The sequence below is a fragment of the Apostichopus japonicus genome, chromosome 4, assembly GCF_037975245.1.
Source record: "Apostichopus japonicus isolate 1M-3 chromosome 4, ASM3797524v1, whole genome shotgun sequence".
NCBI lineage: Eukaryota > Metazoa > Echinodermata > Holothuroidea > Aspidochirotida > Stichopodidae > Apostichopus > Apostichopus japonicus.
Window position 1 is genome coordinate 28,411,032 of NC_092564.1, and position 72,089 is coordinate 28,483,120.

Here is a 72,089-nt window from a genome sequence, read left to right on the forward strand (position 1 = left end):
TCGCCAAATTGATATGATGGTAAACTATACATGCGCGCAGGCTTCTGGCTGCATGTGTGTCAGAATAAAGAGTGTTATGGCATTAAATAAACTTAATAAATTAAATAATAAATGACACACACAAGAGCAGCGATGCTGCCACTGCAAAAAAAACGTTGATACACATCACCGAGCTCTCAATTTCGCGAATAACAAACTGTTATCTTTTGCATCGTGATAGTGCAGTGCGGCGAACAGATTATGGTGAGGTGCGGGAGAATACTGAATTGACGGTATGGGAATACTAATAATAATAATAATAACAATAATACTTCTAATAATAATAATACTTCTAATAATAATAATAATATTAAAAAATAATAATAATCAGCTATAATTTTTTGGTATATTTGTATATATATATATCATATATATATATATATATATATGTATGTATGTATGTATGTATGTATGTATGTATGTATGTATGTATGTATGTATGTATGTATGTATGTATGTATGTATGTATGTATGTATGTATGTATGTATGTATGTATGTATGTATGTATGTATGTATGTATGTATGTATGTATGTATGTATGTATGTATGTATGTATGTATGTATGTATGTATGTATGTATGTATGTATATAAATATATTTTGTATAAATTATTTTATATAGTTTATTTATATATATTTATTTTTATTTCCGCGATAACGTGATTTGTCGGTTCAGCTCGTGTGTTTTTTTGGCTGCATACTCATTCTAGCTGGCACCGCCGTTCAGTTTGCGGCTTTGATAAGCCAATGAGGCTTCTTCGCGAGTTCCTGCTTGCAGGAGGATCTAATATACATGTGTAAAAGTAAGTTGGCCTGACGTTTCGATCCTAGCAGGATCTTCTTCAGAGGCTAAGATGTACCCCGCCCCCACTACAGCTTGAACCCATCTCATCCACCGTCTCTGCTCTGATATCACCGTAAAGCAGCAGGTATTTTGTGTTAGTATCGACATCTTCCGAATCTCAAACAAGTGCGAGTTTAAAACATATTTCGAGTCTAGGTTGTGGACTACGTAATGATTTCGACATTACAACCATGATCCATCCGCCCGAACATCATCATCCATACCATACAAGCAATGACCATTTTAGGCCACAGAAATTATATTTATGAAATGGTTTGGTATTTTTAAGAGTCGCTCATGCCTTCTAAGGACAAAAACGTTACTAAAATTAGATACCTGACAATGAGAATGACTGTGATTTCAGAGTCAAAGCAATCAAATAAAACTATATTTTTCCACATTTCCTTAATGGAAAAACAAATCATCCGATCAAGCAGCTAGAAACCAAATTAAAATGTAAAATATGTTTTTCTTTTTCATATTGAACATGGACTGTGTTGTTACCTTGAGCTATCTACTTAACAAAGCGCTCACAAAAATTTCTAGCTTTGGTGCGTAGTGCCTCGGTCTGTATGTCTGATCTGAGCTGTCCAAGAAAATCTCCCAACCAGACTTCATGTATACTATACTAGCCTAGTGTGTACACGGCACGCAAGGGACCTAGATTTACAAGGGCACACAAGACTTCTGAGAGAGAATTTCGGGTCATCTCGCAGTACTTTGGAAGTGACACTTTTAGTATTGCACATCTTTCGTCATTTTCTTTCCAGGGTTATAAATATTTTAAACTTTGAAATGTAACGGAGTTTTCTAAGGTATTTGTTTTCGTCTGCTTTTCTTACAGCGAACTTTGACAGCGTTGCAGATTTCGGAGAAACCACACCAGGTCACTGACGTTATGATATAACGACTACTGTGTAGTGTGCACTAAACAATAACACTTCAGTGCTGGTTAGGCTAGCACAGAGCTGTGGTACTATACTACTAGTACTACTATTAGTACTAGGCCAGTTGCCTTAATCCAGAAACTGATACTAAGTAGCCTACACTATTGCTGTTATTCATATGTAACCAACGTATTATCGCTGAGAAGCTGCAAAACTGAAGGATTTTTGGTGTGCCCTCAAATCAATTCTGGGGAAGAAACAATGTCTATCATGAACCCATTTACTCCACCAATTGTGAAACGTTTGTTAGGATGGAGAAAAGATGACAGCGACGATGATCGATATTCTGAAAAAGCTGTTAAAAGTTTAGTAAGGAGACTAAAAAAGACTGGTGGTATTGAAGAGCTAGAAAGGGCTATCTCCACCCAAAATAGTCAGACAAATTGTATAACTATACCAAGGTGAGATTTATAGACTGTACAGTGAACACAAATGCTCAATGGTTAGGCCTAGGCAAGTCTATACCCTACCGCCATGATAGCCCAGACCCGGAGAATCATATTACTTATTAGCTACATCCTGGCTTGCCCAACATGTAAAGTAGGTTTTGCCATAGGCCTAAGTTGGACCATAGTTTTCATTAATGCTAACAAGTGACTGAGCCTAGGCCTAGGCTTTACATTAATACAACAACAGTAGGACATTCAAGACTTAGGCCTAGGCTAGAGGCCTACATGAAATTGGTATGTAGGACTAGTCTAGTGACCTAGGCCCTAGGCTAGCACCTATTATGGTACATTAGCATTTATGATACACTTTCTGAAATTGTATGATTTTATCATAGCAACGGTAAGTAGGTTAGTCCTAGGCCAAATTGCAAGTGTGTTAACAAGTCGCAATGTGTTTTTCAGATTTTAAGTCAAAAGATGATATAAATTGCAAAGCTAGGCCTATGAAAATTAAGCCTCTCTCAAAGGGTTGTGAATGGAATAACTTGTCAGAATGGGTTGTTAGTTCTGATTCTGTGCAGTCTTCTAAGAAAAACAATGATGCTTTTCTTACTAAGAGTGGTTTATTTTGGGGTTAAGTGTGCCTTTTATTATTTCTTGATTTAGTTTGGTTTATTTAGTTTTCTTTTATGTCTATATCGTTTTGTTTGTATTACTGTGCTGGGGTTTTCTATGGTTGGGCTTTTCATGGGGCATGTGCCCTTCTTGGCCCTTTAACCTGTCATGTTATGTCAAAAGCATGATCAGTCAAGACAACAACTAGATAGTAATTTGCATGTGTTTTAATAAAGAATGCTGAAATGCCCCAAAATCATTCACCCTAAAAGTTTCTTATTGTACTTATTATGCTGGCATCAAAACAAAGGATAGTATTTAACCCAATTTAAATTCTATTGAGTGAATTGTCAGATGTACTCCACTCATTTTAAGTGAACTGTGCCATAATTGGTAACGGTGAACAGTGTCTATTTTGCAAAGATACTGCTCTGGAAATTGCTCTGTTTCTTTTTGTCTAAATACAAAAAAATGCAGCTGTGATATATGTAGAGTTAGAGAAACTTATTCAACAATGAGTACATTGTTGCCAGTTCAAAGTCTTAAAAATGTGTCCCAGTTGGACTGGGTATGCTACACCCAATTTTTACATCCTTTTTTACAAATACATGTCGAATAATAGGGACACAGGTTTTATCGAACACAAGTGTTGAAGACACGATACAGTTTCTTTCATAATCTCAACATATACTGGTTGGAATTAGCTTCTTGTCCTTCAAATCAATTTTCAATCAGTAGAATAGCCAAGAACATGTATGCCTACAGTATAGCTTATGTGAGCCTAATTAGTAATGCCATATTTTAAACTGCACAATTAGAACTGCTTACACCTAACATTGTAGTATGTTTCAATAACAACAATTGTAAACTCATAGGTAAACCAAACCAATGTTTGCTTAAGGCTGCTATTGAGAGCTCTCTGATACTTCATATTCATTGTCTGATGTCCTCATTGGAGACTGCCCCCCAAAATTCTGATAACACTGATGTTTTCATGGTCACGGTTGCTTGAAAGAAAATGCTACAATTGCATCGGCACATACTGATTTCCCTGTGGCCTGAACTTGAGTGCACTGTGGTTTAAAATAAAACAAAATAAAATAAAATAAAACTGGTGCAAATCTAAGAAATGTTGTAGTTCTTCCTTCTTTTTTCCCCCGTAGGGAACTGTATATGAGCTAAAGGCAGACCTTGTGTTGGTTTCTTTATTGAAATATTGACCAGATACATACCATGCCCAAATTGCTGTTATTGTAAATAAATATAAGACTATAAATAAGAGTATAAATATTAGTTTTGACTCTATAGAATATTTCAATCAAGCATGTGGATAAATTTTACAGTATTACCAGGGTTTTATCTATTAGTTCTAACAACCAAACTTGTTAACCAAAATGTTAAAAAAAAAAATTGGTAACACCGAAAGTGAAATGGGATAAATCATCACATGTTGTGTTTACCATGGAACAGCTCTGAAAAGCAAAACAGTATAAGCACAAAGTTGTATTACATTAATGTCACAACAATTTTTCATATTTTGAGAACTTTGTTACATGTCAATTACAAACTTGATTAACAATTAGCATAGGCCAGGCAAACAGCGCACTTAGTCTTTCATAACAGAGACACAGACAGCTGTTCTAGATAGAAACACCACTGTACATGCATTTGCATGGGATGTTTATAGAAGTATATAATATAATCTTTTACATTTATTTGTTTTTCAAATTAAGAAATCAACCAAGGTTTCTGTTTGTTACATGACTAATGTTTTTCCTGTATAAATACCAAAATAAAATTGAAAGTTGACATACTCATGTATTTATGACAAATATAACATAGGATTAAATAGTGCGAATGACCTATTCAAATAATAGAAAACTAATTTAAATCAAATAAATCAACTTAAATTTATATTTTATAAATTATAAAAAATAATAATAAAAAAATAAATATTGCCCCCCCCCCAAAAAAATCGCCAACCAGAAGGTCCTACATGTTTTGCAAGGTTGTCTGTAATGGTCAATGGTGTTGAGAATCTTGTATCTTCTGTGTCTGAGTTACTTGTTGGGCAAATGTACTATAACTTGTTCAACCTCATACAGGTAATTTCTTGAAATTTCATGAAAGAATCACAAAGCCCTCTAACTATAGGCTCTCTGGAAGCTACTGGCATTTGTGTAAGTAATGAACCATTCTAGACCCATTTTGAAATCAATTATCATAGGTGAAGGAATTCATGTTGCACTTCATTTTGTATCTATTTTCAATATTAAACAGTACTGTACTGGATTAGTAAACTCCAATGCAAGGTTTCATTCCTGTGATGTTCAGCCAGGTTAACTGTTCCAAACCACACGATTCGCAGATCTGCTTGAAAAGACTCTAAAAATCCACATCAAAGTTGGATGGCTGTTCTTTTGAGGTAGTATAAGTATGTACTGTACATACATCACCTCGGAGTACAGCACATTAGACCAGTATGTATCCATTAGATCTTTGCAGCTGTCTCGTATAGCTCTCAGGGGAAACTATCTTTTTATAGTGAATCTTACTGTTACTTTTTCACTGCTTTATTTTGCTTTCACTTTCAGGTCTTGTCCCTGTGATAGTGGTTGTGTACTACTGTCATATTCCTTCTTTCTTCCTATCTTTTCCTTCCCCCTTTTTCTACATTTCCCAAAGTTGAAACTATGCAAGATATAAGTAAAACTACCATCTATGGTCTTAGTACAGTCTACAGTACATTGAAGCATGGACTGTACATTCTTTGCATCCATTCTATAGATTCAGACTGCTAGTGTTAGCAGCAATGTTCAATAATTTATGGAAAGGATATTTATAGAAAGGATGAGTGAAGACTTAAACCACAGAGTCACAACCTCATGTACAATACATACTTTCCTTGTGCCATTGAAGGAGACATTAATATTTTAGCTTTTTATCCCATTAATTTTGGACTGTGTGAGGTACCTCCAATATTTCTAGTGTGTACTTTAGTGTCTTGGCAAGAGTCTAGTAATGTGACTCGGCTGTTATAGAAAATCTAGAGGATTTCAAAAAAATTGAACTGTATCAGAATAAGCCCAGTTGGCACAAAAAGAAGATCCTCTTAAATCTGAGAGGTTTCAATGTTGTTTGTATGCATGTTCCCCCTAGTGGATATGTTTGGTGAACATGTGACATTTAATGTTACTGAAGTACTGTTACAGTATGTGTGTTGTCTGAGGTAAGCCTCACTGAAGTCAGTCTGAATATTACTGTCTGAGCAATGCATCTCTCCACCGTTTCATGGTTTCCTTTCTCAGACAGCGGTTAGCTTCATCATCATAATGAGACAACATCATTTGCCCATTGACTTATGATGGGGTCCAGAATTGGGTTTTTGCCTGAATGATATTCTCCAATCATGTATTTTACCGTAGAAGGAGCTGGTATTGATTTTACATTGAATTGCACTTTGGCAGCACTGGGGGTTTGGTTGGTTGTGGTGTTAGGAAGGATGCATAATAATTGCCATACATGTGTGTGAAGTAATAGTCAAGGCACAGAGTCTGCATTGAAGCTCTTGGTACATATATAAATAGTCTGATAGATGTCTTTGTCTATCTGCAGGGTTATTTTATGCTTATAGTTCTGCTCAATGAACGAAAGTGATATTTTGGTTAAATAAATTACTGGTTAAATAAAGACAATTTGATAGATAAAAGCTCTTAAACTGGTATCGATCCATGTAGACAGTCAAATGCAAATTTATGTTGTGATGATCACTTACAAAAGAATATGATAAAATAGACAGACATTTAAGTTTTAACCAATCCCCCCCCCTCCCCCACATTCCCTGACCACTTTAAAGGAGAAAGAAGGAAGGACACCCTTAGACTCATGAAATTTGGAAAATTAAAGTTGTTCCTTAGTACAGTAGCCATCTGCAACCATTGTACTTGTTCTGTGTTAACAATAAACACTACTTACACATAAGATGTTATAGGGCTTCTTCAATTTATAGCATTTTGCAGACAGTGCACCTTTGCTTCAGTACGTTGTACTACTGTATCTGTTGAGGTCCTGAAAAGTTTTTATTATATAGAAATTTACCACCCATACTCCCATAGAAGTCCCAAATTCATTTTAATTGTTGCATTTAATTTTTCAAGATGTAAATGTAAAATGTACCTAATTTGGGGGTTGGGGGGTTGGGAGGGGGGGGGGAGAGTGGGAAAATGTTTCAAGGTGACTAATTGCCTGTTACTGTAAGAATTCAGGTTTGGAATACTACGTATTCTGTGAATTATGGTCTTCACCTACATCATCACCTCATCACTATTTACTTGGCTCCTCTCTAACCCGTTTCCAACTCTACTGAACAAGTGCAATTTGTTAAACTACATGACTGGGACATAGAGTTGGAGACAGGTAAGTATCGTGTCTTACAAATCCAGACACCAGTAAGTTGTGGGGATTTAGGCTGAAACTGATAGGTTCAGCATTCGGTCCTTGCCCACAGTAGCCTCGGTTGATGGCAGCAATTGTCTTCGAAGGTGTGATCACCATCATGGTATCACACATTCATAGTATTTAATAGTTTCACAAATTCACCACTGTAACCATGTTTCACAGAAGATGTACAGATATTCCTTGGCACATTTCCAAGGGAGGATTTGTATACTGTCAAGTCTAATATCCACTGTCCAGAGTGTTGGGTTTGTAGGTAATGATGGTGTAATATCCAATGGAGCAACATTTTGAGCACTCAAAAGTGCGATACTGTATATGTGAGTGTTGGGTTTATAGGTGATGATGGTGTAATATCCAATGGAGCAACATTTTGAGCACTCAAAAGTGCGATACTGTATATGTGAGTGTTGGGTTTATAGGTGATGATGGTGTAATATCCAATGGAGCAACATTTTGAGCACTCAAAACTGCAATAAACTGTATGTGAGTGTTGGGTTGGTAGGTGATGATGGTGTAATACTTAATGAAGCAACATTTTGAGCACTCAAAACTGCAATAAACTGTATGTGAGTATTGGGTTGGTAGGTGATGATGGTGTAATACTTAATGAAGCAACATTTTGAGCACTCAAAACTGCATTATGTGAGTGTTGGGTTTATAGGTGATGATGGTCTAATGTACAATGAAGCAAATTTTTAGCCCTCAAACTGCAATATGTGAGTGTTGTGTTTGTAAATGATGATGGTGTAGTATCCAATGAAGCAACATTTTGAGCACTCAAAACTGCAATAAACTGTATGTGAGTGTTGGGTTTGTAGGTGATGATGGTGCAGCCGTCAAGTGCAATGTTCTGAATTAAGTAACATCACAGGCATTCTGATGATACTGTAGCATTACATGCAGTTCACACAATGCCACATTCGTCTTGTTTAATATCCTGTACAGGAAGTCGTTCATTAAATCTGTACGGTTGTTGGCCGTTGTCAGAGTCAATGAAACCCTGGATTGCTCTGATATTAATACTCACAATTTTTGAGTTAAATATGAGGTCTCTGTTAGAGGGAAGCAATCCACATATATACAGTATTTTAAAACGAACCTGTATTTGCACAACTGAAGGAAGGTGGAGAGTGTTGAGGAAATGGGTTGGGGAGGGAGCAGAGGAGGATTTTAATAGGTGTTCAGACTTCGTAAAGTATGAATTGTCCGCCCCTTCTAATTCTCCTTTATCCTCAGTTCCCTACCCTGGGTCCTCTGCACTGAATGTGTACAATAAGTACTAGTCTTCTGTACTATTTTGTCACTCCTACATGTTTGAAAGTATTTGTATGCTTCCTTTGGACAAGTTGATTTTGAGAGTACTGGCAATATTGCTCTGTTTTAAAACTATTTTTGGAATGAAGCCCAGATGCCCCAAACATAGTCTTTGCTTTGAATTTCATCAAATATTAATAATACCATATAGACATACAATAGAAATATTTGTTCTCTTCATTGCCAGAGGTACAGTGCACCCTTGATAGAAATGTATATCCCATACATTCACATGTTTACTCTTCCCAACCTCTCATGTATATTTGGATTTGAGGTCGGTCTTTACATTAGTATCATGTATTGCCAGCAATACTTGGGAGATGATGTGAAAATAAACATTGATACACTCTTTTGCAACGTTTGCAGATCTGTCGCAAATGTTGATGAAATTATAATGATTTTATTTTGAAAGAAAGGCAGAGAGTTGTGGTACAAGCCGTTTCTTGATGTTATTTGCTGTAGTCTGAAAAAAATTGGATTTCTCCATCTTTGAGCATTAATCTTGAGACACCTATTTTAATACATTACTACTGTAGGATGTAAAGTTGCAATTCTGTGAGAAAATGTCAAGTTCTTTGATAAACGGCATCTAATAGACCGGAGAATTTGAATACATTCACTGTTTGGACAACAAACTGAAGGCCTCATTATTCTCCTGTTTTTCTCTCCTTTTTTTTGTCTTTTGGTTACTCTTTCAGATCAGAATATATCACCGGCGGAGCCCAAATTATGCCGCATCCCTCCAATTCCAATTCGGAGTAAGTGAGATGCAAACATTTCATGGCTTCTCTCCCCTTATCCTGCCTCCTCTATCCATCCTCCTCCGCACTACTGTACCCTCTGTACTTGCTCGTTTCTTTTAGTTTCACAGCTTGTCTTATTTGGTGGCACATTGGTGGCATGTTGTAATCACTCTTCCTTCTGTTCTTGTCCTTCCGTACCGTCAGCATCTTCGGTTATTTTACCCGTTCTTTTATCCTCACCACACAGTACTTGCCTAACCATTTTCCTCCTCCTCCTCCTCCACCTCCTCAATTCTCCTCATGACCTCCTCCCATATTGTCTTGCACCCTCATTCTCCTTGTTACAACTTCTTCCCTCAATCCACCTCCTGACCATCTCCCCTTTTGGGTTTCACACTTCATTCTCTTTGTTCCAACTTCTTCCTTGTCCTCCTGCCAAAGTCACTCTCACCTTGGTTTTCCTTGAAGAGCAACCCATTTTACAACTTTGTACACAAGCATAAAATAATATGTAATATTAATAAGTGAATTAACAAGAGCTGCTTGCTGTATATATACATATAATTGTCCTTTGCAAAGGAGCATTATTCTGTTTTAATGCTTGCATATCTACTATTGTGGAAAGTTGCACCCCTTTCAGTTTTTGACATTTTTCCTTTTAGATGTTCTCAATACTGGGACATCTTGGGTGTGCTTCTAACTGTGGCATTTAAAAGTTGGTTAACTCTATATTAAAGGAAATATGTACATGAATGATTCATTTGTAAACATTTAAGTTATACCCAAAGTAACATTACTGTAAAGAGGTTTGCAGGAGAATAATGTACTTAGTACAGTATCTAATATGAGAAGCACACACTGCCAATTTGTTACGCAGTGTTGATAGCTTGACAATTAGTCTAACATTGTAGACATCAACAGAGTAACCTCTTTGCAAGTACAGTGGAAGATTATTAGTGTGTTACTGTGTTGGGATGTATGGTACATTACCTGCACACAGAATATAGATGTCCATCATGTGTTTAATATAATTACTGTACATCATTGTTGCCTCTTAAAAATGGACACATGTTTGGTTTACGTTGATGTGCAAACAGGAATAGTAAATCTTAATGTCGCAGCTACTGTACAGTATGTCCAAATGAGAAATGATTTCTTCCTTTCAAAATTAACAGACTTTTTAATATGAGAGCACTTTCAACTACTAGCCTTAACAGGACTAGTTTTCCTGCACTACATTTTAAACTTTGGATGTTACCTTTTCCATCCTTGATATCATGATCATGATAAAAAAAAAGTGTGACTCGCAGGAAGAGTGGCAGGTGATGGTCTCATTGAATTACACCCTGTAATCAAACAGAAATGCCTGATATATTTGGCAATAAGTTAGCTTATATAACTTTCTTGTTGGAAGCTGGTAAAAGTTACTGTAACTGTGCAGTGTTTTAGTTGATTACCATCAACATGAAGAGAAGATGGTTTTTGCAAGTTTTTTTCAAAATTATTTACAAATTGTGGGTATCCATAGTAAATTAAGTCCAAAGTCAGTAACCTTTATAACCACAGGCATTCATTGTTGGATGTGGCCTGCATGTAATATTGGTAGTGGAAGGGAACATGTGTCAGGTGATGGGAGAGTGTTTCAATCCTTAATGCGATGATAAAAGATAAAACAGAACAGTACAGTAGATGAAGTTAAAATAACATTTATGAAAACTCTTAAGACGCTTTTTCAGTCAAACTTTGATAATGATTCAGTATCTTTGACATGAGGAGGCGCAGGTTGTCAGATACAAACTAAAGTATGCCAGTTTTCATAAATCTATTTCAATGTGGTTGGGTCTTCAATACCATAGTTGTGGTACTGTATATATCAACTGGTCACTGCAATCAAGTCCTGTAGGGATCAAATGAGATTAACCAAATACTGTACTCAGATTGACACTTTCAGCGACGCTTTAATTTTTCAATAGTTTTCTAACAGTGGTCCAGTGTGAAAACTGTCCTTAATTGGGTTGGAAGATGGTTTCTCCATAAAGTCTCGGTATTAAGATTGAGGTCTGATGCATGACGTATGTACCTACAGTATATGAACACCCTAGAAGTACAAACTTAATACAAACTGAATACAAACTGAATACAAACTAGAATACAAACTGCCCATAAACATGCCAAAACAATGTCCAGGGTAAATTTTACAGATCATGTTCTTATCTTTCAGTGTAGTAGTACAGTCAGTAAATTGGCATTTTGGATTCATTCATAATTAAGGGATTTTAATGTTGCTTCCTTACTTTAATACCTGTCTCTTCAAAACTATCACACCTTTGCTCATTTACCATTCCTTGTACGTTCTGATATTCTTTAATTTTAACATTTGTTGATCTATTTTTTCCTCAATATTCTTGTATTTACTTCGCTCCTCGCTTACCTGTCTCCTCGCAACCTTTCTAAAAATTTTTTTTTATACACCTTAATTTGATGGAAGAAAAAGCTTCCTTCTGTTAATTTCTTGCTGATGTTATTTATTCAACGTTGATTATATATTTGTTTTTATTTGGTCATTAATTTAATGGGATGCAAATATGCTAAATATAACCCTCTAGCATATTAACAAAAACACATTATTCTTACTGTTTATGTTCTGCTGTATTCCTATACGTATACAAAATATGAAATACAGCACATTGTAAAACATAGATCTGTAGTCTATATATACAACAATCTAAGGACTCCTCAATTCATCTGACGTTGTACCGCCTCCTGAATGTACTGATATAGCCCTCAATTGGAAATACATTGCATTTTTACCTGATTTGGTTGAGACCTCAAACCGTTTTGTAAGGTAATCTTAGTGTCTTCATGAGGTAGGTCATAGTAATCACAGTTTGAAATGTCATTTTACAAGATATCTTATGATGTTGTTTCGTCATTGTTTTCTTAGAAGTTAACACGAAAGTCAAATACCACCTTGAATTATGGACTATGCAGGGGTCCAGCGAGAACATTCTTGCGAAGTTCATCATCTTTGCAAGAATGGGCGAAAGAAAGAATAAAAAAGATAAAGATAGAAACTTGAAGATCTGCATGGTATCAAGAATTCAATTTCAGAGTTTTAATTCATTGCTTTAGGGATTTGTTTTGTTATTGACTTGGTGGTTTGTTGAGCTTGTAGTAAAGTTGCTGTACAAGCAAACTCGGTCTTTCTAGAAACGTCCATCGCGACTGCTCAGATAGCGTTTCAGAAGATGAACCAGGTTTAATATAAAAATTGCTTATAACATTTTTTGATTTGATATGAAGGTTCATTTTCAGAATTCAAACCATGAAACTGGGAGATTGATAGGCTTGGAAGGTCTTTTTCCTTAAATGATGCAAAGACATATTTTTTGGTGGGTAAGGGAGGAGGAGGGGGTAATAAGGGGAGGGGGATTTCCATTTGGGAATCTGTTTCTACAGCAATTTTTTCATCTTGTGTTTTATAAAGCGCCCCTCTTTCTAGTAACTTTGATCATGCATGGTTGATAATTTAAGTCTTGGCAAAGTTACGATCAGCTTATTGCAGCAAGACTCTAGAGTACTAGAGTTACCATGTAACTTCACTTATTTGGATCATACTCAAACCCTCTACAACTGGTGGAATTATTTAACTGAAAGCAGTATTTTTTACTTGATTATTTATTTGTTGCCAAAGACAAAAGGTACCTTTGCCATGATGAAGGCATGAGTGTGTACAGTACAATATGTAACACACTTGCATGGAAACAAGGTAAATCACCTCGCATACTTTGGAGGAACTTGGTATGTAGATTCCCCAATTAAATGCTCTTGGCTGCTTTAGTTATTGGGTCAAGGCAAAGTTCATCTGAGATCACCAGTACACAAGCTCTTGTACTGCCATTGGCCAGTACAAAATCGACGCTCCTCCTCATTTATACCACAATGCATAAAACTTCATACCTTCAATTTCAAATGCTAGAACTTGTATGTTTGGTTTCTTTTGCTAGGACTGTTCCTGTCTCTTGCATGATCCATTGCATTTTTTAGGATTAATCGTACATGTCTTCATAATTTGATATTTTAAAATATTTTTGTATACTGTTTACTGTTCTTGTCGAGCATTCACTTGAGGTCGCTTGAGGTCAACAATAGGGAAATTTGAGCGCCTCCTATTAGGCAAGCTACAGTGCATTTTTGATCGAAAGTGATATTGCAATCACCAGTTTTTCCAAAATACGGAAATTTGTAAACAAGCTTGCTCGACAACCAGCATCAACCAAGCTTTGAGTTGGCTAGTAGGAGTCCCTCCATAAGTAGTTTACCTTCTAGAAGTACAATAGCCACGTCCAGTACAGCATTTTGTTGGTGAGAGGACTGTCTGTATCTGATCTTGCCTTATTTACTTTGTTCCTCGCTAGCCTGTCTCCCTACAACCTTAGCACTCTTGTTCGTGCCTAAAATGAACTGGTAACCTTTTAACACTGCGCGCCCTCCGGTCAATGCCCTTTCTTCCTTTTGGTCAGTTGCCAGTGACGGTCTGCAACCCAAAAGTTGGTAAAAACATTCCAATGGGTGGTGGGATTTTCCCCAAAGTTAAGCCTGGATTCTGAGGAGTGAGGCTGTGGTGGGTCGTCACCCACTCCTCATAGCAGATCATTGGTCGAGAGTCTGAACTTTGCAGATCACTGATGTATAGTATAACGTTAGTTAAATTTGTGGAATATAGAAAAATAAGTTTCTATAATAATATTTACGACAGGTTTGTGCCAATCACATCAGTGATCCCTGTTGTTGTTGTTGGCATCATCTGAATGGCTGGTGGAAGTATTTTGGGTCAGAAGACTCCATTCCTGTACAATATTAGACAGGATTGGTATATAGATATCCTGTACAATATTAGACAGGATTGGTATACAGATTTCCTGTACAATATTAGACAGGATTGGTATTCAGATATCCTGTACAATATTAGACAGGATTGGTATACAGATATCCTGTACAATATTAGACAGGATTGGTATTCAGATATCCTGTACAATATTAGACAGGATTGGTATTCAGATATCCTGTACAATATTAGACAGGATTGGTATTCAGATATCCTGTACAATATTAGACAGGATTGGTATTCAGATATCCTGTACAATATTAGACAGGATTGGTATACAGATATCCTGTACAATATTAGACAGGATTGGTATACAGATATCCTGTACCTTATTAGTCAGTATTGATATACAGGATATAGAAAATTGCCCTTGCCTGCCATTGTACACTATCATCACTACACAGTATGCAGTGCACAGAAATTGCCAAATGTTTCAGCTTATCGAACATTTTATGTTCTGCTTAGATCGAAGCTCTTGGAAATGTTTTTTTTGTGTGTGTGTGTGTGTGTTCATTGTTATGGGTGTGAAGCTGCTCAGTCATGTGAAACAAAACATGTACATGTAATGTATGCTGTCTTTAGAATCAGTAGCTAAGCTTGCAATCTACAGTATAGAAGAGCATTGACTACATATTTCATGTACAGCTTGGCTTTTTAAGGCAAAGCAATGTATGAAGCTCACAACTATAACTAGTGATACAGACTTATGAAATTTTAATGTCTATTTTTTTTGTAGTGTTTAGAGTTGTTTATTGTAATGTTCCTCTTTGAAGCTTGAAATTGTGGTTTAAAGTATCAATAGTCTGAGTGCAAAGTACATAGCTATGGTTTTGCATACATTGTTTATTTTCGGCGTAGGTGAGCCTGTGCATACAGTAGGCCATGGTGCTGTTATTTCACAATCTCCGCATATAAAAGTGTCAATGTACAATGTAGTTTACCTTTAAATCGTTTCATTGGTTGGTGGTCTTGTTTCATGTTTGATTTCGCTCCTCCATTGTATAATTCAGAACACTTGAATCGAGATCCCCCAACAACAGTTAATATTCTATGATGTGTGATTAAATAAATCTGCCCTGTTAGTTCACATCACTGATGGTGCACTTCTAAATAATATGTTTAAAACCTCCTTACCAGATTCAGTCATTCTAAAATTAGTTTTGTTTTGGTTAGAAATTTATAGTAACTTAGTTTGGAACAGAGTTTAAAAGAAAATGTTGCTTTTGCCCTTTTGATTTCTAAATCTAATATTGTAATGTCGTGACCAGTAATTTAATTGGTTGATACCCACAAGTGAGTATTAGGAATATGTAATGGTATAGGGAGTTGGAAATCTCAGTGGTTCTGACTTTATTCTTGGACAAAGATCACATGCTCTACATTAGTCAGGTAGTTAATAATAATAAATTATATTTATATATAGCGCTTAATACAGCGTATTAATGCAGTTCAAATGTAGGAAAGAGAAATTGGAAACCAAGGAAAACAAGAAACTAGGAATCAAACAGAAATGTTTTAAGTTGTCTCTTGAAAAAAGAGAGGGAGGGAGAGTCACAAATGTGAAATGGGAGTTCGTTCCAAAGAGAAGGCGCAGCGATAGAAAAGACATGATCGCCATAACGAGTGCGGGTACATGGACCAGGAGTTAATTGTTAATGCGCATGATAGGAAGAGCGAAGTGTAGTAGTAACTTCATGGCAAGGAATCACATTTGAAGTCTTCTGGCTTTCTGGTTGATTCCTTGCAGACAGCAAAAGCAATCTATTGATAGTGGTGGCATGTGTTTGGGTGGGTGTGTGGGTGTGGCTTGCCTCATGAATTCACTTCAAGCTTGTACAGTATGTACTTCTTCCTTAGTAGTATGTCAATGCGCCTTGGTGAGTTCTAAGTTGTTTTCATAATTGGTAGAGGTCATTGGTCATTTGATGTCACCAGTTGCCAAACTATGAAAATCTTGTTAGCAAGGGTACTCGAGAAGTACAGTACTGGGAAACTTGGGCAGCTGGTGCCCCTAAATGCTAACTTTCTATGTGTTTGGTTGAGGTCAAATGTCATCTGAAAACATAAACTAGTTGACTTATTAAGTCCAGCTTGCATACACTACATGCATGGAATGTAAATAGCCCTTTGCTGAGTTATAAGTTGCCTTGGTTAGTGGTGTGGGTCAAAGGTCATATGAGGTCACCGGTGGTCAAAGTATGTAAACTTTGAAACGACTCATTTAGTACAGTGAATCTTACAGTTGAGTGGTAGGTATCCCTTGGTGAGAAATTTGTATTTGTTGCCATCATTTGTTTGTGGGAACTAATGCTTTCATGTTCATAGGACTGAAACACCACACATCATGCTTTGTTTGAATAAGGACATGTTAAAGATGATCTGAGTGATTTCAAGTTACTTCCAACAAAAAAAAAAGGGGAGGAGGTGTTGGGTGGGAGGGGGGGAGGGGGAGAGGGATAGAGGGGTAGGCAGTGGAAAGGGTGATTAGATGATTGGAAGGAAAGTGGTTTTGGTAGTAATTCCTGAGAATATTTCAGAATGAAGTGTATTGGTTCTATCTTGATCAGTATTGTGTTATGGGTCATGTCTACAAATGTTATATACAAACACCTCGGCAGTAGACCCACCCCTCTGATGTTTTGGAAAATTTGGATCTAACTTCAATCTTCAACAAACTTTCCTCAGTTGTTCTATCAATCATATAGCTGAGGGAAATGTTTTAAGTCAAGAAACCACAAAGCCTCTGGGATTTCCAATCACCTGTTGACTTATCCTTTACATAGAATTCTGCTGAGTTAAGAGGTTTAGAAGGAAATGTAACTTAGAATGCTTTATTTTTTGGAAAGGGGGTAAAAAGATAAAAAGGACATTGTACCCCTTGTTGTCATAGTATTTTCACATGTTGATTAAGGTTTTAGACAAAAATAGTACCGTTTGCCAATTTTCCTTTTACTCAACTGGAGCAGTCAAAAACATACTCCTAATCATGTTAAGTGGTTCATTATCAAGAGGCAGCACTTCAAAATTCAAATTTTGGAGAATCCAAATCTATTGATTTGATTTGAGCTTAAATGAGGTAAGCAGGCAAAGTCGGGTCTGCATGAATGTGTTTTTGACATATGTGGTTGATTAAAGCAATAACATCAGACACTGGGGGCAGCTTAAGGGATTTAATCTGTGAATAGGGGGACGGGATAGGGGTAGGGGGATGGGGGATGGGGGATAGGGGTGGAAGAGGGAAAGTGGAACATATTGAGGGGGCAAACCACAAACTTACCCTAAACAATCTGAAGCACAATTATAATGTTTACAATATTCTTCAACAACAAGGAGACTGAATCTAATTCTAAATTAATAACATTACAATTTTATTGTATCATTAAATGATATAATTTGTTTACAATATTCTTTAACAACAAGGACCCTTTTCAAGAACACACATGGAAGTATGGTACTTTTGAAGTTATTGCTTATAAATTAATGACATTAAGATTTTATTGTATAATAAATTAAATGATGTTATTTGTTCCATTTGTAATTACTGTGGTAAATGTAACGTTTATTGGTTTGTATACAAGTACTTGAGCCTTCCATGTCTGTGTGCAAAAGTTAATTTCAAGACTGTTGTTTTTGTCAGTGTGAAAACATATGTTAATTAACAGAATGAATATTGGTAATTAAGATGCTATCATTTTCAAACTGTTCAAGTTGATCAAAACACATTTAGGAAATTGCTGTCTAAGGTACTATGTAGTGATTTCTATTATCACTCATTTGTAAATATCCTATGACAATTATACATAGAAAACTGCTGATGGTCACATTCAAGTGGTCCCCTTACGTGGCTGATGCCTTATGGTTACACTCCATTGGCTCAGGTGTGTTTTTTTTTCCACTGCACAAACCTTGTGAACCACTTTTCACAGAAAGTGGTTCTTGGCCCTCAAAACCATAATTTCACTACGCTGTCCCCAGCCTTTGAAAAAATTATATGTAAATCATATGTTATCGACTGGCTCTTGGCCACTTTTTACAGAGCATAGCTCTGCTACTTGTCCCTAAAACGGAATAATTTATCCTGGATTGCATCCTTAAATGCTGTACAAAATGGTCAAATTGCTATTCAATTGCAAAGATGTACAGTAGTTTTAATACACATTATAAATGTAAGCTAGAGAGATTTCAAGACTGCTGCATAAAATGTCAACACTAAATTATTCATTGCAAAATGTTGCTGAATGTTGCCAGCTTGTTCTCCAATGAAGCATTTTAGGACTTATGAGAACTCTGGATGTCTTTTCCAAGATTTGTATTTTTTACAATTCATGATGCTTTGCTTGATTGCTGAAGTATGTTTTGTTTCAGTTTTATGTTGCATTCTGATGCTATTACACAAACACTGGATAGAGGAGCTTATTGCAAAGTCTATGACATTTAACAGTCTCACTGAGTGTGCACATATGATAGCTTTTCATTGTAATACGCAAGAACTGCTTTAGATGCCATTTGACAGACTACAATTTATAAGAAGCCAATCCTAATACTCTATTATTATGAATAAAGCAGTACTAGGGGTACATATGACCTTCCTGTAGTAGCTTCTGTGATATTATATGTGCTAAACACCTCATACACACCCCTACTGTGGTAGTAGTAGTAGTATTACTACTACCACATGGAAGATACTGCCTACCAACTATTAACAGTACTTAGCTCTGTGTGTTGTCATTGGCCACCTTTTTATCAGCAGTCACTGAAGTAATTGTGTAGTTGAACTGACATCTTCACATGAAGATCATGCATGCATGTATGCATGTGGGCAAGCTGATGGTTAAGGACTACATACTGCTACTACTTGAAGAGAGGAACCACCCCATGGAATTGCTGTTTCCTGTTTGCCACAGGAAGGTTGCATTCTCTGTCACTTCCTAAGTCCAATAGTTCACTCAAAATGAAGTTGGGATTAATAAAGAAATCCCATTAGTGTGCTCTGACAGTCTTTGGCTGTTATTGGTGAAAGTTTAGGCTTTGCATCGGGATTACTCCCAGGAAGGGCTACTGTTTTCAAATCTTCTTGCTATTTATAGGACAATTTTGAAAACACAGTATGAAACCCTAGTGTACAAGTATGTTGTTACCTACTTCATATACATATATATGTAATAAGTTTACCATATATACTGTATTAGAGATAAGTTATTAACCGTCATCTATATACAGTACTTACAGAAGTCCATTGATGGATGGAAGATAGAGATTTTAAATCTTACCTTATGTGATCAAATTAAATGTTTTATAGCCGCATTTTGCTTTGGGTTGTCAAGTGTTACCAAGCTGAATAATTGGACTACCAGAACATTAGCTGTTACACAGATTTAATGTAATGATTTATTATTTTATCGACAAAACCTTGTAGCTTATGCATGCCTCTTTAAATTTGTTTGGCCTAATTTTGCTTGATTAATGTGACAGATTACATTTCCCTTCCTTATCGTATCCTTTATGTTGGGTGTCTTGCAAAATCTTCAAACAATATTCAACGCAAAATATTACACTTTAATCTTACGACTCAAACACGCATACTACATATTTAAGGGAACATAATGTTTGATCTGATGTTTTTCGTTATTTTTCAATGTATCACTGGTGTGGTTCATAGATGATATATGTCATTTAATGACTGCAAATGACAGTGATAGTGGTTAAAACTAACAGAAGCGGCTAAACAACGGTAAATTTTGAAAGCATTTTTGAAAAAAAAAAAAACAGTTATTGTAAGAGCTAGACTAAGACTAGATGTGAGTTTAGTAATGAATAAGCAACACTAAACAGCGACGGTGTCACAGGTGTAAATCATACAATACTGCTCAAGTTTTAGATTCCAAATTTGAGTTTAAAAAAAACAAATTATAGCCTAGTTAGAGAGAGCTTGTGAAAATGATGGCAGGTATGTGATACCAAGTGTAGTATTATGTGTGACTATCCTAGGTCTTGCACACTTATTACTGTTGTCACTAGTCTGCTAGTTGCTTCGAGGATCAGATATATTCTTTGAGAAAGATGAGCTTCGTTGGTACTGAATATGCATTACAGTACGTTCTCTCATTGGCTTGTTTAAATTCAGAGGCACGGCGTAACAATACAAGAATGAACTCTGTCTTCAGCGAATACATTTTTGGATACTTTCGATCATTTAATTCTTGGTTAATGAAACGTTTTTGACAAAATTAGCTTGGTGAAACATCATTTTTCATGGTTCATCAGATAAGCAGCTTGAGCGAAGTTCCATATCTTGAAAACGAACAGTTTTAGGTATTTTCTGTTTCGAAACGCACAGAATCACATTTAAGTAAACGCAGTTGAAAGAAACTGTTGAGTGCCTTGCTATTAATTTTAGTCTTGACAAAAGCTGTTTACATGTAAAGGGTCTGTTCATGTACAGAGTTTATTGCCAGAATTTACTTCATGAATGCTATTTATGAATTTTCTTTGTTTCATTAATAACAATCTTTTAACGTCAGGATTGGTTACTTTTTCATGCTACACAGTTTTGATTTTACTGTTAGAGCTATGAACTCCTATAAGGGGTACAGTCATATTTTTGTTGTTATATTGCCTATCATATGTAAATTTAATACCAGACTTTACCAACTCTAGAGTACAGTTTGTGGTTGAAAAAATAAAGGCAAGATGTGCAGGTACATCAGGTGTTCTGTGGGTGAAGTTACTATTGTGCATTGTATCATGTATAGTACATTCACCTTATTTATACATATTGTCTGAAAATATCTGTGGTAAAGGTAGTTACCAAATGAGTAAGGATAGTTGATGTAGCTGTACAGTACATAGTAACTTGTAAAGTGTATAGTAATCTTAAAGTGATATAGTAACACCAAATCATGTAACATTACAGTATTGGTAAGGATAGTTACTGTAGCTGTACAGTATACTAGTAAAGTGTATCATAGCCTGCAAGTGATATACTGTAGTGACTGCCGTGATGTAGTTAATGTACAGTGATATAGTATAAACTAACACCAAATCAAGTAACATGTACTTGTATAGTGTGAATAAGGATAGTTGCTATAACTGTACAGTATATATTTAGTAACTAGTAAAGTGTACAGTAAAGTGATATAGTAACTGTACAGTGATGTAGTATAAACTAACACTAATCATATAACATATATGTAGTATGGGTAAGGATAGTTACTGTACTGTACAGTTTATATAGTAACTAGTTATAAAGTGTATAGTAACCTTCAAGTGATATAGTAACTGTACAGTGATGTAGTATAAACTAACACTAATCATATAACATATATGTAGTATGGGTAAGGATAGTTACTGTACTGTACAGTTTATATAGTAACTAGTTATAAAGTGTATAGTAACCTTCAAGTGATATAGTAACTGTACAGTGATGTAGTATAAACTAACACTAATCATATAACATATATGTAGTATGGGTAAGGATAGTTACTGTACTGTACAGTTTATATAGTAACTAGTTATAAAGTGTATAGTAACCTTCAAGTGATATAGTATAAACTAACACTAATCATATAACATATATGTAGTATGGGTAAGGATAGTTACTGTACTGTACAGTTTATATAGTAACTAGTTATAAAGTGTATAGTAACCTTCAAGTGATATAGTAACTGTACAGTGATACAGTATAAACTAACACTAATCATGTAACATGTATGAAGTATGGGTAAGGATAGTTACTGTACTGTACAGTTTATATAGTAACTAGTTATAAAGTGTATAGTATCCTTCAAGTAATATAGTAACTGTACAGTGATATAGTATAAACTAACACTAATCATGTAACATGTATGAAGTATGGGTAAGGATAGTTACTGTACTGTACAGTTTATATAGTAACTAGTTATAAAGTGTATAGTAACCTTCAAGTGATATAGTAACTGTACAGTGATACAGTATAAACTAACACTAATCATGTAACATGTATGAAGTATGGGTAAGGATAGTTACTGTACTATACAGTTTATATAGTAACTAGTTAAGTGTATAGTAACCTTCAAGTGATATAGTAACTGTACAGGTATAGATAACTACTGGCCTTACAGTAAACACCTACTTTCACTTGTGACAGGTTCCCTGCAATCACAGGATTCCACAGGAAACTATAGTGCTGTTGCAAAGAATGAACAAGCTGCTGGTTTGTTTATAAACAAGTCAGCTGGACACAGGTTCTGTTTTGTAAACAAGCTCTGGGTATAACGCTGTACACCCAGTACACCATGGTGTACTGGGTGGTTATGATGGGTGGTTATGATGGCAGAGATACACCTTTGCTTACAAACATGCCTTTGGCCATTGGCTTGTTTATAAACTAAATTTTCATTTGCTCATTCTGTACTTAAAGGGCTAAATTCCTGTGGCTAAGTACCTCATCATAATAATAATAATGTGTTTGTAGGAACCTGTCAAAACCAAAAAAGATGATTTAGACTGTCGTGATAGGCATAGCTTTGTGGGTTCTCTATAATGGAATAAAACATATGATGGCTTTAACTTGTCTTTGATGGGGATGTTCAGCCATGCCCTAAATCAACAGAGGGCCACATTTATATCGTTCTCATCTAGTTTCATTTTAGGCTTCTGCATTGTTGTGAAAACCACTCCTAACTGATAAAGAACTGCTCAGGGAAACAAATTTATATAGAACCAATATACATCTATACTCTAAGCAGGCATCAACAAGTACTGGCCATCTGGAAAGCTGGACTGAAAATCTACTAGTTCGCAAAAATGCAAAATTCACTCACCACTATTATCTCTATGTTTAAGTCTCCATACTTATACTATAGTACAAAAATACAAGATTAAAATATCCTCTATAAATTTTAATATAATTAGTTGTAATAACTTTATCTTTAGAGCATAAAATAATACTGGTAACTTGGAACAGTGTAAAATCAAAACAAATTTGATGTCTAGGTTAGTACTGATTACATTTGTAATTGGAACCTAGGAGTATAGAACTGAGTACAGTGAGTACAGAGCTTAAAGTTTCCAGCTGTGATGAAATTATGTTATCTTGTGCATGCATCTTTGTGAAGGCCCATCATCCAGCCATCCAATGATTCTTTTTTCATTCTTGATTCCAATGGTTAATAGCATCGTGTAAGGTAGACTAGGGTACACATGAGAAGGAGACCACTAGGTACCGTCAGTCATTAATACCCAAATGTATATGTTCTGGAGTTATTATTTCCTTGGCAAACCCTACTAGTTTTGCCTAATTTGATTGTACCTGGGACAATTTCAGTTTACTAAAGTAAGAGATCAGTTTCCCAGGTACTACATGTGATATATTTACTGAGGTCCTCCTCTCTAATACCTGCCTCGATGCTACTATCACGCATACCCATCTACACAGCCTTTAAACTAGGGTTGGGCGATATTTGCTTTTTAACGTCACGATAAATAGTGAAAAAATTATCGCGATATTTCGATAATTACGATATTTTTTCCTCTAACAGAATTAGCGTAAATGTCAAGCTTTGAGTGGACGGAGAAAGAGAGATATACGGAGGGGACATTCAAAGAGAATATCTGAGTTTGTTATGAACTGTTCCCTTGAAAATAAATAAATAAATAACCACGGAAAATTTTAGTATTTTTTGCGTGTCTGGCGATAAAAAATTCGAAGTTGAGGATTCAAAATACTGAAGACTTTTGAAATTTAAATTGTCACAAAACTGATGAAATTTTTAAAATGACAAGTTAGAGTAGCTATATTATGTGATAAAATGAAAAGAGATTTAATCTGTCTTACAATCTTTAAAAAGTTTAACTTACAAAACTTTCGATACTATGAAACAAACTACGTTCGGTAAAGACCCGTTTCTAGACTGCCTAACAATGAACAGCATGCACTATACATACATCAGTTTACAACTGCAGTGTTTACCCCTACTTAAATATCACGGTAGGCTACATATGCTGCGAATTTTCCCAGGTACCTTGCCAAACAACCCCCCCTGTCTAACACCTGTTTGTTTACATTTTTGGCACGTTTCCAAAAAACTTTTCATGGAGTAAACTATTTTGGCTCCACTCTAGAATTAATTAGGTCAGTCAATAAAGGATCGGTAAAGTTATGTGAAATATTATCTTAGATGTTCAAGAAAAGTAGGTAAATATCCCCGTAACATTAAGGTAAGTAAAACACACTTCAAGCCAACCGACTCCTCCGCATGAACAAAACATTCTATTCCCCATGATACACGAGGCACAGTCTATACCATACAGACATAGCACGATATCAAGGCCCCAATAGCTACAGTATGGCCATCTTTATGGAAGTAAACCTTTTAATCCCATGTTTTAGGCCACTTGGCATGATTAACTAAATGCTAAATATTGTTTCCATGTCCTTGTAGAAAACGTCAACTTCGCAAAATACAATTAGTTGTGTTTTTGTTGTTACGTGAGATCCGTAACCGACGAAGTGGTTAGGCTATTTACTATACACTTAACTATGGTAGGATATTATTTTTCCTTTTTTTGTGGAAATTCTAGAAAATACTTTCTTTTCCCCCCCGCTTAACACCAGATGTGGTCTTATGGTTTATTCATAAATGGTTGAACTAGAGCCTTGTTTACATGACATTAGTTGCATTTAACACGATATGCCAGTTTCGTGTGAATTTTTCGAAAGTATTTTGCTCGATCTTTCGTAAAATTTGAAAGGTGTACCAACTTACTGTTCGTACACAATTGGTAATTTCTCTACTGATTTTCAGAGTTTTTTCCTCTATACAGTCAATGTTGTAAAGGACGTTTTTTTTTTTACGTAAAGGACGTTTTTTTTTTTACGAAGTTCAAAAGTCAGTAAATGAAGTTGATAAACTTGATTTCTTTTCAACTTTCTTAACCATGGAATGCTAGAATAACATTTACACATAAAACGGAAAAAGGATAATCGCATTTTTTTTCCACATTTTATTTCAAATTTCTTTCACAAGAATTTATCGTCATATGTTCAATCCTCAAAAAATATCGTCTTGAAAAAAAATTATTGCGATAATAATAATTTTCGATATATCGCCCAACCCTACTTTAAACTGGTAACATTTATTAAAGGTATATCACCAGCATATATGTTGAATGTCAGTGCAAAGTACAGCTATAGAAATAAGCATCTGTTAAAGCAAAAGGATAAGCAGGAGAAAAGAAAGTGTTTTATATTGCAATACAGCTCTATAGAAGGAGACATGAAGAAGAACCAGCCTGGTTGGCTCAGTTGACAGGCCTCTTGAAGCCACTCCTAGAGAGAGAGGAGGAGAGGAGGTCTCTAAGAAAGAAAGGAAACGATAGGGATGCGGAGACACCAGCATCCACGTCAGTCACAGTAGTAGAACCAGATGTACGTAGTAGAGAATCTGGAAGATGAGGATGTCCTGGACTGCAGAGCATCAGTGACGACCTCAGGTCTGGAGGACAAGACCCAGGAGGACCTGTTAGGGTTTGATTATTATTTGATAGGGTTTCAGAAAGATACACTCCCAGAAGTGTGAAGGAGGAGGAGCCCCCTGCCGGGGGTACAACAGTGCCCACAGAGCTGGTGGCTAGAGCACCCGATATTTAAAAAAAAAAGTGTGGTTTGGGGAACCAGAAGAGCAGGTATCTAATCGGGCCCAAGTGTAGTGATACCAAGACGACAATGCCTGTGGATGCCTGCTGGACAGGTTTGAAACTCTTGCCTGGATAAGGTAAAGTGTTCAGTGATCCCTCAAGAAGCAAAGGAGAAGTTGCAGGCAGAACAGTGATCTTCGTCGTCTCAGGTGTTCAGGGATCTAGTACGTAGTAATCTGGAGGAAATCCTGGTGGACGTGGATGTGGCAGCCCATTTGGGGGTTTAATTTACATCGGTTCTCATGCTGGTAGCTGAAGTACTGATGATGTATCATCAGCAGTTACCAGGAGATAAGGCGCAAGTCTCGAGAAATGAGGTGGGGCAGGTCCTCTTGCTTTCAGGTTGGCAAGATTAACCTATGACCCGTTTACCAGAGTGTCAACAAGATCATTGGTGTCCAGAAGAGAGAATGTGGTCTCTTCGATCAGGTGGCCTTTGTTTGAGGCAAAATCGAGAATGATGGTGGTTCAGCTTTTGGGAGAAGACCTGTTCGCAGGTAGCTTTCAACAGAGACTGCAGGAGGTTAACAGTAGACAGTCAGAATTGAGATCAGTTGAAAGGAACAGACCTCAGCCTTATTGATGTAGAGAAACAAGGCCAGCCAGAAATATTGGCATTACTACAAAACACAAGCAGTTGTAGAGGTATCAGGAGAATAGGGACCACTCTTCCTGTCCTCAGTTTATCTCACCAAAAAGATGGACGGGGGTCATGGCGTCCCATTTTAAATTTGAAACCCCTGAACAATATCATGTCAAACCAAAAGATTAGGACTGATTATCTGGTTGCTATTAAAAGGGCATGTGGACAGTGAGCATCGACCTCAAAGACACTTACTGTACTTGCATTATTTCAGTACAGCAGAAGAAGATAAACCGTGCAGGACACTGCTGTAAGGAGTCTGCACTGTAGGACATATCCAACATTATGCCCAATAAAACAAATGATGAAAAGTTCAGACAGTAGAAAATTTAAATGTCCTTGAAAAGCTCTCAGATAAGTTTGTGACATGGTTTGAAGGTCGTTTTGGGAATGTTGACTTAACCAACAACAGACGTTATGTCTGTTACTGTGTAGACGTAAAGGTGTTAAACATTCATGGTTAAAACCTGTGAGCTCTGAAATGCAAATGTGTACATTAGGTTGACTGATTAATGATGTAACATTCATGTAACTTATAATGTTATTCCAAACAGATGTGATATATAAGTCAGTGATGAGTTAGATTCTATGCACTACAGTATATTCCATATACAGTAGTTAACATTTGGCACATGTTTAATACTCTCTATAATACACATCAGTGGGGGAGGGGGGGGGTGAGGGAGGGGATCTTTTGTAAGCATTAAGCAATTTTAAACTACTGTACCTAGCAGAGGGGGAAAACCCAAAGCAAAAGTGAAATACAAGGTTATAACAAATTGAAAACTCATCTGCTTGATTTAATCTGTGCTTTAATTGGTCAAAAACAAGTTCAAATGAGTGAGCATCAATAAGTTTTCGGTTTTCATGGTTATAGATGACAATGAACTTCGACAGCTTTACATCAGTTACATAAAACAGCTGCACCAGGTGACATATCACATGTTCTGTTGTCTCAGTTCTTCAAATAAGGAGGAGGTGGGGGGGGGGGGGGTTGGGGGAAGGGATAAACACTAGAACATGTAACAATTACAGACAATAACAGGGCATGCTGGTATGACCATAACAGAAATCGAGACCTTGTAACCTTGATGATGGTGCATATCAAAGAGGTCTTGTGCTAATTTTTCAGAGCAATATTATCCATATTATGTATTTATGTTGTCTTTGTGTGTCATTCAATCTAACATGGAGATCTAAAACTTGATGATAAAAACGGAGAACATTATTGAGCCTGTATCTTTACTGCCTGAATTTAAATGTTTAAGTCAGTGACGTTTATCTGTAAAGCATCATGTACTTGATAACGTTGGCATCGGTTGGAAACCTATAAAGAATTCTTGATCATGTTGTTACCATGGAGCATTTAATGGATAGTACATAATATGGAAATTTGTTGAGTTGAGGGGGAGAAATGAATAAAAATGTTTAATGTAGGATGCTATTCCCTAAATGACAGAGGGCATGTAATGTTTGTTTATCATCAATATCCCAACAAACTGGTGGTAAATCCCTGTGGTGGATTTTGATGCCTACTGTATGTACCATTACTTGAAATATATTTACCTGGCCTATTAACCCCGAATTTGATCAGAGTAGCTGCTGTTGATTCCTAGTCTTTATACCCACTGTGTTAGCATGTATACTAGCTATAGGTGATAGGTCTGTTAGCTGACTGATAATAATACCCACTGACAACTTTCTGGTTTCCTGGAAACTTCCTACCAGAAATTTTCACTAGCTGTAAAGGTACACCCACTCATTAGTCACAGTTGCAATCGCAATTTGCTATACATTAAGAACAGCATAGGGGTGTCGTCATAGGCTTGCATGTACTACAATGCACACATATATATGTATGAATAATGTGCATGTTGACACAGAGACTCTTGATAAGCTTGGGTGATTATTAAGTAAAGACAAACCTAGATAGCATATATCAAGAGATATTGTGCCTGAAAATCCAATCTTATGTATAAGTGAAACAAGTTTAAACTTGAATGAAGGGCACAGTATTCAGTTTCGTCTTGAGGTGGAACTGTTGAAACTTCCAACTGGTTTAACTCTAGTTACGTTTCTATGCAGATTGTGTTATTGTTAGAATTTGGAAACAATCTTGTGGTGCAGTTTATAGTAGTAAGTACAGTAATAAGCATTGTAAAGTGCTTTCATATGCAGAGAAAATACATGTGCCTATGTGCTTGAAATATCAATATTTATACCCATTTTATAACATTCTTCCTGGAAAGCCGATAAAGCCCATCAGAACAATTAACCAATGACACAGTGAGGTAATAAAGCTTCATATCCACATTGAGGATAAATATGGTTGTTACCTCCTGAGCGTAGCTGAAGTAAATTGTTGTCATAGCAGCCACAGATAATCGAGAGATGTCGGCCGAAAGTATTTCAGACCTAGTCAAACTACAGCATTGGATTGACTAGTTACATTGACCTGGTTGGAAAGATATTTCACTTTTACATTGAATTAAATGGGATCAGAAAGTTCCTAGCATTTTAAGCTCGGATTAAAAGACATTGAACTGTACCATCATTCTTAAATGTTGTTAAAGGAGAAACATACCCAACCATGATTGTCAGTGGTATGTGATAAATATAACTGTCAGTGACATCTTCTTAAAGCTAAGGAAAATCTTGGTTTCATTTGAAAGATACCACAGATTTCATGTTTCTTCAGATACAAGGCTGAAGACTTGATCAAGTCCAAACATGACATCATTGAGCCACATGTTCTTCATTTGTCTTTGTTAATTTTTTATTTATTTATAACAATGTTTATCTTATGCAATGGAGATATGAATGCTTTTCACATAACATTGGTTTCAGTGTCAACCCTGTTCCACATTCTACCTTGAAAATATGAAAGAAAAACAGAAAGTAAAAGATTTCAGATCCTAGTGGACCTTTGTTTTCACGACTTGTGAAAGACAGCATTGTTTTATATATAATGTGTGAGGTCTCTCTCTTGACTGTACTGATTGTGCAAATTTATTAAGCCTTCTGGCTGTCTAACTGTAATTCTTCTGCAAGACTGAACAGTGCTAGTAGCACTGCCTTTGTTTATCTGCATGTTTATTAGAAGAGACCGTTGTTTATATATTTTGTCACTTCCAAATTGCGTGTGAAGTACATTGGATTTTGTTGGTACATTGCTGAAGTCATTCCAAACCTAGAGCTATATATATACAGCAGGATGTTGGTGAATATACCTGAGTTTCATGTCAAACCTAAGAATATACAATGGGACATATCATGGGATTATCCCTGAATTCTATGTCAAACCTAAGTATATATACAATGGGACATATCATGGGATTATCTCTGAATTCCATGTCAAACCTAAGTATCTATAATCTAAGGATATATCATCGAAGTATGCCTGAATTCCATGACAAACCTTAGTATATATGGGACACATATTGGGATTCTCCCTGAATTCCATGTCAAACCTAAGTATATACAATCTAAGGATATATCATGGAAGTATGCCTGAATTCCATGTCAAACCTAAGTATATACATTCTAACAAATATATTGGGATTTGGGAATATCCATTATTGTGGGCTATTATCAACATGCACAATTCTCATATGAGAAGGAGTGTCAAACGAACCAAGAGATTTTGAAATTTTTAAGGAGGAGTAACTGGATGAAGATGTTGGAGGTTCTCTCCTGAAAACCGTCATTGATTCCTCCATGGTTACAATGGTTTCTTTGCATTGCATATTCAATTTTGCGAACCTCTTTCGATGCATAGAAAAGCAAGTCTTGCTGGTCACTAAATGTTACAAGCCTTGACTGGGTATAGGTGTGGCGTACTAACACAGCTACCATGGTCACTCTTGCTCATGAGACATTCTCTCATCCACCACAGTCACTTTGAATACACCCTTTTCTTTCTTTTTCTTTTCATCATTTTCGTTTGTATAACATGGATGTGGAAAATGAGTGGGAAATAAACAACTTGCTCTGACCATTTCCTCCCTTTTGCACAGTAGTTTATGCATGTTTGCACTTTGATGGGGTCAAGTATGTCTTTTTTTCCCCCCGTAAATTGTTTAGTTCATTCATTTGATTACCTTGGTAATAACATTGATGAAAAAAAAATTGATGAAATTCCTCTTCATGAATGTGCCCTTTTCTTTTCTTATGAACAGATCCCTTGATGGACGTCTTCAAGTTTCACATCGAAAGAGACTGCCCCACGTCATCTACTGCCAACTCTGGAGGTGGCCAGATCTGCAGAACCACCACGAACTCAAACATGTTGATAACTGCGAGTACGCATTCTCACTCCGGAAAGAGGATGTCTGCATTAATCCATACCACTACTTCAGAGTTCAAACACCAGGTAAAGTTTATCCCTGCTGCTGTCTGCACCATGGTATCTGTGAGTCAGAAATCTGCAGAACACAGACTCTGATCATGCAAAAACAAATGGAAGGAAGGAAGCTACTGTAAAGTTCTTTACTTTTTACCATTTTTGGGTAAAGATTGTAAGGTCTTACTACCGTAGTGAGTAACTGTAACACAGAAATAATGCTCAACTCCTAAAAGAGTTCCTCGTGTCAAGTCATTTTTGCATGCTTGGAGAACTAGAGTTATAACGATGAGATGAAGATGGAAAACAGTGGAGAAAAATGATCTTACTGTTTCTCTGCAAATGTTATTGGTTTTGCAATCTTCATGGTGTGTGTGTGTGTGCTGGGTGTTTGAAGGTGTGTAAATCCTTGTAAACATATCATCGCTTCAAGAAAGGGAACTAGGGATGTTCTCCCTCTTTGCATGAAGATGCCCCATATTTTGAAGATTTTTGCTTATTATTTGTGGTTACAGTTGAAAGTGTTTAAGAAATGAAACTTGCATAATTTATATATATGCTAATTGCCGATCAGATGGTCAGAACATCTGCATGGTTGAATCACTTGCAATCTTAGTGTGAATAATGACAGGTAGGTTGATTTAATAAATGGATGGGATACTGGTCACAAAGATACTTTAAAGTTGCTGGAAGTATTGACCATCTGAGAATACAAGGACAGATATATTTATTGATGCCTACACCTATATTTGTTTAATCACCAGTCTTGCCTCCTGTGATGGTGCCACGCCAAAGTGATATTCCTGCGGATTTAAGAGCGCTACCGCCTCCATCTTTGGATGACCTAGCAAGCACTGTGCCAGACAATGCAAACTACCCTACAAGCATGGATGCACAGAATATCCTTCCTCCAGGTAACTGAATGAAGATAACAGTGTAATGGTAATAATGGAGTAACATGTTTAACCTTCATTAACTTTGAGATGGATAAAAAGAGTGATACCCACATGGGCTGGATTTAGCTTGTTGGGCCGGATGGTTGCGAGAGGCCCCATGGGTGTTAACAGAGACAAAGATGACTGTTAGTGCACCTCTTGATATCACAGTAGAACAAATCAATCTAGCCATACTGAGTAATACATGGTTTCAGCAATAACTGAACAGCAACAAGAACTCAACCTGCAGGTTCACTAGTGAAAGAAAGAACAAATCAAGCTAGCCATACTGAGTAATACATGGTTTCAGCAATAACTGAACAGCTCAGTCCAATAGGGAAATTTTTAATAACTGCAAAAAAACAAAACAACAAGAAACATGAGTAGTGATGAGGAGGTTATGGGAGATTGGTTGTGAGAATGTTTTTGTCCATTAGAGATTGAGGGGCACCTTCAGGTTAATGTAGACTCCCAGGACTTTCTTCTTATCAGCCTCTTTTACCCAACACCCGCCCCCCCCCCCCCTGCCTCGCAATTAAAGCAGCTTGGTTTGATAAAAGAAATGTACATTCTATCACAACTTAAGCAAGTCTGCATTGACACAAATTTGTGCCCTGAACTTCCACTGATAAGTGTGTTGTCAATGGAAGACAATGATAGTGTGCTGTAGCAACACCTGTTGACTGGTGGCAATCCAGCTCTCCATTATGTGATAGTGTCCCTACCAGGTTCCTTTCCTGGATGTCAATTAGATACTCATTAGTTTCTGGTTTCTTATCAATGGCAAAATGATCTCCTTCATGCATTCATGAGGGTGATCATGTATGTGTGTGTTTGTATATGACACCTGCTTGTAAATCACGAGAACAATAATTGTATCTTGGTTGGATCCCTCACAATCCGTGTCCAAACCTCACACTTGGTATCTAGACTTCCCTTGGTGATTGTAAGTATAATTCCAAACTTCCAGCTGAGATGATTATCTTACTTAATACTTAGATTCACCGAAGTGAACTTATTTCTTATGGGGAGGTCAAAGATCATTTGAGGTCAACAGTTTTCAAATTTTGAAATCCATGTGTAAACTTCATATGTGGTACTGTATGAGGGTCTACCTTATATGTGAGTACAAGAACCTCTTTTTCTTTCTAGATGGCAAAGGTCAATTTGATGTCAACAGAAGTCACAATCTGAAAAACTTGTTCACAAACATTCCTAATTTAAAGCATAAATGAACTTGAAACTTGATGTGTAGGTCCACATCAATGTAGGAATCTTGCTGTTTAACCTTGAAGCAATGCCTCTAACTTCAGGCTATTTCCTAACTTCGGTGGATTTTGCTGTTTGCCAGTTGAACAAAGTAGGCCAGTATGGCATTTGCAATTCCGAGCGAGTGGACAGTAAGGGGAAAAAAACACACCATATGTCAGGTAATAGTTGTCATTCAAAATGTCGGCATGATTTTTGTACCCTGCCGCTGCTGGTCACCAACAAATATCATCGGGCTGCTGCTCTCTTAAAAGCCTGTACAATAACTGATCTGTGCTGTAACTCTGGAAAATGCCAGTGCAGCAGGAACTTGATTTAAGCCAGTAAAGTTTTGGAATACTTTCAAGTTGTGTTTCTAGCAAGTGGCTAAATTTGTGCGATCTAGGCCCGTAGAAGGCAATAATGGCGAACTTGAACATCTTCTGTGCAGTAAAACCATTATATTGGTGCAATTCTAGGCCTGCAGAAGGCAATAATGGTAAACTTGAACATCTTCTGTGCAGTGAAACCATTTTATTTCATCCAGGGCAAATATTTAGTCAGTTTCAGTTTCCTTTATACCAGTATAAATAACATAAATACAATTTATAAATAGGAGAGTGTGAAAAGTTATGAAACATAACAATAAAATCACAATAACAATAAAAAGAAAAACGAATAAAGGCAAAAAAAAAAACAATAAAAATTGGTAGTCTGGTTGTCTGATACAGCTCCGTTCAGATGACAAAAAAAAAATCAGCTTTGAAGGTCGTCCCAGGGATGATGGACTGAGTTGTTCAAATTAACTGCAGATTGCATTATAACTTAATACCCCCAAATATGTGAAAAGATAAATTGGTATTTCCCTCCATCACTTTGGAGATACTGAAACAAAACAAAATTAGTGGTAGGTCTTGTGATCCATGTGAAGGTGGGGGGGGGGGGTGGGGGGGTCTTACTGGCATTGTGTTAGTGTTATATGCACCAAACATACACATCTCTCCTACAGTGTACATATTGGTCATTCTTTGTTAATTTGCTACATTTTTTCAGTCAAACAAATTTGCTGACCAAAAAGTAAGACCTGGTTATCTGAGAAAACCAGAAAATAAAAATCATAAAAAGTCGCCCCATTATCAAATTGAATAAGGACAGGAATCACTAAAGCCATTGGCTTTCTGGTTCAATCCAAACAGCTGTCTGCAACAGCAACTTGTACCGCAAACAATGCTTTGTTCATAAAACATACCAGTCAGACGTAAATACAATACATGCATGGTACATGCATGCTACAAACCAATGTTTATTAAGTTGTTGGCAAAATCGTAGACAAAGATTAATTTTATTCAGCGGCGACCATTGTGCATTGTTGTTATCACAGACATTGATTATTCTTCTCGCGCTGAGAAAGCTGCTTATTTTTTCTCCTGACGCATGTTCAACACACATTGTTAACATCTGTAGACGTGATCTCGACAATCTTGAGCCATTCTTGAGGCCTGGGAACACCAGCTGGTGATGAAATATGGTATTACTTGTAACGTATATCTGGCAAGAAGCATGTTACCCACATGATATCACAGTCTGTAGATAAGAGCCTTTCTGTGAATTTATTATTCTTTTGTAATCGGGAACGAGGATTTTAATTGTTCTCTGATCATCCAAAACAGATATTGCTAAAGAGAAGGAGGCAGCAATGAGGTAAAAAATATCTCCAGTAAATCCGTCAACATTTTACATTTAAGGACACATTCTGTGTAGAAAATATTTACAGTGTTTTCATCCATGGGACTTGATAAAACGTTCTCAAATTCTTTTTAGCTACAAAAAAAGAACATTATCCTACTGTTACGTTTAGTGTGAAGTACAGCCTAGCTATTGAATTCTAATGCAAACAGTGCCTTACTTACAGATAGATATTATATGCACAGTCATCTCTCACATTAGCTTCTATCTAGATCACCTGTCATTAATTGGTTGTTTATTGCTTTGAAAACTGCTATCAAACTTCTTTACTCAAGGAAGTATGCTCTGTATTGTGCTGTAGAGTGTTGGGGGCACTCCTATGTGTTATGAAGACATGACAAAAGTGATACAACAGGAAAGAATAATTTGTCTTTAATAACTGACAAGAAATAGTGAAAATTCTCACTTATCTACACATAACATGGTATCAAATATTCACTAATAGTACAATGTTATGAAGACATGACAAAACTGATACATTTTGGTCTCGCCTGAAGACATGAAGTACATGACGACCTGATGGCTCTGTTCTGTATGTGACAAGACTTCATGTACATTGTAGAATGAAAGCTAAACACTGCTCCTTGTTTAGACACTATATACATATTTGTTTTGTTTATTATCACAATGAAATGAGCACATCTTGGATCCCTCCTGCCCCAGAGTAACAATATACAAGTAAAAATGAGGAAAATCGACATGGTCCGAGAAAAAAGAACCCTTGTGTGCAATACTTGACTTCTTTTGTTCGCTGTCTACATGAATCATCTATCAATACACGCAGATCAGATCTCCTGCAAGTAGCACCATAGTTACAGAACATGTGTGCACTGGATATGCATGTTTACCAGAGCAGATAACCTGATATTATTTTTTAATCCCCTTCCTGCTGATCCACAAAGTGCACAACCTCATACATATCCACCGCAGACTCTCGGCAGTAATGACCCTACACTAAAACCAAAGAATCTGCTGCCAGTGTTGTTAATGCAGAGGTGGCTTTTGTTCACTGCTTAAGACAATAACTGTTGAGCGATATCGTCCACACATCCTGCAAGCCATCAAACAAGTCTTACACAGGAAAACCACTGCTTCCTCACTACTCGCCTACTACCTGATTATATGTTCAAACATATAACACAGATTCCTATTACAGGCCCTTCAAGTTTGTTAGTTTTCCCACGCTACTATGTAAAAGTGATTATTGACCCAAAAGTGACTCTTTGTATGGTTTGTTTGGTCAGTGATAGATGTAATGTAAACCATGGTTTTGTTTTATTTATATCTCAAAGTTGGTGTATATTGTATAATAGGTTTTTGTGAAGATTTGTGTGGATTCCATTCCCCAACTTTTAGTCTCATTTGCACAGTTAGGAAAAGGTATTGTCCTAGCAAAGCAATAAGTGAGTTCATTGGTGGGGGGTGGGGGCGTGGAGGTTCCTCTCGCTATTTTAACCAATTTTGTAAAGCAATTTTATAAAGCGCAACTGGTTTGTAATTTGAAACAATTCACTTCCAAGTTTAAATCAAGATGAGACCCATGTGTGTTTTTTTGTTATTAAGTGCATATATAGAGATGGAGATGGTAAATATCGTCGTTCGTAAATCCCCAAACCGATATGTTTTGGGGATTATAAGGCATACAGTACTCCAAGAACTGGTTGCAATTTGAATGGTCTCTGTTTAACTACTGTGTGTGTCTGCGTATCTTGATTGTTGAATCGAATTGCAAAACAAATGGGATGCATTGAATAATGTAATAATCTGGAATGTAACAGGCGTTCATATTCCTTTACACTTTTTTATACAAGTGTGATATAGAAAGTGATCGATGTAAAAGTTACAGTGCCTGACTATTTCGATGCTAGCAGGATCTTCTTCTAACTGAAATGAAAACAAATGACTATAACAACACATTAATAGACACAGATGGATAGACAGTTAAACTGACACAGATGGACATGCAGCTAACAGTTTATTCTCTCTGTGTCTAGAAATTATCTTGTATAGCTACAGTCAAGCGCAGTCAAGTGTGAAAAGGAAGTTGAAAAGTTCGCAGAACATTCCAGTCTTTCTGAAACTAGTTGAAAGTGAAAATGTTGACCTCGCTATTTAAAAGTGTGTGGCGTTAATGTACAAAACACAAGGTGTCAAAACCATGTAACATACAGATGGGCCAATTGTGCCATGCAACCCACAAGCCAATTATATGAGGTCCATGAGTAGGCTTTCAAAACTGTACTAATGTGGCCAGGAGAATCTTTATCCACAGCAAGGGAGGACATGAAATACAGTACATATACATGTATGGTATGAGAAGTTTGCATATATTGTTGTAATAAGATATTTTGATATAATGGATCTAGACTAAGTGTAGAATTTTCTGATCTTTTAATTTCCCTTATCATATCATGTGTTAATTTTTGTCATGAGAGTTAGCACAACAGTCATGAGCAGCTTCATGAACTTAACACAACAGGAGGTCAAAAGGTCAAGTGAGAGATGTGCCAGCACTCGCACATAGTTATGCAGTAAACAGACTAGTACACTACTTTGCAACAAACAAGTATGTACGTTACTTTATCAAATATTAAATATATGCAAACAAATTGCGGCATTAATTTTGTAACATATTGATCATGCGACAACCCTCGATGAATTTCTGCTGTGGAGAGTCGATTAATTGAAAGAATTCGTTTGCAAAAGGGGACTGAAAGTTTCAGGATGAAAAGATGAACTGGCCCCTTTAGCTGCTGACGATGAATGGGTCTACCTGAACTACCAAGCACTGCAAAACAAAGGCAAACACCAGCAGTACAAAGACATCAAAGGAGTTCAGGTCCTAGGTCCAACAGGGTTAAGTGACTGGTGAAATAAAAAGGACTGTAGTGAGGAACTGGCCACCATGAATGTATTTCCACATTGCTGACTACCGTACCAACATCCACAACGTTGGGCTTTGGACATGTCTACTGACTGGCTACAAAGAGGGAAAGGCGTACAGCTACATAGAGTCTGGCTGGCTGAAGGAAGTTTCCTACCATGATAGCACTTACACCCCCTTGAAGGCCACTTGCATACCATCGCAACATCTAAGGAATGTTCCCGGTCAGGGTGGGTTTAACGTCAGTCGTTGTTTTTCGATTGTTTCGGAATCTACAAGTAAAAACAAAAATTCACCAAACGAGAATAAATACTTTTAACTCTTCACAACCCCACCGGCCATAGTGGTACAGAGTACACATTGTACTTGATGTAAACAAAATATACTCTCACTTGACCTGACCTCAATTGACCTTCCCACTTGCGCCGTTTGAGTTCATGAAAATGGTGCCTTCTTAACGTGTTTGCTTGCGGCACATATCAATTTTGCGCCCACCTCTGATTAACTAAATACCTCCCTGGATAACTTAGGTAGATCTATGTGGTTGTTAATTGTTTATCAAATCCAATACGGAGACAGTCTGTATACCCAGAGATTCATTGTCGGCTGTTATTGTTGCAAATTTGTAAATCTTTGAAGTTTAATGGTTAGTTTACAGCTATCCTGGTGTGATTTGGATGGATTTACATCTGAAAGACTGCTTACTGTATTAGTCCTTGTTATGATTGATTGTAGTACCATTTAGGTTGTGGGTGCCAAATTCAGTACACGGTGTAGATTAAACAGAAGATTGGAAGGGAATTTATTGTTCACATCTTGTGTAGCAGTTTTGACGGCTTTAGAGCTTTGACTTTTTGAAGCTATATCATTCCTGTGTGCTAAACTGCTATACACCATTGTATGTGCATCAAAGAAATGTGCTCATTTGTTTGCATTGCACTTTGCTATGTGATACTGGATAAATGATTCTGTGGAAATGCAGAAACAGAGAGGTTGAGTACATTCTGAAGGAAAAGTCACAGCTTGTTGATTAGTGTTGTGTGTAGTACCAGCAACTTTCTGTTTGATATGTGTAACTACAACCATTGTAAAAGACATATGTGACTATAGACATTGTACAAAATCCCTTCTCAGTCATAAAATATGCTAATGAAAATTGTTGAATTGTAATAATAATGAGCAAGGTTCTTTGTGTAAGCTACTGTGTGTCATCTAACAGAGTATGTACAGGAATATCCTGGTGGCTGAAATTCATTGTTTAACAAAATTGCTTGCAAACTTTTCTGCATCTTTAGGTCAAAATGATGTCATAATAACATTCCATATCGTGGAACATACAAAGGTTCTGTGCACTATTGTATATGATATAGTAAATATATATTTTCTTTATATTCATTTCTCTCAATAGAGACTCCACCTCCTGGTTATATGAGTGAGGATGGTGATACCAATGACAACAGTATGGAGGCATCACAAAATGGTAGTGAATATGGTACGTCTCATCATCTGGTTAAATGTCTCATAAATCATGACAAGAAGGGGGGGGGGGGTACATGGTATCGAATAAGAATCGGCTTGTTGTCTCCATTGACAAAGTATGGAGGCATCACAAAATGGTAGTGAATATGGTACGTCTCATCATCTGGTTAAATGTCTCATAAATCATGACAAGAAGGGGGGGGGGGGTACATGGTATCGAATAAGAAACGGCTTGTAGTCTCCAATGACAACAGTATGGAGGCATCACAAAATGGTAGTGAATATGGTACGTCTCATCATCTGGTTAAATGTCTCATAAATCATGACAAGAAGGGGGGGGGTACATGGTATCGAATAAGAATCGGCTTGTTGTCTCCATTGACAAAGTATGGAGGCATCACAAAATGGTAGTGAATATGGTACGTCTCATCATCTGGTTAAATGTCTCATAAATCATGACAAGAAGGGGGGGGGTACATGGTATCGAATAAGAAACGGCTTGTAGTCTCCAATGACAACAGTATGGAGGCATCACAAAATGGTAGTGAATATGGTACGTCTCATCATCTGGTTAAATGTCTCATAAATCATGACAAGAAGGGGGGGGGGGGGTACATGGTATCAAATAAGAAACGGCTTGTAGTCTCCAATGACAACAGTATGGAGGCATCACAAAATGGTAGTGTATATGGTACGTCTCATCATCTGGTTAAATGTCTCATAAATCATGACAGGAAAGGGGGGGGTACATGGTATCGAATAAGAATCGGCTTGTTGTCTCCATTGACAAAGTATGGAGGCATCACAAAATGGTAGTGAATATGGTACGTATCATCATCTGGTTAAATGTCTCATAAATCATGACAAGAAGGGGGGGGGATACACGGTATCGAATAAGAAACGGCTCGTAGTCTCCAATGACAACAGTATGGAGGCATCACAAAATGGTAGTGAATATGGTACGTCTCATCATCTGGTTAAATGTCTCATAAATCATGACAAGAAGGGGGGGGGTACATGGTATCGAATAAGAAACGGCTTGTAGTCTCCAATGACAACAGTATGGAGGCATCACAAAATGGTAGTGAATATGGTACGTCTCATCATCTGGTTAAATGTCTCATAAATCATGACAAGAAGGGGGGGGGGGGTACATGGTATCAAATAAGAAATGGCTTGTAGTCTCCAATGACAACAGTATGGAGGCATCACAAAATGGTAGTGTATATGGTACGTCTCATCATCTGGTTAAATGTCTCATAAATCATGACAGGAAAGGGGGGGGTACATGGTATCGAATAAGAATCGGCTTGTTGTCTCCATTGACAAAGTATGGAGGCATCACAAAATGGTAGTGAATATGGTACGTCTCATCATCTGGTTAAATGTCTCATAAATCATGACAGGAAAGGGTGGGTATCCACGGTATCCATTAAGAAATGGGACAAATGTCGCCCGATAGAATAAAGAATGTAGAATATTTAATATTGCGTTACTACTGTACAGTTCATTTTGGTTGGGCCTCTAGAGAGACAAAGTGGGCTTTGTTTACTCACTTTACTCACCGATTTCAAGCAAAGAAGTAAATCCTCTTCAAGCCCCCATTAATGTTGTTTGTTAAATTGGGTACTTATCATTAGTGCAGGAAAACAGTTAACATGTTAAGTGACATTGAGTCTTGAGTCCTCTCTTAAGGAGTTAAGGTTACTGGTTAACTTAAGGTTAGTCAGCTCTGGCACTGTTTTGCTGTAGTCCATTAGTTTATTGAGTGTCACAAACTTTTGTTGGTGTGTAGCATGTAACAGGAAGCTACCAAATCAATGTGTCTCAAGTAGTTATGATACAACCCTGTCAATTGTATCCCTCGTTCTCTTTCTGTTTTGGAAAGCAATTTTCTTATGTCATTTTAAGATAAGTCTTTGCAAGTCGTGCAGGTTTCACCATTTTCAGATTCCGTTGTTGGCAATCGAAATGAACATGCAGATGCACGATTGTAGCTGGAAGATTGAATAAATGAAAATTGTTTTGTATCCTTCATTGAAGTCTGCATGGCCAAAATGAAGTGATGTTAGGTATACCTAATGTATAAAATCACTTGAAATTTACATGAGTCATAAGTTATTAAAAAAGAAAATTCTTATTTTTGCTGCATAACTAATTATACTTTACAATACTATCCTACACTATGTTTTTATGAAAATTAGGACACCAAACATAAAGTTTTCAAATTTTCTGCTGTAGGCATCCTTGAAGTTGCTTAAAGTTTGTATCGAACACTTCAATATACGGTGGTACACTTCGCAACAGTAAAATGAAAGTCACAGGACCTGGAAAAATATAGTCTGGTACCTGATACAAATTCCAACGGCCAAGATGAAATTTAGTTGTGTACTTACCAACGTTTGAAAGGAAAAAAACAAAATCTTAAGAAACAAAAAGTAAACACAAGGTTAATTCTGTAAATAGAAGTAGTCTGACAAATCTGTAACCACATAGCTCTCTTACCGGGGCTCTCCGGCATTTCGACAGAGGGCGCTGTGATATCGGAACAAGTCAGCCCAAACCCGCTTTATACATCACTAGACGATAATAGACACCTGGATACCTTTATACCAAACTGACTAGTGACACTTGTTTTTATCTTTGCAGGTTCTGCAGCATCGCCAAGTCCAAGTGATTCGTTGGGTTAGTATTGCTACAGCTTTGGTTTACTTGTCAAAGGTCAAAGGTCGAAGGAATCTGTGACGGGTTTAGCCTCAAATTTGTCCGGTTGCGTCAACAGAAGAACTGGCACCCCTCCTCCTGACTGGGACTAGCTCTTGTGTCATTTTTACATTACAATTCTACACAGGGCAAGGAAGTCGGAAAACTCTGCTTCTGTTATCTCAATATATCTGCTACGTATTGAGATATTTTAATGCATGATCCCCCCCCCAAACCCCTCCCCTCTCTCACTTCTGCTACCAGATCCCTTAGGTAGTTCTTTTGAAATTTGTCACTGGTTACCACTTAGAGTTGTTGAAAAAAGTTACTTCATTATTATTTTTAGCCTGAACCCACTCCATAGACAAATTCTGATGCATTTTTTGCCTTTTATTGTGGTGTATGAAATCACACACCTCTCGTCTAAGGTTACATCTTCTAACTGTCAATCACAGTCTTTCATTTACCACCTTACATGTATGCTGACCATCAAAATGCTCTCAAGCATAGAAAGTGTGAAGTGGGTAGACAAAGAATATCTTGCCGGTCAAGTATACTAACAATTACGAAATGAAAAGCTGAAGGCTAAGGCACTGCTGCCATGCCTCACTGACTGTGCTAATTTCAGAGTGATACCACTATCCTGCTAGTAACCGACATACACCTCACAGGCTGTGCTAATGTTAGAGTGATACCACTAGCCTGCAAGTATCCGACATACACCTCACTGACTGTGCTAATGTTAGAGTGATACCACTAGCCTGCAAGTATCCGACATACACCTCACTGACTGTGCTAATGTTAGAGTGATACCACTAGCCTGCAAGAAAACGACATACACCTCACTGACTGTGCTAATGTTAGAGTGATACCACTAGCCTGCAAGAAAACGACATACACCTCACTGGCTGTGCTAATGTTAGAGTGATACCACTAGTCTGCAAGAAAACGACATACACCTCACTGACTGTGCTAATTTCAGAGTGATACCACTATCCTGCTAGTAACCGACATACACCTCACTGACTGTGCTAATGTTAGAACGATACCACTAGCCTGCAAGTAACCGACATACACCTCACTGACTGTGCTAATTTCAGAGTGATACCACTATCCTGCTAGTAACCGACATACACCTCACTGGCTGTGCTAATGTTAGAGTGATACCACTAGCCTGCAAGTATCCGACATACACCTCACTGACTGTGCTAATGTTAGAGCGATACCACTAGCCTGCAAGTATCCGACATACACCTCACTGACTGTGCTAATGTTAGAGCGATACCACTAGCCTGCAAGTAACCGACATACACCTCACTGACTGTGCTAATGTTAGAGCGATACCACTAGCCTGCAAGTAACTGACATACACCTCACTGACTGCTAATTCTAGAGTGATACCGCTAGCCTGCAAGTAACCGGCAGATTCCTTATTTGGCGGTGTCACCTTGATATGATCATGGAAGTACAATGGGCTATACAGCTTGGATTACACTCTTGAAAAGATAGTTGTTGTTTGAAAGAGGCATATCACCCAATATACACTTATGAAATCAAAGCAAGGTTCACTGTTCTCTTGCCAGTGGGCAGGAAGTGCTTTTAAACTGAAGTTCTGTTTGTTGGGATTGACTTTTAAGTATAGTAATGCTTTATCTTTCTAATTGTCTGTGATTCTTTAGTATTTGTATTCACTTTATACTAATTGCTTGTAAAACCTGGTTAACAAATAGGCCTTGAATAACTCCCACCTGCAATACCTGTCTTTAACAGACACACGAAGCATCAAGGTACAAGCTCATCAATAGGACTGGGATTCTGCAGTTTTGCTCTTCCAGTATCATAGCTTATCATTGTATTGCATTTATTGCAGTAAACATTCGCAGATTATCAGCTTTAATCTTAATTTCAAAATTGACAGATTTCAAGTGCCTTAATCCCTCTGCTTTCATTGTGTTGCTGAATATTTAATGATGTGTTACGATGTGTGATTATCACTTGCAGTATGTTTTAGATGGGAGTGTCGTTTATTGAATTCCTTTCTGGTATATTTTTTCTTCCTTACAGATATGCAACCTATCTCCTACTGTGAGCCTCCCTTCTGGTGCTCCATCACGTACTATGAAATGAACCGCAGGATAGGTGAGGTATTTCATGCATCGCAGTCATCACTTACTATCGATGGTTTCACAGACCCATCCAGCTCGGAGAGGTTCTGCCTCGGTCTACTTTCAAATGTCAACAGAGATCCTATCATTGAACAGACCAGACGACATATCGGTAAGCAGAATACAAGCAGCCAAGCAAGTATACTTTCCTGCTTCCGCTTCTGGACTTTATTTTGTTTATTTTTTACAAATAAACAGATATTATAATTTACTCGGCTCGTAATTTTCCTCCCGAGCACTTCCTGAATTACTCTTATCGACTGGCTTGAGAAAGTTGCAGGTTTGCCGTTATGCTATCAGCCGTGGTGACAGCAGGCTGGGAAGAGAAGCCCACGACATATCTATAAATCTGTCATGTCTTGATCAAATTTGGAGATTGTTTTTTTTTTTTTTTAATAAACATATCATGAGGTAAATACCCATCTTTTCAAGTTTGTGAACGTTCAACTCCCCCCCCCCTCATAGTATGTCATTTATACAAAGATGTCTCCATTCCCTAGTGAATAGTCACTGAAGTTTGTATCAACGTTACGTTCATCCTCAGTAAAAGTATATAGTGTGTGAGTGCCATTGGATATGGGTGAGTTTATCTCAGGGTAATAGCATAGTATCCTACTGAGTTTCAGGATGTTAGTATACAATGTTACACATCAGCCTTGTATAGCTGAATAATAATCATCCCAGTCTAGAGTTACCATCCACGTGATCATTTCTAGCAAACAAATTTCCTGTAAGACAAACCGCAGGTTAACCTCTTCGGAGAATACTAAAGTCATTCACAATATATTCTCTTGTTTAAAGTCGACATGCGGGTTCCAGGAAGCTTCATGCATTTTATTGTCACGCTGCATGTTCCATCAAAATAAATAAATTTGTACAATATTAGATATAGATATTAAATATAAGTAAAAGTAATCCAAGTTGTAAACATATCTCCATTAAAAGTGTCAAGTTTATTAGACATTGAAGATTTCATTACAAAGGCTTATCTATGTCAGAAGGTTCTTATTCACCGTTTGCATGAGTAAATTAAAGGGATAATACGGCAGGCAACAAACTTACCTTGAAATATAAAAATATTCCTCACTGTTAGTTGTAAACCCCATCTCAGTATCTTGTCCCTAACTCTCAAAGTTATGGTTGATGGTTGAATGGAACTTATTTTGACTAGTTAAAACCTGGATTCTTCCCTAGGGTATATAATAGTTAGTGGTCTGTGATGTCACAATGGCAAAATGTTCTCCAAAAGCTTTCATTTTGCTTTCAATACCTTCCTGTTGATTTATCCTCATAAGCTTGATACAGTGGGAATGTTTATTTTACATCACTCCTCTAAATACACGTTTCCTAAACATAGCTGTCAAGTTCTCAGAATAATTTAGAATCTCATCAAAATGCAACTGTGTCTGTAGAAATATTCTTGTCATTCAGAAAATAAAACCTTTACAATGATCAAGTTATCTGGTATGATGTTCTGGTAATTGACTTCAGGACACATATTCCTCCATTGCTCTATCTAGCAAGTGATTCCATTTACAATTTAAACTCATAAGGTAAGGAATCACTAAGCCTGGTGGCTTTCTGGTTCAATATAAAGATGGACATGAAGCAAACAGGGTTCACATCATATATACATATTATAATTCCCCCCCTTCACATCTTATATACATATGATAATTTTTTCCCCCATTAAGTTATAAATAAATATCCTATGGTACTAGACAGTCCAGTTTGTAGTTTTTCTAAGAAAGATGAAATTTAAGAAGAGCTTGGTATAACTTTCCCATCCATAAGCAGACCTGAATATTTCTGCTATTTTTGTTCTGCATTTCAGGTAAAGGTGTTCGCCTATATTACATCGGTGGTGAGGTTTTCGCTGAGTGCTTGAGTGACAGCAGTATATTTGTTCAGAGCCCTAACTGTAACCAGCGGTACGGGTGGCACCCGGCTACAGTCTGTAAGATTCCACCAGGTTGGTAACAGAGGAATTCTGTGTTGTTGAATTGAGTTGATGGGGAAGGGGAGCAGTTTTGGAAAACCTTGTTTAATTTCCTGCTAACACACTTTGAAGAAACTGCAGATTTCCAGCAGGTGTTCACGCAGCGAACACACCGAGCACGCAGATGTGAGAGCATAATGGCGTAGGGTCCAGGGGCTCGCTTTAGGGCCCCGGTGGGGTCAAGGGTCTGAACCCCTTGTGGGGGTCCAGGGGGAGAAGGCACTCTAAAATTTTGGTATATTTGCGTGTCTGGCGATAAATAAACTCGCAGTTGCGGATGCAAAATACTGACAACTTTAAATTTACATTGTCAAGAAACTGATGACCTAGAGTAGCTATATTATGTGATAAAATGAAAAGACATTTAATCTGTCTTACAATCTGTTAAAATTTTAACATACAAAACTTCCAATATTATGAAACAAACATTGTTCGGCAAAGCTCTGTTTCTAGACTGCCTGACAATGAACAGCGTGCACTATACTTATATTACAACTGCAGTGCTTTTTAGGGGGAAAGGGGATTTCGTTGAGTTGAAGGGGAAGGGGAGGAATGGGGGTTTGTTGAATTGATTTGCATTGAGTTGATGGGGAAGGGGAGGAAGGGTGGTTTTGTTGGATTGAGTTAATGGGGAAGGGGAGGAAGGGGGCTTTTGTTGAATTGAGTTGATGGGGAAAGAGTAGGAAGGGGGTTTTGTTGAATTGAGTTGATGGAGAAGGGGATTTTTTGTTGAATTGAGTTGATGGGGAAGGGGAGGAAGGGGGGTTTGTCAGACCGGGTATTAATGGCTTGGACCGGGTACCTGTTTCCATCACTATATTTGTTGATAAACTGAAGAACAGAGACTGACTCTAAATGATTTATATTCCATCAACAGGATGCAACCTGAAAATTTTCAACAATCAAGAGTTTGCTGCCCAGCTGTCGCAGTCTGTGAATCAAGGCTTCGAAGCTGTCTACCAGCTGACACGTATGTGTGCCATCAGACTCAGCTTTGTGAAAGGCTGGGGAGCAGATTACAGACGTCAAACCGTAACATCTACCCCATGCTGGATCGAGCTTCACCTCAACGGCCCACTTCAGTGGCTTGATAGGGTCCTCACGCAGATGGGCTCACCTGTTGATGTTTGTACAAGCATGTCGTAAGAACACCATGGTAAGTTATTGAACAGCAACGTTGAGGTTTGTTAATAATGTTATTCACCCTAAAATACAGAAAATACTAATGATTCTACACAATGTAATAAGTAGTGATAGTTTTGTGCAAGATGTGTAGGCATGGTTGCTTACTTTCATCATGGACTGAAACCTGATTGAGTATCATGCAACACCAGAGTGCAACTGGTCAAAGTAAGACCACAACCTGCTTGCTCTGGACACCTAGTGAATGTGAATATAACTTAACCATGAGGTGGTTACTGTCATCATTATAAGTTTGATTAACTACAATCATGCTGTGAACAAATTATTGTTCTTAAGCAAAACCAATTGGAGACTTTTGTAACTGCCTAAAATTAGTATTTGAACTCCAAGGTTCTCAATGATGTTGTTTTGAAATTTGTTTGTTTTACTAAAAGTCCCTTATGCAATCCTAACCACCCTCTTCACATACTGATATGCATCTTGAGGTGTTGGTCGACAGCCAGTTAGATGTCGTTATGGATTCTTATAAGAGCAGTCTCTGTAGAATGATATCTTAGATGCATCTAAAAGATCTAGGAAAACCATCGCATCAGAGCCAGCTGCATCTAAAAGATCTAAGAAAACCATCGCATCAAGGCCAGCTGCATCTAAAAGATCTAAGAAAACCATCGCATCAGGGCCAGATGCATCTTGACACTTTACATCATGGTGCTTAACAAACTAGCCAGGGACAATGATAAAGTGTCTCAAGAAGTTGTGAAAATTCTGTCCTGAACAAATTCACTCATCAGCTCATTCTTCCGTGATGGTGGTGGGCAGTAGAGGGTGATCAGTCTAAGTGAGGATGATCCAACAAAGTCATCCACGTATTCAAACGGTTTGAGACTTTGTGTTTCACTTAGGCTCACATTGAATCTTTTGTGTACTATTAGACAAATGCCGCCACCTCTTTGGTTGTTTAAGCGATGACCATAGTACAAATCAAAGTGTGGCAAGTAATTATTAATGTCAGCGAGAAGAATATTGTCCCGAATATCTCCGCAAAGCCAGGATTCTGTCATCGCCAGGATCTGGCAATCAGCATTGATGATCAGATCACCAACAGAAGTGGTCTTATTTTTGATAGAACGATCATGCCATGATGCTAGACAAACTTTTGGAAAGCCTTTAGTTTTTGGGGGCTGTTTTGGCCATGATTTTAGCAGCTGGCAATCCAACAAGATAGGAAGCATCTGCTGACGATGTTTCTCATAAGAATTGATCCATTGGGTTTTATTTGGATTTTTGGTCGTTTTGGGCAATCGGATGACCGTTAAATTTGAGCCCTGCATATGCTGTAGTGGTAGCAGCACAACAGTATGTCCTCAAACAAACTGCCTCAATTGTGTAAGGGCCTGTCTGATGATCACTAAAATGTTTCTTTTCTTTCTGTCTGGTTTTACAGGTAGAGATACCAAAGTTTGGTGACGATTGCACCGAAACAGTAAGACTATATCGATAGGAGCAGCTCACAATTACTTTCCTTAGACTTTTCTGGGATTTTTGTTGTTTTTTTTCCCCGTTTTTTTTTTCTTTGTTTTTTGACGCTTTTCGTAGTTGGCTCTCTCCTCTATCACAGCCAATGGTACGAGACCTTCTTGGTGAGTGTAAATTCTACTTTCTCTTTGGATAACTTCTTCCATCATATTGGCATCATGAATGACAAAATAAAATAATCATGAATCGTTAAATAAAAATATTAACAAAGGAAAAGGTAAGAAAGGAAGAACTTTTGAGACGAGATTATACAAAATTGATCTGAAATGAAATATTTTGGTATTAAAAAGAGCATTCTTTAGAACTTTTATTGTTTCAACTTTTCAAAGCTTTTTTTGTAAACTTGTACATTTTTTATACATCTCAAAGCAGTCTCATGGTGATGTTATTGTGTAAAATGAAATGCAGACAAACATTGGAACAGTTGTGAGAAACCGTTCATCTGTATTGAGAAAGTGTAGCGTTTTTGTTGTTGTTAAGCTTTAGTGAATGGGAGGGAGTCATTTCAATTTTATCACAGACAAACTTAGCTACTTCACTGCTGTGTCAACGTAAAATCTACGATTATGCGAATCAAACCAATTTTTTCTGTACCATTCATACTTGTTAAATACATATAAACATAGATTCTGGTCAGTGTCTATAGATTTTCTATGTGAATGTATGATTTGAAATACTCAAAAACTTTGAGTCTTTGAGGACTTCGATTCATTCAGTATTTCACAGGGTCATTGAGAACTTTTGATGATCCAAATATTTCAGGTGAGATTTTTAGACAGTATCGAAGAGATTGAAGAATTAGGGTCGTCTGTGTCTGAGAATGAGACTCTCGACAAAAAATATATATTTTTGAGTATTTTGGTGAGTTGATATCTATGTCGTCAGGGTCAAATGATGAGGTTTCTTTGAAAGGTCCCCCCTCTTGCCGCCCTCTCACACCCCTCCACCCTCCTGTCTTTTTGTGTTTCTCTCTCGCAGAGATTTCTATGTGCTCATATTCAAAGTTTGTAAATTCTCTGTGTTTGGTTCTCTGTGTTTGGTTTAAAGCTGCCCATAAGTACTGCTATAAATTGATTTTTAACTGGTACCATTTCCCCCAATTTTTGAAGGAGAGGGGGAAGGGGAGGGGGAGGAAGAGCTGTTTAAAATGTGATATATTGACAGTTTACAAAGCAAAACATATTTAACAATAATCAGTTCATCGCAGGGGAGCATACCCTCGGTTAGTACCCTCGTCTTTATCAAGAAAAACTTGAATTTAAAGAGAAGTGATATCGAACAAATTCAAAACGGACATGATTTGTTTATCAAAATGGAGGTGATGATGTTGATCTTAAAAATAAGTTATAATTTTGTGAGGGATCAATGGAGGATAGGACATCGTCCATGATGCTATTATTAATATGTACGTCATCCACTGTTGTATCACTTATATATTGAGGCACATACAAATCCTTCTTCTCATGAGGTATCTTGTTTGTAGTCATTCATGAAACAAAATATTTAATGATGATACATCATGATAATTTGTTACTTCAATGCATTGACTTTATGAGATTTCATTTCTTTCTTTCTTCTATTGTTTTTTCGTGGTTCATCTTTGTCGAGTGTTTCTCTGTACATTGTGACATTTCTACATTCTTATTGTTTGTGTGTATGAATTGGTTTATGCGTCAGGGAGGACTGGAATCTTATATTCTTGGATGAGGAGGATTTTGTCATGTATTTTACTTCTTTTATATGTTTTTTGTTGTAGTTAATGTATCGATGTTGTGACTGCTTCTTTATATAAGAAGTACGATGGACAGATTTAGCAAATTGTACCACTTTATAAAAAACAACACAAGCTGTGAAATCTCATCTAATGTTGTATTGAAGTTAAAATGAAAACTAACAACAGTATATTCATTCTTGTGTAGCCACAAGGACACAATGATCCTATTCTGGTTGAATATGTATTGGTATTGTTTGCTTTATGTGATTTCATCTGTGTCATCTGCCTGCTTTAAGAAGATTTTACATTAGAGAGTGTTAAGATGCTGTCTAAATTATTCATTAATATGCAGACAGTCCTAGACCTCATTATGAGTCGTCCCCACCCACAAAAGGCCGGGTACATCATGTTCGCATGAGGAACAAAATGGCACTTGATAGATATCCCCACCCCCCCCCCAACTCTCTCTCACTATTGTATTTTCTCTCATTCTGTCATATTTTAGTCAAATGTACTTTACTGCCATCAAAATTATTAAGTTGTAATGATATAATTCTTTTTTTCATTTTTGTAGCCATTTAAATATAAATTAATCATATTCATCACAAACATTATAATTTCACGAGGCATAAAGAGCAGTTTGTTATGTAGCAAACATTAGTGATACAGTAACACCCCTATCTTCATTTTACCCCCTCCTCCCCCACCCAAGGGCCTTTGTATGACTGCCTAAATGAGGTTTGAGACAGTCCAACATATGCAGCTGAGTAACTTCTATAGACGCTAACATTAATACATTTGGTTTATTTTGGATATTTCTATGAATGGGTAATTATGTATCATAACACAGCAAATCTATGTAGTTTGGATGATAAGTAACATGTTTTATTATTGGGGGAGGATTTTGGAAATTGCTTTTAACCTTTTCCCTTTTTTTTTTTCTTTTTTTTTTGCAAAGAAAAAAGTCTTTAATGAGTACATTTTTGTCACAGTAATTGTTAAGTGCAGATGAATGGAACAAAACGAAACAGAATTCCTGAGCCAATGGTTATATCATATTTGATGAGTAATTTTAAAGATGAGCTTGATGTGTGGTATAAATCCATGATTGGATCAAATGACATATAGCAATTAGTGATCTTAATTGTATCATGTGATCCATAGCCCCTCCTTTGTTCTTGATAGCATCTTGAGTCTCTCTCATCTTGAGATTCATGAAAATGTTGATTGCATCCTGTCCCTATATCTGAGGACCATGATTGCAATATGTGATCCATAGCCATCAGGTGACCTTGATAGCATCATGTGACCTATACCTTCATGAAAACCTTGATCGCATCATGGTCCCATGGCCCATCTGATTATCTTTGAAAGCATGGTGCAACCCGTATCTATATGATGATGTTTATAGCATTTTTAAGTTCATTTGACAGGTTCATGATGAGCTCTGCGGTGTACTTCCATTTTCAATGATGTATGTTGTGATATCGTGGGTGGGTTTCAATTGTGGCCCATTTGCATGATTAGTGGTGCCCTTATTGGTAGGCAGTGATTATGCCAAAATTATACCCTATGTCATGATTGAATCTTAGTATGTGATTTGAAGCTGGTCCCAGCTATGTACCCATTAGTAGCCAGTTTACACAGCTATACGCAGTAGTAGCCAGTTTACACAGCTTTACCCGGCAGTAGCTAGTTTACACAGCTATTCCTAGTAGTAGCCAGTTAACACAGCAATACCCAGTAGTAGCCAGTTTACACAGCTTTACCCGGCAGTAGCTAGTTTACACAGCTATACCCAGCAGTAGCTAGTTTACACAGCTATTCCTAGTAATAGCTAGTTTACACAGCTATACCCATCAATAGCAGTTTTCACAGCTATACCCAGTCATAGCCAGTTTACACAGCTATACCCAGCAGTAGCCAGTTTACACAGCTATACCCATCAATAGCAGTTTTCACAGCTATACCCAGTCATAGCCAGTTTACACAGCTATACCCAGCAGTAGCCAGTTTACACAGTTATACTCATCAATAGCAGTTTTCACAGCTATACCCAGTCATAGCCAGTTTACACTTTAGTGCTATGAATCTAGTGACATGGAGTAAGTAATTTAGTGCTTATCTCACATGGAATCTGTCATTGTTAACTGCTTCTGGTTGCTTATTGGAATCAATCTAATTTGTGTTTAATCTTTCACTGATGTTTGATTTATATTCGTTCACATCACTGTTTGATTTTTGCAGTCCAATGACGACACACTTTGGGTTTATATTCCATTAGTGTTGGATATCACTCCTTTGCAAGGAAAGTTTGAGGCAGAGAGAGGAGAAGGGGGTATTGGGCTAAGTCGAACTGGTTTGTTCATTCATTGAATGTAAATTGCAGGATTGACTTCAGAAGTCAATTTAAAGCGATCAAAATTCTTTGGAATTCTCTTTGGATACTGTTCATGTGAGCACAGCAATTACATTCCTAAGTTGTAATATTGATTTGATTTACCATTACCTGGCTCATACACCTGTTATGTTCTCACTGAATTAACTTGTCACAGATTAGCTCATACCAGCAGGTTGACCATTCAAAGGGGGTTCCTTGTTTTCTTCCCCTGTTATAAAGCATTTTTTTTGTAAATTTTACAAATTTTTGACATTCATTCACTTCTTTCAGTAGTCTAAAGCCACTCTACTATTTCATCTACTTTGCAGATATTACCTCATTGTGACAATTTCTGATTGATTTTCTCATTTATTTTTAGTTCTTTTATGCTTATATGCTTTATAGTCAAGAGGTATATGTATAACCCCCCCTTTCCCTCCACACACACATATACACACACAAACCAGTCCATACATAATAACTGAATGCATACAGTTGAAAAGCATAAAATGGGTCTACAGAATGGTTTTCTTCAAAGTTGGATTTGGTGTAATGCTTGGTTTTGGGTAATCGGTGGTCAATCAATTTTCAGGGTTGGTTTGTAGAGGGTTCATACTGAAAATGGTCACAACTTTAAATAACTTTTGGTATGGCTTCTGTAAATCATAAGCAGCAGGATTCATTGCTTAAACGTGGATGACCTGTTTTGGGAGAGTTTTGGGGTTTTATTTATGTCATTTTTTGGGACAAACCTAGGTATTTGTGGTTACCTTTTAGAGTTGGAATAATAAAAATGATATTTGGCAAATCCTTCTGACTATCCTTGAATTTAATGAATTTTGGTCAAGTACTAAATGCCAGATCAGGAGATGATCCCACATCATGAGACACTCCTGCATCAGATGACTCCTAGATCAGAGGACACTTCTTCATCAGGAGACACTCCCAGATCAGGCGTTGCTTGCATATCAGGAGACTCCTGCATCAGAGAACACTCCTACATCAGAGGACACTCCTGCGTTAGGAGATACTCCCACATGAGACACTCTTGCATCAGAGGACACTTCTTCATCAGGAGACACTCCCAGATCTGGAGTTGCTGGCATATCATGAGACACTCTGACATCAGGAGACACTTTGAGATGAGGAGACAGTCCCAGATCAGAAAGCACTCTCAAGTCAGGAGACACTCCCAGAGCAGGAGATGTTCCTGTTCAGGAGGTATTCCTAGTTGGGTGTTAGCAGAATTTTCATTTAACAAAATATGCAGATCTCAGCATAGGGGTGGTTCTCTGATTATAGAAAAACAGTAATTTATGCATGCAGGCCCATAGCCAGGAATTCTGAGTTGGGGAGGGGTGGTGCTGACAAATTAAGGAGGGGCACAAATAATTTGAGGGTTGCAATATTGGAGTCCCATAACTTGTGAAGTTTTCTGTACAGATGGTGGTTGCACAAGGTGGAGTACATTAGTCTCTCTTGATGGGGGGGGGGGTCTCGGCGTACCTTGCTCCAGCTTGACTACGGGCCTGAATGCATGATATCTCTAAACTCGCAGTGCTATTCTGCCAAGAGTCAGCAATTCTTAGAGGGGTATTAGATAAATATTGAAAGTACATTTTGTAAAGTAACAAAAGGTTTTTCACAAATTGCTTTGTCTTATTTTTTATTTTATTTTTTTTGTCGTTACCCCCATTTTTCTTTTTTTGTTGTAAATATGCCAACCATGCTAAGAATGTAATTAAAAAACTTCTAGCTTTGTACAAATGTGATTAAAGAATGTTTTGCTTTTATCCATATATGAATCTTGTTCCTGTCTTTTCTCTTTTGGAGTTGTTTTTCTTCTTTAAGCTTGACATCAGTTTAGTGATATCAGGCAAAGGCTCAGTGAATGAATGGAAGTTTCCAAAGGTTGCGTCACCCATGGGGCCTTTCGGTGTACCTCTGGTAGCATTGACCACAAAACATTCTGAAATCATGAAAGTTTGACAACGCATAAAACGTATGCTACTTCTAACGTGCTTTCTATCCCCTTTTCCAGTAAAGTTCAGTACAAACTTGTTATTGGACTATTTAGACCTAATTTATGGTATACGTTAAGTATGCCTCGGAATACACCTTTCCTTTTGGGGAAGAGGGGGGGGGGGTGGAGTGGACCCTAGACCCCCCTACATGGTAAGTGGTTTCAACGACCAGCACCTTCCCATAAAATCCTTCGCCTCCAGCCTCCCTGTACAGGTTCAGTCCCTACCTTAATCAGTTGGGGAAATTCTGAATTTGACTCCCTTCCCACAACCTTTGAAAATCCTATTCACATCACAGTTGAATTGATATAAAGCAGTTCCTCTTGCAACCTGACCAAATATGAGAAATTTAATAGGACCCCACTTTCAATTAGTAGTAAATCCTCCACTGGGACCCTGGATGACCATGAAAGGCATCCTTATCAAATCTGAATATGATCTGAAAGGATGGTGATAAAATACTTCCCGATATAACATGACAAAAAACCACTCCCCATCCCCCCACCCCTTCCACACATACCCCTGTCTTCTAATACTCTTTAATTATTTCTTGGAACCTGTTTTGCTCTCCCTTAGTCTTTCAATGGGATAATATCACAAATATGTAAAACAATTTCTCTTTCGATGAATATGCAATGCATAGTTGTATGAAATGTATTCAATCACGCAGGTTTTGTTTTCAAAAGTGACATTTATAAACTTTTTTTCCAAATGGAATTAAAGTGTACAGTTTTAAATAAGAAATTATAAGAATCTATTCCTTAAACCATTAATGGGTCTTCTTTTTATTCGTGTAACTAAATCTCACAACAAATCATCAAGAACAGTTATTAATAACAAAATCTTAGATTTTTTTTCTTCATATTTTATTGGAGAAATCAGTTCCCCTGGTTACACCGTCATCTAACCCCCTTCTCAACCACCCACCCACCCATCGATACTGTCCATCCCAAGGCAGCATGTTTCCTCGTGACACGCAACGTTATTTCCTTGGCGTAATGCATGGAGCAGCTCTCAGCTTTAAGCATATTTCGAAGTTTTTCACAAAAGCGCTAGCATACCCACGTTGTATAAATGTCATTTCACGGCATCCGTAGTGACATCGTTTTTTCCGCCAAATTTCCTTTTCAATCAAGCTTTTATGCTGCTATTCAAAGTTATTTTTTAGAATGGTTGTAATAATGATAACATCTTAAGACTTCTGAGTCGTATTTCTGTTTCCTGTGAAATCGTCTCGCTGAGATATTAATGGATGAATTTCCCGTACGTTTTCACGGTAGGCCCCTCCGTTCAAGGTCAATGGACGACTATAACATTAGGTCCAAAATATTCCGATTCTGGTCCCCGTTTGCCACTCTTACCGCGATAACTCCTCGCTACGTATCTACGGTGTCTTCTAACGGCATCATTATAAACAATGTTCTACACCATCGATCATGTCTTTGATGTCTTTCTTAAGTATTTTCTTAATACTTTTTCTACGATAAAAGTGAACCACGGGAAAGAACCAATGGCCGTCGTGAACTCAACAACCTCAACCCCCCTCCTATAGCGATCAATTCGCTTTTGTTGAAAACAGTTACCGTTATTTTCTTATTCGTTCTTATTTGTTGCATATTATTATCATTTCATATGCGTCGAGCGCCCTCTTTTACAACTTCACTAAACTCACAGTGTCAGAGCTTTGACAAGTTCCGTCTGGCAACCGGAAAACTCGATTATTTTCACGTTTAGTCCTTAAAACGATCGTAAATTATCATTAATAAATTTTTATGGAATGATTACCATATTTTCCCCTTTATGGGGGGATAAAGAACAAATGCTTAGTACAGGGGAGTGAGGGGGTGAGGTTGGGGAGTATGACCTATAACCGACTATCATCAACGTACGAAAGAGCCTGATACCTTGGGATACACTACACTTTGCTCTACTCTAGCTTGGTTACAGATTCCTTACTTTGTTCGCCCGATATAGCAAACTGTAGAGCCACTCTTAGCGACCTTGCAACATTGTGAGGTGGACCGCGGATTGCAAATTCGGCAATGACTATATAACGCGAATCGGAAAGTCGGTAATTACTGCCACGGTGAGATTCGTACAACACGGCAGCATACAGAAACGATGTACTCAAAGCCGATGCCAAAGTGAACGAATCAGGTCACTCATCAGGGGTCTGTGCAAGCTATACGTTCTTTAATACCGCCCTTACACTTTTCGGGAATCGTTTCATGCTGCGGGTTTTAGTTATCTCCCCTCTCTCTCTAGTTCCCTCTTTCTTTTTCTTTATTTAGAGGGTGTTTTTACGATTAAAAACTATTGTTCATTTTCGGATGATTAAAAACAGACAGTGGGAGGGCCATGTTTTCTTCACTGGTTATTTTTTGATAACAGAAAATTACCCGCTAAAGGTATACAGGCCTTTACCGGTAAAAACATATGAATTAATAAAGGGGTTCAAAGTCTGCATACAGCGTTCGTCAAAGATATACGATTTTTAATTGCAGCCTTCAATGAATATCGCCAAGTGTTGTTTGTGAGTTTATCTCATTATTACCAGCATGATCGAGAAATTCATTAAAGTTCAGTTACAATGGTGAATTAACAGTCGAGACACCATTAGGGCGTGTGAAAAATGTTATGTTTGGAAACCAGTATTACATTTTAAAATAAAGACATTTTGTTTTTGGTCGATTGGCTCCAATCGATTTACCAAACCTATATCGAATCATATATCACGCAAAATAGTATAGGCTGCTCCAAAATGGATTAACTATTGGGACAGCCTCGAAGGTTTTCAACTTTTCACTCAATCATGCATGCTTAAATTAATTCATGAGTATTGTCTTTGGTTGTTCCAAATTATTGTTATAATCACGTAGATAATTCAAATGTTAAATTGCATAGCCATCAAATTGCAAATTGCATAGCCATCTGATGACCACGAACGCATCAAATTTTAAGTAATTGCGACCTTTTGCAATTAAGCCAAGCAGCAGCGGTTTTATAGGATTTTCTTCGAATATAATTAGGCTATATATACTGACCATATTCAACGCACAACCGCCGCTTAAAGTTGCTGGTTGAGTCCATTGTAGCAAGCGAGAAAGGATGGCCAGCTCGGGTCCGCGGCAACAAGTACTATATTTAGCAGGCTAATCAAAATAATGTGACGGTAGCTATAACAAGTATACCAAATTATACTTAAAGGTCACCAACTGCGCATTTCGCTTTACATTAGCAAACTAAAAACTATAGGCCTACTTGAAGTAAACAGAACTGTTTTCCCACAGGGTCACATTCCGAAATATTTCTCGACAACGGAAATATATTCTATCATAAAATTCCTCGGCGAGTAAAGATGCCCCATTCTTTAGTAAGAAGTAGAATATGGTTTCATTGATGTATTTGTAGCATATCTTCTATAGATAATACAGACCACATTTAATTTTTGGATTTTTCTTTCTATCGATGCCTGTCGTCAAACTTTGTTTATTTTCCTTTATTGGATACGTAGAATTATCAAATATTGTGTTAAGTGTACAAATATAGATAGTTATATCTTAATAGTTGATTATAAGTTGTTCTTTGTCATTATGTCTATATGCGAAAAGAAACTTGAAAGGATTACTTTTATGCACAACATTTTGATAGTTCTGAAGGGACTTTCAAGCTGATTTACTGCCATATATCTTATGTTAGACGAACATGAGGAAGCTTCCTAACACTGACTGTATTGGCGAGTCCGTTCTAGTCTCAATCTCAATGTTGTGCGCGTGGTCATTTGAAAACATGACGCGATATGAGAAAGTATTTCGAGGTTCATTAAATATTCTCAATAACTTGAACGTTTCTCTTTTCTGCAAATATTGTTCTCGTTACTGAAAGCTTCTCTGCAACTTTCTTCTCGTCTCCGCAACTGTTTTTCTCGCTACTGTACGTACGAGAAGACAAAACAGAGTTGCAGAAAACGAGATACTTTTGTTTCTTAGCATGGCCGCCTTAATCTTCCGTAGAATGCAGACAGCTGAATCGGTTTTCATATTCACTCAGATGCTGTTGTACTATGTGTATGTGAGAATATATACTTTATTTGGTTCGATAATTAAAATTGAATTTTTAAATAAGGAGAGTAAGAGGTCTATTTTGGCTTCAAGGTTAGATATACGTCGTGTATTGACGAAGAATGTTTTAAATCAAACCATTAATCAGCCGCTAGTTAAGATTTAATTCATAGCAATACAATCTTGGAGAGTCATTTAGCTATGAATCAAATCTAATGTTGAGTAAAATATCTTACTCCATTTGGTAGATATCACAGATGTAACGTTCCTTCACATGTAGGCATACACAAGGCCGAATACTTGTTCCAGTCTAAATATGACATCATCGATCAACATTCAACGAGAAAACGAAAGTTTCAGATCATTTTATATAGTGACATTATGACATAACATGCATGTTTTACAAAAGAACATCTCTCAGACACAAACTTTTAGACTGAAGGATATCTCCCAAACGTAACAAGATTTCTTTTAAACCGTTGTAGGTAAATCCAAATTTTGTAAGTGGAAATGCGCCTAGGTGTGAAGCGAAGTGAAGGTGAAAACTGCGCATGCGTGGTAAGGGAAACAATATTTAGAGTGGTATGTCGATATGTGTGTGAATGTCAAAGGTCAAAAAGTGCCGGTTCGTCGTCCGTAGACAACAAGTTTGTAACTGCACTAACTGTAACTAACAATACAACATTACCATGAAAATGTGAAACCATTTGCGCAATATGTGTGACAGGAGGCTGCAAGTTATTATGAAACCGCATCGTTAATAAATTCATGGGATTTTTTTGCTCATCGTTCGTTACGAACAGGTTTGTTTCGTAGGCATACGACGTAGGCCAAGCTAAGGCTAGGACTAGGTAAGGTCTAGGCTAAGTCTCTTATGTTAGGCTATCGTCTGAATTTAGATTACGAGGCCTAGGCTAAAGTATATAGTTTATGTAAATGCGTTAAGGTTAATAGTAGGCCAAGTAAACCTTATTTAGATTGGATCTTGTTCGATTGACAAGTAGCTTTGTCCAGGACTAACGTTATGCCTGCATAGGCCTCTTCTCTAGGCTAGATTAATTCTAACCTAACTCGAACGTACGGTAGTAACCTGTCTAGGCCTAACAAGTTAGCCTAGGCCTAATGATCGATTGATATAAGAACTGGTATAGCCTACGCAGGCTACAGCTTTAACGTTGGTAGGCCTAATTCGTTAGGTCTTTAACAAAATCTCCATACAACTATGCTGATACTCAAGCCAAGGGTCTGAACATGACTGATTCACAAATAAAAGGCAGCCAATAAAAAAATGTATTCTTTTAGTTTTAAAACTGGAAGCTGCTAAAAGTAGGCCTAGTCTGGAGAGAAGAGAGATTCTGATCCTTAGACAACAAAATTGATGTTGCCAAATATCAGTTAGGAATATTATGTTAATTCTCAGAACTGGCAATAACGTCTTAAACAATGGATGCTAGGCCTAGCCTAGGCCTATCTTGTTTAGGGGACAATTATTTGGTACCGTCAAAATTTGGGTACACGTAATTAATGTTTTCCCCCAACTTTTGAATGTGACATAAATAATGTTGACCATATTTTCCTTCAGCAAATCAATATTTTGACTTTGCAAATTTGACCAATATCTAAATTAATTATTATTTTCTGTTTAACATCAAGTCAAGTTTCAGGAATGTATGGCTCGATTCTGAGGGACGGGGAGGGGGGGGGGAGCGGGCTGGTGGGTTGTGGCTCCGTCCCCATGGAATATTCTAGGGAGGGTGGAATTTTAAGAGCCTCTCAGTGTTTAAGTGGTTCTTTGTGGCAAAGGATGATATGATAGATGCATTGAAAGGTAAAGCAAAAATTTGAGGATATTGTGTGATATGATGTGTCAAATTCAGTGTCCATGAAAGTTACACCACACCATGTTGCCTAGCAACAGCTGTCTGGATATCCTCCAAATATGTTGTGTTTCTATGGATTTGTGCACTTGCCATGTCACACATATTTGGTGGGTAAATTTACTCTATTTGTGTAGTTTGAAAGACAAAATTATTTTTATGTCCTTTTAATGTCTCATGTTGAGTAATTTTATTCAACCAAATGTTCTTATAATGAAGTCATCAATCTGTTATTGGAAGAATAACATACAATTGTCAGGAATTGTCATATGAAAACCATACCAGCCAATCAGAGGCAATTAGATAATAATAATGGATAGAAAGGGGTTGTTAAATATTCCTTGTATTTTATCTATTTTATTTGTTATTATTGTAAATATCCTGGGTTTATTTATCAATACTGGAAACAAATAAATTGAAATGAACCATTATTCTATTTATATATGTACTGTATCAAGGACCTAGTTACTATCTTCTAGTTCATATAATTATGTAACAAGAACCAGCAGAAGTCATCATTCCAAAGAATGCAGTTAACAAATTCATGGTAAGTGACATATTTTATAGAAACTGAGTGCACTTTATATTAGAACGCTACAAACTTTACCATAGAAGTATTGTTTTATGACTGGATGTGATTCTATTGCCCGCTTATAGAAGCTACTGTATGCTAAATAATTGTAGCAACTGCAATACCCCTTACAAAGGCTTTGATCACAATTCTTTGTTTTGAACTTTGAATTCAAAATTTGATAACACGAAGTGCTTTCAAGTGTTGTTACAGGGGTAACAGGTGACAGGGCACTCAACTGTACCTAATAAACTTTATATTTTTAACATATAATAACCTATATTTTGAACATATTTTGAACTATATTTTGAGATCTATTTCCAGTAAAACTCATGCATAAACTATACCAGCTTCTCTCCGTTCATTCATGCTTTACGCCATATTCGTCAATTCTGTAAGGCATGTTCATCCATGCTATATGCCATATTCGTCCATTCTGTAGGGCATGTTATTCCATACTGTATGCCATGTTCTTCCATCTTGAAGGCATGTTTATCCATGCTGTTTGCCATATTCATCCATTCTGTAAAGCATGTTTATCCATGCTTTATGCCATATTCATCCATTCTGTAAGGCATGTTCATCCATGCTGTATACCATATTCATCCATCTGTAAGGCATGTTCATCCATGCTGTATGCCATATTCGTCCATCTTTAAGGCATGTTCATCCATGCTTTATGCCATATTCATCCATTCTGTAAGGCATGTTCATCCATGCTTTATGCCATATTCGTCGATTCTGTAAGGCATGTTCAACCATGCTGTATGCCATATTCGTGCTGTAAGGCATGTTCATCCATGCTGTATGCCATATCCGTCCATCTTTAAGGCATGTTCATCCATGCTTTATGCCATATTCGTCCATTCTGTAAAGCATGTTTATCCATGCTTTATGCCATATTCGTCCATTCTGTAAGGCATGTTCATCCATGCTGTATGCCATGTTCTTCCATCTTGAAGGCATGTTTATCCATGCTGTTTGCCATATTCATCCACTTTGTAAAGCATGTTTATCCATGCTTTATGCTGTATTCGTCCATTCTTTAAGGCATGTTCATCCATGCTTTATACCATATTCGTCCATCTGTAAGGCATGTTCATCCATGCTGTATGCCATATTCGTCCATCTTTAAGGCATGTTCATCCATGCTTTATGCCATATTCGTCCATTCTGTAAGGCATGTTCATCCATGCTTTATGCCATATTCGTCGATTCTGTAAGGCATGTTCATCCATGCTGTATGCCATATTCGTGCTGTAAGGCATGTTCATCCATGCTGTATGCCATATCCGTCCATCTTTAAGGCATGTTCATCCATGCTTTATGCCATATTCGTCCATTCTGTAAGGCATGTTCATCCATGCTTTATGCCATATTCGTCCATTCTGTAAGGCATGTTCATCCATGCTGTATGCCATATTCATCCATTCTGTAAGGCATGTTCATCCATGCTTTATGCCATATTCGTCGATTCTGTAAGGCATGTCCAACCATGCTGTATGCCATATTCGTGCTGTAAGGCATGTTCATCCATGCTGTATGCCATATCCGTCCATCTTTAAGGCATGTTCATCCATACTTTATGCCATATTCGTCCATTCTGTAAGGCATGTTCATCCATGCTGTATGCCATATTCATCCATTCTGTAAGGCATGTTCATCCATGCTTTATGCCATATTCGTCGATTCTGTAAGGCATGTTCAACCATGCTGTATGCCATATTCGTGCTGTAAGGCATGTTCATCCATGCTGTATGCCATATCCGTCCATCTTTAAGGCATGTTCATCCATACTTTATGCCATATTCGTCCATCTGTAAGGCATGTTCATCCATGCTGTATGCCATATTCGTCCATTCTGTAAGGCATGTTTATCCATGCTTTATGCCATATTCGTCCATTCTGTAAGGCATGTTCTTCCATGCTTTATGCCATATTCGTCGATTCTGTAAGGCATGTTCATCCATGCTGTATGCCATATTCGTGCTGTAAGGCATGTTCATCCATGCTGTATGCCATATCCGTCCATCTTGAAGGCATGTTCATCCATGCTTTATGCCATATTCGTCCATTCTGTAAGGCATGTTCATCCATGCTTTATGCCATATTCGTCCATTCTGTAAGGCATGTTCATCCATGCTGTATGCCATATTCGTCCATCTGTAAGGCATGTTCATCCATGCTGTATGCCATATTCGTCTTTTTTGTATTAAAGGCATGTTCATCCATATAGTAAAACATTCTGATCTGTATTGCATGCCATGTTCATACATTCTGTATGGCATGTTCATTGGTACTGCATGCTATGTTCATCCATGTAATTTAGGTTTTGTACCTCTCTGCACAGTATTAGTATAAAGACCCGCACTTGCAAAACTGAAGACCAAAACAGAAACCTTCCAATGGTTTACATGATGTTACCTCATCATTTCATAAGATATCTTTCACAACCATCAATGTTGAATTATTTTAACTGTAAATGTATTTTACAATCAACTTACTGTACTTTTAACTCATCGCAATGCAAACTGATAGCTGAATTAAAGTGGCACAAACTTCATTGCAATTATTGAAACTTTTTAGTGATAAGATCGCCGGCAGACTGAAAATATCGGTAATATATCTGTCAAAGTGTTTACTAATTAATGCGATCGCTTTGTCGGCTTTCATAGAAAAAAGGGGGAAAGGGGGAAATAGTAAAAATAACCACAGAATTTTCACAGAGTATATGTTAAATTAGTATTTTTCTTTGTGGTGGATTGCATTTGTCAACAGTTAGTGTCAAATTATATTTATGAATGAACACGATCCTGAGGCCAGCGTCCATGTCATCAATGTATAACGGAACCGACTGAAGATATTAAATAATACGAAATTGCAGATCATTGACTCACTCATATCGTGGTACAGAGGTTCTCATGTATTTTTTAGGAGGGCCCAGAGAAAAAAGTATCAGTTCACTCAAAAAAATGAAGTGTTAAATTTGAATCGTAAAGTGTTGAATTTAACACCCCACCCTGTTTGGATTAGGGACAACACCCACCGGGTTAAATTAACACTTCAGAAGTGTAACATAATATAACACTTTGCGAGTGTTGCCTTAACAACACCCATACAAGTGTCAAAATAACACTTCCTGGTGTTGAAGGTACACTACAGGGAGTAAAATTAACACAATAAAGTGTTCATTTGTTAAAACTTCTGGGTGTCAACATGACACTTCAGGAAGTAAAATTAACACCATAAAGTGTACATTTGTTAGCACTTCTGGGTGTCAAAATTGCACTTCAGGGAGTATAATTAACACTCTAGTGCACATTTTTTGGCCTTCTGGGTGTCAAAGTTCTGCTTCAGTGAGTAGAATTACCACCATATAGTGTTCATTTGTCATCTGTGTCAAGATGATACTTAATGGACTATCAACACACAATAGTGCTCTCTCGTTTATACTTCTGGATGTATATTTAACTGTTGGTTTGTAAAGTTTTAAATGTTTATTATGTAACGCAAATACAATACTGTTATGTAAAATTTTGCCAGAAAAGTTTACATCACACCCGTTTAGTAAATATTTTATACAGGTTTAGGTTAATTATTACCTAGTAATTAGGTAAACAATATGGATGCATGTTTGAATCGCTCACAGCAGAAAGTTACATTTAAGAAAGAGCAAAAAGCAATGACAACACAAACAATTCAGAATGTGGGATTTTCAGCAATTAAACACCCTACTACCTTCCTATTCCAGAGGTCCATTTATTTTATCCCATTAAATGTAAAACGAACAATTTAGGCTATAAAAGTATTGTCTTGTGGAATTAAGTCAACTTAAAAGTGCCAACATTTTCAAATGCTACAGTTCAGTTACTTGGTCTTTATTTTTTTGCACATGCCTTTTGGTTCTAGATTAAAGACAAAGAAACAACTCTTCCCAAAGTCAATTTCAGATAAGCAACAACTTTAGAAAAATTCTGATCGATGGGATGAGAAAACATTGAGTGCTGTGTATGATGACTGCTACACTACAGTGACTATGTCTTTGTTGTTGGCAAATGCCTTTTGGTATTCCAGATTAAACGCAAGAAACAACTCTTCCCAAAGTCAATTTCAAATAAGCAACAACTTTAGATATATGCTGATCCGTGGGATGAGAAAACGTGGAGTACTGTCTATGATGACTGCTACACTGCAGATACTTTGTCTTTGTTGTTGGCTCGTGCCTTTGGTATTCCAAATTAAACACAAAGAAAAAAACTCTTCCCAAAGACAATTCCAAATAAGCAGCAACTTTACATACATTCTGATCCGTGAGATGAGGAAACATGGAGTTCTGTTTACGACAACTGGTAAACTGCAGTAACTTTGTCTTTTTTTGTCGGCACGGTGAGCATAAAAATCTCGAATCTGGTTGCGTTTCACACCACCAGGCAACTTGTAGACAACTTTTTGGAAAAATTCCCAGGCACCGAGACTTGCAATTTGGTATAATTCAGATTTAACACGAAGAATAATTTGAAGCAAACATCAATGGCTTCATAAATGTCCTCTGGGGTAGGGCATGTCTCTGGATGATCACAAATGACTGCTTGGGGTGTATTTTGCTTCCTCCAAGAAGTAACACATATTGCTGAGGTCTTTCTGAAATCTTTTGCAAATAGAATTCCAAGTTGATGCTTCCTAAGTAACAACAAAGAAAAGAAAAGAAAATTCCCATCATAATGAAGTTGTGTTAAAACCTTCTTGGAGCATAAGCAGTTTTTTACATGTACCCCTCACAAAACATGAACATTCCTTAAAAAAATGCACACAATTTAATCAGTTGTGATTCTAACTTCTTCAAGTACGTTTGAATCTAGAAAGCCAGATGGCCTATAGTGATTACTTGTCAAAACAGGAACTTGCATTAAACTTTCATCAGACAAGGTAGGCAACTTTTATAACCAATGCATCATGTTAACATTAATGCTTAAAACAATGCTCACTCCCACTGTATGCAATTGTGTAGATTGATATGAATTATAACAGCTAGATCACTTCCATAAGATAGCTAAATTATAGTTGGGCCTAGGTCTAAAAGTATCACCAATCCACATCAGCTTCGGCCTACTTGCTACAACTTACAAGCTAAAATGGCAATTAGTGGTAATTATATATTGCATTACATGAATATATGTTTATCCCTTATTGAACATAGTACCAGCGTAACTATAGGCCCATGCCCGATGCTATTTAAAATGCATTGTCTTGAAATAGCCTAAGTATACCCTACTAATACTAGGCCTAGAAGTAGTACTAATTAAAAAAGTGACTCACAGGGTATACGAAGTTACGGTTAACGCACAAAAAGGAATAGAATGCACTAGATTACAATAAAGGCCTAGACCAAAGTCCTCCGTCCGTCCGAAGGCAATTCCGTTTAATGTTTACTTGTATGTAGGCTACACTGATTCGTTGACAATTATCAGTTGACTATGACAAACAGCAGCTAGCCTATTATATTAACTTATAGTATGACTTTAACGTTAGGTCTACGTAACGCAAGCGATTCAAATGCATTCGTCTATCCAGCTTAGTCGTGGGTCTCTAAGCATATCTCGTTCTTGTCACGTACACTTACATAATTTCAAACATACCTTCGAATTTTTCAATCAATTCTTCCAGGCCCCAGTCTCCTATAACGTCATTTTCATGCCATTGTAGCTCGTTATCGCACACTGAGTACGTAACGTTTTGTGGCTTGAACGTATATATGGCTGTGGTTACTCTAGTACATTTAGTAACGATAAATGTCGACAAACTGGTACAAGTATTGCTAGGTACGGTAAATGTGTGTTCACGGTACGGTGGTATCGTTTAAACACTTAACTTACACTAAGAATCCAGCTGACGGGAGGTTTGACCAATCAGAATGCTCGAACTGAAAGTACACTTCTGCAGGTGTTAAAAAATCCACGCTACATAAATTATGTAACCCTACTCAGGGTCAGAGTAACCCTTCAGGTGTAGGGTGAACGGTTACACCTGGAAAGTGTTAAAATTCAACACTCCATTTTTTTGCGTGTTGGGGAAAAGGGTCAGACAAAATGGTGATTTTATAATACCTAGCAATATGTTGGTCATAGACCGGTAGGGTGTTCAAGATGACATACTTTAAGGGCTCGGTTACCAAATTGGCGCAATATTTGTGGACCAATTTTTATTTTTTCATTTTTTTTCATGGTGGCCAGATTGGAATCTTTTGCGGGCAGGATTTGGATGTTATAAAATATTCCTCAGTGAAGATGGTGGTCAGATGAGAGTCCACCTCTCTCCATTTGGAGTTTCTGCCCATCAAATTCACATTCAGCTGGTTCCACGTGTGCCCTTTGAGCAAAAAATAATAATATTAAAAGATTAAAAAAGAGGGGGGCAGTACTTACAATGCAAAGATTAATTTTCGTTAATTTGCGTTATTAAAGGTTGTACAAGTTTAGTCCAAATGACGAGCAACATTTCAAAAATTTGTTATAGTCAAAAGTTGGTGGGGGGGGGGGGATAAGTCGAATGTTGATACCAAACGTTTCAATCCCGATAATTTCGAGTAATGATTAAAAATGTCTTGGTGTCTAGTGTTTCAGATATTTTTCAATACAACCTCTCGATATTTCGACTTATTTCTTCCAACTTATCGATTTTAGTTGTTGGCAAAAATTCGAGTAAGAGGTAGATCAAACACGTGAGTTAATAGTGAAGACGATCGTTTTAGGTATAAAGTTGAAATTTCTGGGTAAAAGTGAAGGTGCAGATGAAACTTGATAAACTTCGAGAAGATAGTAAACTGTTTGGCAATAGATCGAAATTCAGGACATAAAGGCTTTTGCGAATCATTATAGTCGAAATATATATATATTTTTTAAAGATATTTGGAGATAAAGTAGTCGAAATGTTCCATGACCCCGTACTCGGACTGAGTGTGGCTTCAGTGTACTCGCACACATACTCGGATCATTTCAATAGTGGTACTCTTTCGTGCGGAGAGCCTTGTACTGGTAGTACTCATATCATGGGAAATTATACTTGTACCCGTATAGTATGCCCATCGAAGCCACCGTAAAACATCTAGTTTGAAATAAACAAATAGAACTCCACAGTCGAACAATCAGGCTTCAATTTAAGTCGTTTGATCGTATCGTACTAACCTAAAATAACGGTTCCCTTTAAGTGACATGAATAAATCGCGATATCTGATATCTCAAAAACGCAAAACAAACTCTGTTAGGCTAGAGTTTTGCCAGATAGTCAGGTTTTACTCCTACTACAGGCCAACGTGCCGAGACATTAGTAGTATGTAGTGGTGGCAGCAAAGCAATTTACTAACGAAAGACTAAAGTGAAGTTAACATCAACTTGACCTTATTGGTGTGTTGTGAACTGGTAGGTTTAAACTTTGGTTAAAATCTTCAGCATTATTATCAATTGAACACAAAGACATACCGCAGTGAAATAGCATATTTGTCATGAAGGTGTGATCTTCAATCTACCTTTTTTTCTTGAATAAGGTTATATAGTAGCATTAGGAAATTAGGACTGACACAAATGTAAACAAAGAGGCTTGTGAACAGCAGACATGCTGCGAGGCACGCAGGTTAAATCGGTATACCATGCTATCGATTATTTACCCACCATCACACATGACGCTGGAAGTGAGTTGTAAAGTAACAATGAGCGTGAAACTTTAATAAGAAATATTAAATAAAAACCAAGATACACATATACATTACTTATGCATACATACATACATACATACATCAAAATTGACGGACGGCCGATTTGAACGCATGGTTCAACTCGCACGATTTGCACCAGTATTGTTTTACGATAAGCTTGAGATGAGTAAAGGTACATATATATATATATATATATATATATATATATATATATATATATATATATATATATATATATATATATATATATATATATACTCATGATATGTATGGGGTTAAGGATTATAAGGGTGAGGGTATAAGGGTTAGGGTTAGATTAAATTTAGTGTGTAACTCAATGTAACTGTCGACCTAAGGTAGGATCCATAGTTATATATATATATATATATATATATATATATATACATACATATATGTGTGTGTGTATATTGATAAATATCTTAATATGGACTTATTACCTAAAAGAATACAAAAGCGACCCTGGGGGAAAACTTGGCAACGAATGCGATGAGAATAATGAAAATCTACAGAGAACAAAGGAAAGCAATTCCCGACGTTGGTAACTTGAATGAAGACCGCCCGTTGCGCAATACCATTGGCTTCTGTGTAACCGAGTCGAAGTTGTACTTTCTGAAGGTCAGGTGCTACGCGTACTCCTTGTCTAAGCTTCTGCACTTGACGCGCGTCGTTCAATGTCGATGTACTTTTCGGTTTTCTATGTCATTTATCGGCGGCGAAATCTTAGTAAACTATATGTATATATGTACATACAGATATTCACACACTGACAGGGCAGGCAATTCTCCTGGAAGGCGAATTAAATATTTACTTGGGAGCGTGCATGCTGTAGATTACTGGTGCCTCCAAATGGTATCACAGCGAGCTGCAGCCTATAGCTTTACAATGCAAAACCCGTCACTGCATGGTCTTTTAAAATTAGAAATCTACGTAATGACCCTTGGACTGACAGGGCAAGAAAATGATGTGGGTGGCACCGAAGCAAAGATAGAAATATATATAGGGCTATAATATCTGAGGGGATTGTTAACATGACCAAAACAGGGTAAAGGTTAAATTATGACCTAACTGCGCGATACTTGGTGTTTTCGGTTTCATTGCTTCCATGCAGATAGTAGGGGGTTGGGCGGGGGGGGGGGCGTCTATAGGGCCAGGTAACGAGACGGCATCGCCCTCTTTGTAAACAAACATCCACCACTCGATCGAAATGACCTGTTTACATTATATACATGATTCGTAACAACCTATCTTCGTCTGCAAATTTCATTCATTTGAATGGCGGTGAATGCGAGGATAATTTTGATAACACCTCCTGAATATAAAACGACATTTGTTAAGAACATCGGAAAAACGTTAAACATAAGTCTATGTTAAGTCCGGCCTTAACTGCAAGAAAAACAACAATGTGACGGGTAAAACGGTTGAAATCTGGTTTCTGTAGACGCCATATTTTGTTTTTTAACCAAAGAGCGTGTGCAGTTAGCTCTATAGGTAAATATATTAAAGCAGCTTGTCGAGTTAAAATTCATCAGTGTTCATAGGTCATAGTAAAATCTTTTACAAAATAACTCATTTACTTTGTTAAGTGAAATTTCACTCCAAGTAGTGAAGCAAACGTCGAAAATTCTGGAAAAAAAAACACATTTTACCCGGGCTTTATCTAACGCATGGGAATATGAAAGTTCAACATGACTGATTCCCAATTATTAAATGAATATATGGATTAAAATTCATCACAAATGTTCAAGTGTCTTAATCGATTTGTGAAAAAAAATCCATGGAAATTCATGGGAACTGAAAGCCATCCGGTGAATGTTAGAAGAAAAAACCTCGGACAGTTTTAACGTTTTGTTATTGTTCTTTGCGCAATTACAGTCGCTGTCCGTACTATGCTCTTTATCGTTGCCAAAAAATGTTAGAATCATATTTATTAAACGTGACAATAGTTAGAACTAGAGAAAAAAATTCAGATGTAAACATGAACGTATATACAACTTAATTTGAAATAGTGTGTATCATTCCTGTTAGATATTTTCCAGCGTTGCTAGTTTTGAGTGTTAGGAGGGAGGGAGGGGGGGGGGGGGCGTTCTGAAATCACTCTTCTCCACCTTATGTCAACAGGCTTAGGGACTTATTGACGTGTTTTATATCATAACATTTTATGTAACATTGTTCGCAAGATTTTTAAGTTTTGGGCCACTGTTGACTCCTACTGAGTGAATCGTATACTTTGATCTCTTGTAACCTCAACGTTTCCTTACAAATTGTTTTTTCTAAAGTTATCATTTACAATTTTCGGAGATTAAGGGTATATTTATTGTGTCTCATTACGTGCAGTATGGTTCAGATTAGTATGTAAGTTCGCATATCAACTTTATGTGGCGTTAGGTATATATAGCAGCAGTCATAGCCTATGTTTTGTTTCTTTTTATTCTTCTGCTCTTCGAATCTTTTAGAGGAGTGGGAAGTGCAGGAGTCCCGTGACCGCCTCGTGCTTCCCGTGCAGAATCTCTCGTCAAATAAACAGCAAAGTCTCAAGTAGTACCACACACCCACACACACACACACAAAGGTAATAACATATAGACCTATGATCGTTTACAGAAGTTGTTGTGCCAACCAAAACCCGTTACATTTGCCATTTTTTTTTTATTTTGCTCGGTTCTTCTTCTTCTCTGCTTTCTGAAATCAATTCTCAACTTGTATGCTCGTTAATTAAAACTATAAATCAAATCAAAAGGAGGAAAGAAAGTGAGGTTGACAGAAATGAAGATGTAATGAATGCTAAGCGAGTGTGACCCACAACTGGAAATTCAACGCGATGCACAAACCTACTTCCTTTATTCATGTTCGTATCATTCCTCAGTGGGTGTTTTATTGTATTTTGTAAACAAATTTAACGAGTTAATTTTTTCCCCTCCCTTCGTGAGTATCCAAACTAGGCCTCTAGTAACGTCTGACATTTTCCCCGACTGATGTAAGAGCACGTTTATACGTGTG

The 72,089-nt window shown here is 37.2% G+C and overlaps 1 protein-coding gene across 2 annotated transcripts; it reads left to right on the forward strand.

The window, feature by feature from the left end:
- Positions 1 to 1,432: 1,432 nt before the first annotated feature.
- LOC139967036 (mothers against decapentaplegic homolog 3-like) lies at positions 1,433 to 54,629 on the forward strand. Of its 2 annotated transcripts, XM_071970658.1 has the most exons (10): positions 1,434 to 2,231; positions 9,305 to 9,364; positions 30,735 to 30,928; positions 31,663 to 31,812; positions 39,120 to 39,203; positions 41,840 to 41,875; positions 43,958 to 44,170; positions 45,893 to 46,030; positions 46,935 to 47,213; positions 48,645 to 54,629. In XM_071970658.1, exons 1-9 carry the CDS (start codon positions 2,032 to 2,034, stop codon positions 47,201 to 47,203), a joined length of 1,344 nt encoding a protein of 447 aa, XP_071826759.1. In that variant the 5' UTR covers positions 1,434 to 2,031; the 3' UTR covers positions 47,204 to 47,213; positions 48,645 to 54,629. The 2 variants fall into 2 exon arrangements, with proteins under 2 accessions (XP_071826760.1, XP_071826759.1); XM_071970659.1 differs by lacking the exon at positions 9,305 to 9,364 and having other exon boundaries at positions 1,433 to 2,231.
- The last annotated feature ends 17,460 nt before the right edge of the window (positions 54,630 to 72,089 follow it).

Excerpts from the sequence above, each read along its gene's own strand:
- LOC139967036 (XM_071970658.1), top strand. The coding sequence starts at position 2,032 with ATGTCTATCATGAACCCATTTACTCCACCAATTGTGAAACGTTTGTTA. Across the intron at positions 9,365-30,734 it reads CCCTCCAATTCCAATTCGGA|ATCCCTTGATGGACGTCTTC; the intron begins GTAAGTGAGATG and ends TCTTATGAACAG. Across the intron at positions 44,171-45,892 it reads ACAGACCAGACGACATATCG|GTAAAGGTGTTCGCCTATAT; the intron begins GTAAGCAGAATA and ends TCTGCATTTCAG.